Source organism: Meriones unguiculatus, chromosome 9 (assembly GCF_030254825.1).
Source record: "Meriones unguiculatus strain TT.TT164.6M chromosome 9, Bangor_MerUng_6.1, whole genome shotgun sequence".
Lineage (NCBI taxonomy): Eukaryota > Metazoa > Chordata > Mammalia > Rodentia > Muridae > Meriones > Meriones unguiculatus.
The window spans coordinates 37,247,653-37,319,741 of record NC_083357.1 but is presented as its reverse complement, the minus strand read 5'-3'; the positions used below and the strand labels follow the sequence as shown (position 1 = coordinate 37,319,741).

Genomic DNA, 72,089 nt, shown 5'->3' with positions numbered 1-72,089 from the left:
CCCCCTCTCCTTCCTTCTGATCTTAGTCTATCAGATCACATCAGGAGTGGCTTCATCGTCTGTGGCCTGGTAAGGCCTTTCCCCCCTCAGGGTGAGGTGATCAAAGAGCAGGCCAATCAGATTATGTCAGAGGCAGTCCCTCTTCCCATTACTATGTAACCCACTTGGACACTGAACTGCCATGGGATACATCTGTGCAGGGGTTCTAGGTTATCTCCATGCCTGGTACTTGGTTGGAGTATGAGTCTCTGGAAAGACCCCTGTGTTCAAATTTTCTGGTTCTGTTGCTCTCCTTGTGGAGTTCCTGTCCTCTCCTGATCTTACTATTTCCTACTTCTTACATAAGATTCCATACACTCTGCCCAACAGTTGGCCATAATTGGATCTAATTTTTGTATTTAATTATATATATATATATATATATATATATATATATATATATATATATATATAAAACTACACAGACTATCTATCTCTATATCTATATCTATATCTATAGTCTGTGTAGTTTTATTCTTTTGAATGGGTTATCTAGTTTTCCCTGTTCCACTTTTGAAGATGCTGTTTTGTGCAATTAAAAAAAATTCTTCAATACCAATTTTATGCTGCCCATTCTTAGGTACCTGGTCTTCAACTAAAGAGCGATTGCCTACTAGTGGCTATACTCTTAGAAAAAAACCGGCAGCTAACAATTGCCAATAGTTCCAAAGTTTGAGGTGTGATTGTGTGCCCAACTCCCCTTTTCTTGCAGGGATTTGGTCTGGCTTGGGTTTGCAAAGGTTTTGTACATGCTGTTGTAATCTTTATAAGTTCATGAATGCAGCTGCCCTCCTATGTCAAGAAGATGATGTTTTCTTGTAGTAATGTACCACCTCATGCACTTAAATTCTTTTTGTCCCACTTCTACTATGATTCAGGATTGGAAGAGGCAGGGAGGGCATTGCAGGGGGAAATCCATTTATGATTGATCATTTTGCATTTAAAAAAATTCTTGACACTTTAGTCAGTTGTAAGTTATTGTGTTAATTATAATCTGCAATTAGAAGTTTCTCAGATGAATGGAGATACATTGATAGTATAATGATAAGTCATTAGGAATCCTTTTAATAATTTGTTTACTTAGCCACATAATAGTACTAGGTTCTCCCATATGGCACATGACTTGTCTAGCCATAGGTTCTTAGCCCAATAATGGTGTCAGGTCTGGGTTTCATCCTGTAGAATACCCAGATATAGCACTTCATCAGAAAGTGGTTGGTTACTCCCATGATGTTCATGTCACTATTGTACTAGTGGGCCTGTCTTTCTACACCAGTCATTGTAGCTCAATGAGTTAATAACTGGCTGTGACTGATGATTACTTATCTCACTTAGCAGCTTGATTAGCAACTTCCAGCACTACGAAAGGCAGCCAGTATGGATGAAGCTTCCAGGACAGTACTGTGTTGGTTTGCCCATGTTCTATGACTCAAACATATGATATCTTCATTAACAGTAACTTACTATCAAGTTCTGGAAGGTAACCAAGAACAACAGCAATGGTCTATAATGTTTGGGTGTCTGTGGGGATCTTACTGGTTAATTACTCCAAAAGAGTTAACTCATTTCTATACTAAAATCTTTATTTGTTAGCATCTGGTCTAGTATGGGCATTGTTATAGGACAACTCTATCTTAACTATAATATAATAATATATAACTATATAGTAATACATATTTAATATCATGTATATGTATATATACACATAGATGTGTAAAATTTATTATATATATTATTTAGCCCTCCCACTAATTCCCTTTATCCTATTCTCTACCCCTCCACCCCTGTATAAGCCTTCTTGTGCCATTATTTTCTTTAAACTCTCTGTACCAGTTCATTCTATCTCTCCTCTCTTGAATGTCCCTTTTGTGGCCCCTTAGTAATTTCCTGACCTTTATGGGTATTTCAAGTAAAACACACATATCTGAAGATTTAATGGTAACATCCACAGATAAGTGGAAATATCTGAAACTTGTCTTTCTGGGTCTAGATTACCTCATTTTGAATGATATTTTTGTTTAATCCATTTCATAATTTCATTTTTCTCAATAGCTAAGTAATGTTCAGCTGTGTAAGTGTTCCATATTTTTGTTACCCGTGAGTTGATGGAAATCTAGGATGTTTCCATTTCCTGGGTATTGTTAATAGAATAGCAATATACATGGAGGTACATCTAAAGTAGGATATGAGGTGCAACAGTTGGGCATAGCATTTGTTGTCTTTTGGTTTTTGGATCTTGGCAATTCTACTTAGAGTGAGATGAAATCTCAGAGAAATGTTCACTTGAATTTTCCCTGATGGCTCAGGCTAATGAACATTTTAAAAGTGTTTCTAAGAACCCTGTTATGGATGTTTTCCCCCGTGGTGTGTGGTACTGTGTTTTTCTTGCTATGGTGTCAGTTAGATGGTCCAAGATATGGGTAGTGAGATGTGTAATCAAGGCTGACCCATTAGGAGGCAGAGTGTCCATAAACAGTGTGTGTGTGTGTGTGTGTGTGTGAGAGAGAGAGAGAGAGAGAGAGAGAGACAGACAGACAGACAGACAGACAGACAGATCGACAGACACCAGGGAGACCCCAGGGTAGTCACAACTTTCAAGGTAATACTGAATGACATATCTTTTTGAGTGGGGTCTATTGCATGAATATAAGGACAACCTGAAAACGGTGGAAAGACCAGAAAGTGTGTTGCAGTCTCTGGAAGGAGGACAGTTGAGACATAATGGTTAACAATTTTTTCAGCAGTTGTATAACCATCATTATGTGTAACAATGTGCAAGTGATGTCAAGATGGCTGCTCAGTGGGAACCTGTTTGTGTAAGTAAGGAATTACAACAGGAAGAGGGAGCTGCAGCTAACACTTTATTCTCTGAATTGATGGCTGAGTTGGATAACAGAGTATGAGAGGGAGTCATTACTTTGCCCTTTCTTCTGGATGGGGTGATGCTCTGGTTAGTCCTGTCAACTTGATGCAACCTAGACTTACTTGGGAAGAGAGTAGAAAGTGAGACATTATCTAGGTCAGGTTGGCCTGTGAGTATGTCTGTGGGTATTAGTAGGTGAAGGAAGACCCAGTTCATTAGGGGTGGCATGGGGTCTTGAACAGTACAGAGAGGAGAAAACTAGTTGAAAGCAAGCAAACAAGCAAAGATCCATGTGTTCATTCTTTCTTAGTTCTTGGCTGTAGATGATATATTTTAATTTCCTGCTCCACAATTCTGCTCCACAGTAATGGACTATAAGACAGACTTGTAAATCCTTTCTTCCTAAGCCAGTGTTTGTCAGGGTATTTGTCACAGCAAAAGAAATAAACCTGGGATAACGGTGAAAAGGAAAAGAACTTGAGTCAAATCAATGCTATGGGTCTCTTCCAGGGGTTCACAACTTTGGAACTCATAGGAAGAATCGAGAGTGAAGAAGGAATGAACAAGGCAGAAATGATTCCACTCATGTCTGACCTTTAATAAAGAAGAGAGAAAACCCATGTTTTGATATGTGGGTAAAGGCCTTAACATTGGCCCAATAAAGGAACCCTGATAATTAAGGAATACTTAACTGCTAAATTAAGAAAAACCTTTAAGCAAGCAGTGGAAGATGTAGTCACAGCCTGGCTTGTGCTGCTGTAGGATATGAGGATGGATAAGATTATCTTGAGTTCCAGACAAACAGTAATTGTTTTGTCTTATGATCCTTCTTTAAGACAACATCTGGATAAGCTGAAACAAGGTGGGAAGAATCCCTTCCAGACAGACAGGATTATGTGAGCCACTGGAGGACAATTGATTATCATTGTCTGAAGTCCCCAGGAATAACAAGGGCTGGAAGGCAATAGGGGAAGGACAGGCATTGCTCAGAGAATTGGATATAAGGGAAATGGTGTTTGATGCGATTTTCACTAAGCCACATTGGAGTGGCTTCACAGGAAATAAAGTTGATTCAGTAGAAACCACAGAGCTGATGAGGGGTTTAGTGACTTTGATGAGTCCTGGTAGTGAGATGTGGTCTTTATGAGGTAATAGATGTTTTGTTGGATCTGGATGGTCTAGACTAGATTGTAAATTATTAATATTAGACATATATTGCTGAAGCACTAGGGAGGATATGAGGGTGAGTCAGTTGATGAGTTCTGTCTAGGTTAGCAGTCCTGACTAGCAGTTTCTTCCAAAGGGAGCAGAAGAAAGGCCTATTGCATCCCCTACCCTTGATACAGAGGAAGAAGTATTCTTCCAGAATTATTTTAAGTGGGATGATAGCCAGGATCTTGTTTGTACCTTGTTAATGCTTATAAAAACACCTCATCACATAGATGTCATAGTACCAAGCACTTAGTATTTTAAATATTTAGTAAAGTTTAAAAAGACATATAGGTGTATTTAAAGGAAAGAATATGGGAAGTCAATTCCACACAAGGTACAAGGCAGATACCTATACATTTCTGGGAATATTATGGTCTGTTAACATAACTATGATACCCAACAAAGCTATTGAAAAATCTCCAACACCCTGTGCCTGTAAATGTCAAAAAGCTTTCTGTTAAAAGTTACCAGAAGATTAGAAGGCTATAGTTGGGCTTATAGTAAAAGACAATCTATACAAAAGTTTCCAATGGAGTTTTGGTCTCAGTCATGGAAAGAGCAGAAGCTCCAAATAAAGCAAGAAAACAGCATCTGTTAGTTGGAGACAAAGTGTTGTATCAAGTACAGTCCATTTCTGACTCTTCCTCAGTAACTATAAAAATGACTTATTCAAGCTTTTATCTGGGGTGACACAAAATCAAACTCCACATATTTGTTGCATATTGTGTCCGTAAGCCCTGTTACCAACATCATGCAGACTGTCCTGTGTTGGGAGCCGTGACTCAGCGGCCTGTTTTGATATTTAAATCTCAGCGGAGAGATGGCTTTTAGCAGGTCTTTACTAAAGGCAGAGGAGAACTTGCAAGTCCATCTCCTTTTGTTTGTGACAACAGGTGGGATAGCTTGTGAGGGTTACACCTCTTCCTCAGGCTCCTTGTGCAAATTAACCTATTGTTTTGAGATGTTTTACTGGCTAAAGTAACTCCTCAAAAAATAAAGTGGTCAGAAGGCTGGAGGCAGAGGATGAGGCAACACTTGAGACTTGCTGCTTGCTGCAGCAGTCTGCCTTTTGCAAAAGCTGTCGAGTCTGGACCTTTAAAAAGTTTCCTGTGTGCTGTGTGTTTATTTTATTACTTTTAATCCTCACACCCAACTCAAAAACCGTTCGACTCTGCCCGGCTGGCCTCGGCAGTCCTGAGGTCAGAGTCTTTTCTAGCTACTCAGTGTTCTCCAATAATTGAACCAAAAGCTAAGCCAGATAAAGTGTTAGGAATATTCCTGTAGATACTTGACATAGATGGCTTGAGTAGTTAAAGCAAGCAGGAACGGGCAGCTGTTTATTATACAAATGCAGATAGGGAATAAGAAGGAAAAAGTAACCTATGGGTTAAGAGCAGTATGGGTAATAGTAACTCAGGAGACTTGGCCTGTGACAATCTGTATTTAGAGACCTTACTTTATAGATATGTCAGTGGAAAGAAGGACTAAGCAAGTTCTGTGCTAGTCACCTGGGGACAACAGATGTGGAAGGAAATATATAACAAAAATCACAGTCTCAGCAGATGGATGATCTGCTAGGACAAATCCATAAACCAACCTCCCTCATGCTGGATTGGCAGGAAGACTTCAGAGGACCCATGACTGTCACTGACAGATGCAAAGGATTCACAGGCCTCTTACAGACATTTCCATGCAGGAAAGCAGTAGGCGAGGCCATCATTAAGGGCCTCATCCAACTCAATGTTGTGTGTGTGTGTGCAGTCTATTTTTCTCTCCATTTATTTATTTAATCACATTATATCCCAACCCCAGCCTCCTCCATCCTCTCCTCCCAGTCCTAACCCCACCTCTACTCCTCCCATTTCCTCCCTTTTTTCCTCCCAGAGAAGGGGAGTCCCCAAATGATACCAACCCATCCTGGTATCTTGAGTCATAGTAGCATAAGCACATCCTTTCTCACTGGGCAGTGACAAGGCAGCCCAGCTAGGGGAAAGTGACTCAGCAGTAGGTACCAGATTCAGACAGCCTCTATTCCTGTTGTTAGGGGACCCACATGATGAACAAGCTGCACATTTGCTACATCTGTGTATGTAGGGAATCTAGGTTCATTCCATGCAAGCTCTTTGGTTTGTGGTTCAGTCTCTGTGAGTCTCCATGGGCCCAGGTTAGATTCCTCCGTAGGTCTTCTTTTGGCATCCTTGACCCCTCTGGCTCTCTCTATCCTTCCATCTTCTCTTCCAGAGAAGTCCCCAAGCTCTGCCTATTGTTTGGTTGTGGGTCTCTGCATCTATTTTAATCAGCTTCAGGACGAAGCCTCTCAGGAGATCAACTCAGTGTTATTTATGGGCGCCTATTGAAAATTAACAGTGATAAAGACAATCATTTCTCAAACACTGCTGTTTGTAATTAGGCTGAGGACAATCAGGGTGCAATGACCCTTCCACCTACCTTACTGCTGGGACTGGGTTGTTTCAAAGAAAGAATTCATTTATCAACACAACACTTTTTTTTTCTTAGAAATGGTTTTCAACAGAATGAAAGAGTTATTACATAGTAAATACCTTATAAAAGTTAGTGCTGAGTGAAGAAGGGGATGGGAGGGTGGGATCGGGAGGGGAGAAGGGAGGGACTTATGGGGGGCTACAAAGTGAATAAAGTGTAATTAATAAAAAATATACAAATGGAAAAAATAAAATGGATCTCAAAAAAAGTTAGTGCTGAAAAACTGGTCATAAGTTGGTTATGACTTGATATATTTTACATTTTATAATTATTTCTACATATGGAATCAATTAGAAAAATATTTACATACAAATAAATATGAGGCTTTTTAAATGGTTAGTTTGATAGCTTTAACAAAAAGTGCCATCCTGAGAGAGGTATCCCAGAAGCAGAAAGAAACACAGGGTATATACTAACTCATAAGTGGATATTAGACATATAATATAGGATAAACATACTAAAATCTGTACACCTAAAGAAGCTAACCAAGGAGGACTCTGGCTAAGATGCTCAATCCTCATGCAGGAAAGAGGATGGACATCAGAAGAGGGAGAAAACAGGGAACAGGAAAGAAGCCTACCACAGAGGGCCTCTGAAAGACTCTACCCTGCAGGGTATCAGAGCAGATGCTGAGACTTATAGCCAAACTTTGGGCAGAATGCAGGGAATCTTATGAAAGAAGTGGGAAATAGTATAAGTCCTGGAGAGTACGGGAGCTCCACAAGGAGAGCAACAGAACCAAAAAATCTGGGCACAGGGGTCTTTTCTGAGACTGATACTCCAACCAAGGACCATTCATGGAGATAACCTAGAACCCCTGCACAGATGTAGCCCATAGCAGTTCAGTGTCCAAGTGGGTTCCATAGTGATAGGAGGAGGGATTGTCTCTGACATGGATTCAGTGGCTGGCTCTTTGATCACCTCCCCCTTATGGGCGTGCAGCCTTACCAGGCCACAGAGGAAGACTATGCAGCCACCCCTGATGAGACCTATAGACTGGGATCAGAAGGAAGGGGAGGAAGACACCCCCTTCCCCACTATCAGTGGACTGGGGAGAAAAGGGAAGGAAGGTGGGATTGGGAAGGGAGGAGGGAGGGAGGTACATGTGGGATACACAGTGAATAAACTGTAATTAATAAAAAAAAAAACTAAAAAATAAAAAGCAAAAAAGTGCCTAAGTTGCTATAGATGTTTTAAAATGTGTATGCACAGAATAAATGCATACTGCACACTGTAGTCCAGTTCAGTAGAAAGCATCTTTGAAAGAACAGATGACACTCCCACCAGGCACGTTGTGGACAACACTAGTATTACATAGCCAGCAGGAACTATGCAATATATAAAGTCCATTTAGTAATTATCCTGCTTTGAATTAGATCTTTTACTTGAAGATACTTCAGCCACTTGAATTTCCCATTGAATTTCCCTGACAGATTCCTTATCCTCCAGTGTGAGAGACTCCAACTTATATGTTCATGTTCTCACAGCAGCTGGCACCAGTGAGCTTTTTTCCTCTTCAGATTTAGGTCACTTAACCTTTGACATTTCTTTAGACTCTCTCAACTCCTCAACTTTCCAGAACCAGGGGCATCTTGCACAGAGCTCATTCTGAAGGGAGCAGAGCCCTCCTTTTCTTCTCACTATTGAACTTTGGTTTGCTCATGAGTCAGCAGAAGGCACTCCAGTTCTGCTAGTATAAGAAGGATTATAGTAGATGGAAGACTCAGCTTTTGCTTGGAAGAAAAATGCACTTCACCACAGGTGCTGAGAGGTGGAGACAGCACACTGCATGATGCTTCTATTCAAGGCCCAGTAGACATGTTTGCAGCTGCAGTTCTAAGTTTTACAGCTCCATTAAAACAGAATTATTCAAACTCTGCAGCTAATCAACATGGTAGCTCACCTTTTAGGGTGATTTCAAGTGCACACCCAGGTGCTGAGCACAAATATGAATTTGAAAAACAGAAAGCCAACGACTGTCACATAACTCTTGGCCAAACTTATACCAATGTTAGGATTTATGCTTCATTCTCGTCACTTGTTTATTTGAGGGAAAGGAACTTTAGCCAGCTCACACCCATTAGTGCTCAGCCTGTAAGTTGTCATTTCCTTGCATAGCACAATTTAGAAAGCCACAACACTGAGGTGATTATGAGGCCCTTTATTTTCCAGATCTACAAGGGGAGGTTCTAGAGAAACAGAATTGTAAGGATGAACTTTTTGAGTGGAATCAATGGTGTCTAGAACTTGTTATTTAGTGAGATAGAACCTATTGTCACTGAAGACTTTTCAGATAGTAAGGAGAGGCCTGAGATCCATGATATGCACTACTTAAGGAACTTAATGAGATAAATGCATTTGATGATCCAGATTTGCCTCTTGTGAGGTATAAGGAAATTAGTGGCTCTCTGTTGAGACTTTTGATCATTTATAAAAAAGTAAGAAAATAGTGATGTTGGTTGGTTCCTTCTAGCATATTTGGACAAAGTTATAAAAGAAAAAAATTAATTGAATAATAAAATGACTAGTTCCAATTTTATGCATATAAATAATCTAAAGGTTTCTAAGTGTGCATTGGAAGAGACTCTTCTCTTCTGCATCCATAGAGCTTAAGTCACAGAAACCAAACCCAAGTCCTCACTGTATAGTGAGCTGACGTATAATGCCAATTTAATTACCAACCTTGTAGAGTGTCAGCAGTTAAAAGGAATGCAGTGACTGAAAAAGAGCAGAATCCTGTGACTTAGGATAATAATGTTAGGGAGGACCTTAAACAGGTTGAAGAAATTGAGTTCTCAGATTTTTTTTCTACTTCTTTTTTTAAAATTTTTTATTAATTATACTTTTTCATTTTGTATCCCCCCATAAGCCCCTCCCTCCCCCCCCTCCCCATCCCACCCTCCTTCCCCTTTCTGAATGCATGCCACTCCCCAAGTCCACTGATAGGGGAGATTCTCCTCTCCTTTCTGATCTTAGTCTATCAGTTCTCATCAAAAGTGGCTGCATTGTCCTCTACTGTGGTCTGGTAAGGCTGCTCCCCCCTCAGGGGGAGGTGATCAAAGAGCAGGCCAATCAAGTTATGTCAGAGGCAGTCCCTCTTCCCATTACTATGTAACCCACTTGGACACTGAACTGCCATGGGCTACATCTGTGCAGGGGTTCTAGGTTATCTCCATGCCTGGTACTTGGTTGGAGTATGAGTCTCTGGGAAGTTCCCTGTGTTCAAATTTTCTGGTTCTGTTGCTCTCCTTGTGGAGACTCTGTCCTCTCCAGCTCTCACTATTTCCCACTTCTTACATAAAATTTCATTCACTCTGCCCAATAGTTGGCCATCAGGCTCAGCATCTGCTTTGATAGTCTGCAGGGCAGAGGCTTTCAAAGGCCCTCTGTGGTAGGTTCCTAGTTTGTTTCCTGTTTTCTTCTTCTGGCTTTCAGAAGCCCTCTGTAGAAGGTTCCTAGGTTGTTTCCTGTTTTCTTCATCTTCTGATGTCCATCCTCTTTGCCTTTCAGGATGGGGATTGATCGTTTTAGTTAGGGTCCTCTCTCTTGCTTAGTTTCTTTAGATGCACAGATTTTAGTGGGTTTGTCCTATGTTGTATGTCTATATGAGTGAGTTTATACCGTGTGTGTCCTTTTGCTTCTGGGACAACTCACTCAGGATGATCCTTTCCAGGTCCCACCATTTACCTGCACATTTCACGATTTCCTTATTTTTTATTGATGAGTAATATTCCATTGTATAGATGTACCACAATTTCTGCATCCATTCTTCAGTTGAGGGGCATCTGGGTTGTTTCCAGCTTCTGGCTATTACAAATAAAGCTGCTACAAACACGGTTGAGCAAATGTCCTTTTTGTGTACTTGAGCCTCTTTTGGATATATGCCTAGGAGTGGTATGGTTGGATCTTGGGGAAGCGCTATTCCTAGTTGTCTTAGAAAGCACCAGATTGATTTCCAGAGTGGTTGTACAAGTTTACATTCCCACCAGCAGTGGAGAAGGGTTCCCCTTTCTCCACAACCTCTCCAGCATGTGTTGTCACTTGAGTTTTTGATCTTGGCCATTCTGATGGGTGTAAGGTGAAATCTCAGGGTTGTTTTGATTTGCATTTCCCTAATGGCTAATGAGGATGAGCATTTCTTTAAGTGCTTCTCTGCCAATCGATATTCCTCTACAGAGAATTCTCTGTTTAGCTTTGTTCCCCATTTTTTAATTGGATTAGTTGGTTTGCTGCTTTTCAGCTTCTTTAGTTCTTTATATATACTGGATATGAGTCCTTTGTTAGATAAACGGTTGGTGATGATTCTTTCCCAATCTGTAGGCAGTCGCTTTGTTTTGATGATGGTGTCCTTTGCTTTGCAGAAGCTTTTCAGTTTCATGAGGTTCCATTTATTGATTGTTGCTCTTAGAGCCTGTGCTGTTGGTGTTCTGTTCAGGAAGTTTTCTCCTGTACCAATGAGTTCTAGGGTATTCCCCACTTTTTTTTTTCTAGCCGTTTTAATGTATCTGGTTTTATGTTGAGGTCTTTGATCCACTTGGACTTCAGTTTTGTGCAGGGTGATAAGTATGGATCTATTTTTATTTTTCTACATGTAGACATCCAATTGGACCAGCACCATTTGTTGAAGATGCTATCTTTTTTCCATTGTATGGTTTTGGCGTCTTTGTCAGAGATCAGGTGTCCATAAGTGTGTGGGTTTATTTCTGGGTCCTCTGTTCGGTTCCATTGATCCACCATTCTGTTTCTATGCCAGTACCATGCAGTTTTTAAAACTGTTGCTCTATAGTACAACTTAAGATCAGGGATGGAGATACCTCTAGAAGATCTTTTATTGTAGAGGATTGTTTTAGCAATTCTGGGTTTCTTGTTATTCCATATAAAGTTGAGAATTTTTCTTTCCAGGTCTATAAAGAATTGTGTTGGTAATTTGATGGGAATTGCATTGAATCTGTAGATTGCTTTTGGTAAGATGGCCATTTTTACTATGTTAATCCTGCCAAGCCATGAGCATGGGAGATCTTTCCATCTTCTCATATCTTCTTCTAATTCTTTCTTCAGAGACTTGAAATTTTTTTCATACAAGTCTTTGACTTGTTTGGTTAGGGTTACACGGCAGTACTTTATGTAATTTGTGGCTATTGTGAAGGGTGTTGTTTCCCTAATTTCTTTCTCAGCCCTTTTGTCTTTTGTATACAGGAGGACTAGTGATTTTTTTTTTTGAGTTAATTTTGTATCTGGCCACTTTACTGAAGGTGTTTATCAGCTGTAGGAGTTCCCTGGTTGAGTTTTTGGGGTCACTCATGTATACTATCATATCATCTGCAAATAGTGATAATTTGACTTCTTCCTTTCCAATTTGTATCCCCTTGATCTCCTTCAACTGTCTTATTGCTCTAGCAAGGACTTCCAGAACTATGTTGAAGAGATATGGAGAGAGTGGGCAGCCTTGTCTTGTCCCTGATTTCAGTGGGATTGCTTTAAGTTTCTCTCTGTTCAGTTTGATGTTGGCTATAGGTTTGCTGTATATCGCCTTTACTATGTTTAGATATGTGCCTTGTATCCCTGATCTCTCCAAGACTTTAAACATGAATGGATGCTGGATTTTGTCAAATGCTTTTTCAGCATCTAGGGAGATTATCATGCGGTTTTTTTTCTTTCAGTTTGTTAATATGGTGGATCACATTGATGGATTTCTTTATATTGAACCACCCCTGCATACCTGGGATGAAGCCTACTTGGTCATGGTGGATAATATCTTTGATGTGTTCTTGTATTCAGTTTGCGAGTATTTCGTTGAGTATTTTTGCATCAATGTTCATAAGGGAGATTGGCCTGAAGTTCTCTTTTTTTTGTTGGGTCTTTGTGAGGTTTAAGTACCAAGGTGACTGTGGTTTCATAGAATGAGTTTGGTAATGTTCCTTCTGTTTCGATTTTGTGGAATAGTTTGAAGAGAACTGGAGTAGCTCTTTTTTGAATGTCTGGTAGGTCCTGGGCTTTTTTTGGATAGGAGACTTTTGATGACTGCTTCTATTTCCTTGGCGGATATAGGACTATTTAATTGATTTACCTGGTCCTGATTTAGCTTTGGTAAGTGGAATCGATCAAGAAAACTGTCCATTTCAGTTAAATTTTCAAATTTTGTTGCGTATAGACTGAGTTCTTAGATTTTTAATCAGCCTACATTGCCCAAAGAAATAGTCTTTCTACACTTAGCAGTAAAATGCCTCTGTACCTCTATTCCCAACCTTTGCAGTGTTCCCCTCTCTGCCTTTCTCTATGAGAATGAATCTGCCTCCTCTGTACAGTAGCCAATGTCAGACACCATGATATTGGTGTCCTGCAGGAACCACCTATCACGATGTCTAGACCTAAATCTAGACACAGGGTTAAGCAATTCCCTAGAGGTGATATGGAAAGTGTCCTGCATAAAGATGTGTGTTGTACCATTAAATAACTTAATGATTTTGCTAATTCATTAAGCATTAATTCATCTGGGGAATATAGATGACAGTGAATTTTAAAGGTCTGGAATAATGGTGGATGGATGCAAAATTGGGTCAGGCTGAGTTTTATCAATATAGGCTCATTGAGTTTATTTGATTGTGTGGCTCAAGTATTTGGGTAAAGATGGCCTACTGAGAATGAGGTAGAAATAACTGATGCTCCGTTGTCTAGTGTTGATGAAAGGATTTTAAGCTTTAAAGAAATTGGAATGCTTGAGTGGATTAATTACTTAAAATGATCACACACAGAGACTAAGAGAGATAGAGAGATAGAGAGAGACTGAGTGAACATGGCATAGGCTTTTGTAACCTCAAATCCCCCCCCTCCCATGACACACCTCCTCCAACAAGGCCATTTCTCAAAATCTGTCCCTAACAGCTTTACCAACTGGGAACCCGGTATTCAAATATGTAATTTTGTGGTGGCCATGCTCATTCAAACCACGACAGTTGTCAACCTGACTTTATTTTGGAATTGACTAAAACCCAAGCATGTGACTATGCCTGTAGGGGATTTTCTTGATTAGATCATTTTAGGTGGAAAGGTTCATCTTAAGTCTGAGCCATACCTTCTGGTGGCAGTCTACATAAAAGACAAGAAAGAATGAAGCTTTTGCTTTTTGCCTGCTTGTCCTCACTTTCCGTGGCATGTTCATCTATCTTTCAGTTGAGGCATTCCTTTAGTGTCATTAGAATCTATGTTTTCAGAATTTCAATGTAGAATGAAGACAAGAATCTCTCTAAGGGTCCTCTGGAACCCTAGCACCATTTTAAACTGCTGAGACTGTGAACTGCATTCTTGGCTTTTCCATTGGGAAATAGCCATTGGCAGATTATCTGGACAACAGCCTGTAATCTACTCTAATAAATTCCTTTTGAATCCCCCACCCACTTACACACACACATTTATAAATCCTATCAGTTCCCTTCCTTTAGAGAGCCTGACTAACACAAACACATTCCACTTTCCATCTCATTGAGGATAGGCTAGCTGAGACATTGAGACAAATCCTGGGATGAGTCTATGTAGATGAACATCCAGTGGAGATTGGTACCTGGTGGTTTTTCAGGAACTGAGAGGCAGTGTACTGAGGTTTCCTGGAGATGGGGTGTGGCACAGCCAGAGAGATACAGTTAGCAATGGTATAGGGTTCTTGGTGAGACTGTGATACATGTGTTTATCTATCCATATATACACATGTTTTTTTGAGAAGTCATCTTTGTCTTTTGTCTTCTCTCCAAACATGTCAAAACTTTTTATTGCAAATTTTATAAATTTGTGTATGTCCTACTCATCTGAAATACTTTTGTAGCCTTCTCTTATCAATTTCCTATTAATGTTCCTGAGCTTCTTGTTATATATTACAATAATTTTCACTGAGATTTTTGTATGCTAAATATTTCTCTTGTAATGCCTGCAGCATGTCTTGGCCCAGATGACCTAGCTGCAGTTACATTCTTGTCCTGCTCTGATGTTCAGGGGTCACATTTACACATGGTGTTTAGCTATCCTTCTGCTGCTGAATATTTGGGCCATTCTGCCTTTTAGTTACTGTGACAATGCTGTCACGGTCACATACAGAACAAATATTCATCTGACTGTTTGCCTTCAATTCTACCAAGGTTGTCTGATTGATAATAGTACAGTAAGTCTCTTGAATAGGGGGATGGTAAATGACACCCTCTTGAATCACCCATGGAATTAAATTGCAATATAGTGTAAACTTTCAATTACTTTTTTGGGGGCATACATTTATCCTTTCTTTTTGCTTCTTATATCAATCTTTTAACTTCACTGGCTCCTTAGAAGAAATCTTTTATATTTCTAGTTATGAAAATTTGTTATCATAGATAAGTGATATACTTTATTGATGTATTTTTCCCAAATGCTATTTTCTGATCTCTTTTGGGACTATTCAATCAGAGCTATGTCCCCTTCGACAAATTGGATGATGCTGTTTAGGCGAGAGTGGTAGAAACACATATCATGATCAAGTTTCAGCTTTGACATCTCTGTCTCTTTTCTTTTTCAATTCACTAAAACTTATTGACCTTTTAAGTAACGAAAAAATGTAGCTCAAAGATGTAATGAATATTTAAACTGAGGACTTCAGTCTACTTCCAGGAGTTGGTGTTGGTATATGGTGTGATTTGATTTGAAGCCATGGGGTGGAAATATAATATATCTGATTAAGTTGTGGTGTGTTTATGGGTGGTTATTTTTACATGTTTGTGGGAGGTTATTCTAAAAAAAACATTAACCTTCTCTGAGGAATTCATATAAAGTGAATTATCCTGTCCTGTCCCACTTTTGCTAGGATCTTACTTTTTCCTCCCATAATTGAGAGGTGGAAGTAGGCCTAGAAAGACCATCTGGTACTGTGTGGCTGGGTGCTTCTTCTTCCTTTGAGACACTAGCTCACATTTCAAATGAATAACAGTATCATAATCCCAAAGATACAGATCCATCATTGGCAGTTATCTGACTCTATCAAGCCTACAGCATTAACTGGGAGCTTTGAAGATTTGGACATGACACAATTCATGTTTGATGGCCTGCCTTTTAGAAGTACTATGCTGTAACTTCTCACTAGATAAAAAGGTTGTAGATATTTCCCCTAAAGGTTGGTGGGCAAATGAACAGTTTCCCTTGATTCTGCTGGAAAACACTACATGACAGGATACCATAATTATGGTGCCCACACAGGGGAAAATGAAAAAAAGAGCTCTCTGGCCAAACTCAACTCTTTGTATATAAGAAAGAAATCTTTTTGCTACAGATACTGGTACCAGAGACATTAGTAAGTCTTGATCATTTAAGACCTAAATGTCATAGGTAGTTCCAAATGACCATAGGCCAAACCAGTTGTGTTATGGAAGAACTATTAGTGGGGTGCCAGGACATTAGCTCATGGTGAGTATCTGAGGGTAGGTGCTGACTATTAGCACAAATCAAGTATTCTATCTTGAAATGGCAGGACTTGGGTAGAGCTGTGGCTGTAAACTAATTTTAGAGTCTTTTCATCATCACTTGATCTTGTAGTTCCAGCCCCTTCTTGATAGCATCACCTTGTTATTATTTACAGTCCTGAACACATTGTCTTGTCGACAACCAACAGGAACTGCAATATACTATTGAATAGGGCTGCCAGTCTCTGCTAGGATATTGCATGAAATAACGTTTGTGAGGAAAGAAAGGGGACACATTTAAAAGAAATTTGGACTTCCTCCTCCCCTCTTTCTTCTATTCTTTCAAGCTTATTTGTGGCTTTTTTATTTTTAAGTTTTTTTTTTGTATAGAGGAGGAGTTGACCAGCTAGCAAACAAGTTACCTCTCTTGACTGGAACTTTTCCCCTAGCAAAGCACATAAAAGTGAGGGAGCTTTACAGTACACTGGAGAGCAGTGGCCACCACTCCTTCTTGTTCTTTCCCTGCCCATACTAGTGATGAACAGGCTGTGCCCCATAGATAATACTTGCTCTCTATGAGGTTCATGGGGACAGGCTATGAAATAGCTGCCTGAATATGGGGGAATATCTCACTGGAAGCTGCATCTTCCTTTCGTTCTATTTGTTCTCATGCAAAGAAGTTGGTTGCCACAGAACCTATTTTCTTTCTCTCTTTCTGAAATAGGCACACTACGATTATATTCATAAGTTAACCCAGTTTAAGCAAAATATTACCATTCTCTTTGATGGGTCTGGTTCATCTTCTCTCTTTCAAGTAGCCAATGCTTAAATTTTGTGTCTATTTTTTTCGATTGGTTTAAAAATGGTCTTTTTGTTTGTTTGTTTTTGTATTTATTTATTTGTGTGTGTGTATGTGCTTATGTGTGTTTGTGTTTATGTATGTTTATGTATGTGTGTGTGTGTGTGTGTGTGTGAAAGAGAGAGGAAAGAGAGAGAGAGAATGTTCGTGTAGGCCAGAGGATAACTTGTGGAATTAGGTTCTTTCTACCATATGGATCCCAGGGATTAAACTGAGCCAATCAGATTTAGGAGAAAGTTTTGTAACTCACTGAGCCATCTAGGTGGCCTTGTTTGTTTTATTTGAGACAAGGTCTTATTGTGTATCCCTGGCTAGTTGTCTTAGAACGTACTATGTAGACCAGGCTTGCCTCAAACTCAAGGAGATCCACCTGTCTCTACCTCCCCAGTGCTGTGATTAAAGACATGCACTACCAGGTCTGGCATTTAAAAAAACTTTTTAATAGTTGCTAAAATTATTCTTTGAGTTTCATACATGTATTCAATGTATTTTGATCATTTTTATCATATCCATTGAAATCCAACTGAGACTCATGATTCCAACATGATTTCTCTCAACTTAATTCTCTCTCCTCTTCCTCTTTGTCTTCTTCTTACAAATATTCCACTGAATCCAGTTGTTGCCTATGTGCACATGGGTTGGGTACCATCCTCTGGAGTATAGGGAACCTATGTGTGGTCACACCTCCAAAAAAATTACTTTTTTTTTTCCTGAGCCATAAAAATGCCAACAGCTTCCCCCTGGGGATGTGGCCTTGTGAACTCTTCCTCTATCTAGCTTGGAATTTTTTTAGGCTTACTATATTAGTTATTTCTTTTTCTATTTTTAAATTGAAAAGATATTTTTATACAATATATTCTGATTACAGTTTCTTCTCCTACAGATTCTACAAGATCCTCCCCCTTCCCCTCACATCTGAATCCATACTCTTTCTGTCTCTGTTAAAAACAGACATCTGAAGAATAATAATAAAATAAGATAAAACAGAAAACTAAACAAATTGGAATGGGACAAAATAAACAGAAGAAAAAGAGCCAAAGAAAAAGCATAAGAAACATATGGACACAATGACACACACGGGAAATGCATAAAAACACAAAAACTGGAAGCCATAATATGTACACAAAGGACCTATAAGGAAAGAATGTGCCCTGACAGAACACTATCAGACAAAGAACTTCAAAGATAACATTGGGTTCTTTTTTTTGTGTTGGGCGTCTATTTCTAGGCATGGTGCCTACCTTAAAGAGTGGTTTGTTTTCCCAGTGAGACTCTGTTGGGGAGAACTAATTTTTCATTTGTGAGTGGTTATCAATTGGAGTTAGCTTTTGGATTAGGGATAGGGGCTTATGGGACCCCATCTGGGCAGCTCTCTGCAGGCCCTTTGCATGTTTGCCATAGTCCTCCTGAGTACACATGATCCTGAAGAACACATACAATCAATTTGCAAACCAATGCAGTGTAGTCTAGGAAATGTCAGGCCTAAACACATGAATTGAGGGCCTTTGTACAGCAAGTTGAGTCCTGGGTAAGTACCTTTAACAGCTATTTCTTACAGACACAAAGAGACAGAGGAGAATGTTCACTGTGACTCTTTGTAAAAGCATAAAACTCAAGTCAAACATACACCTACATAAGAGACAAAATTCTTTTAATTGTAGTCTATATGGCAGCAAAATGTGAATTAACTACAATTTTGTAAAATAACATAAACCAGGCTTTAAAACATTTAAAATTTAGTAGAACTGTTATAACAGAATATATATGTGACGAGCAGAATAAAATGCCTTTTAGACACATAAAAATAACTTAGTAAGGGTCCCCACTACATCCAAGGCTGCACCTGATAACTAGAACCTAGTGACATCACTTACTCAATATAACCAGACCTCTGACATTGTAAGTGGAGGACTCCATGATGCCCACTTGACAATTTATAAGTAGAGACAAAGAGTGATGCATCACTATTCATATCTTCAGGACTGCTGGAGGCACTGGAGGGATGCCATCTTGATCTGCCTATGGCTGGAGAGTATCCCCCAGGATCCTGACCCTTGGGTGGAAACTGCCATTAAGAGACTGGATCTGACCTTTGGCAAAGCTATGTTTCACAGGTGAGCAGCCTCAGGAGGATAGTCTTGGGATGATAGTTAGGAACTTGGAGTGTGAACCTTGAGTGAACCTCAGTATAATAAAATATAAGTTGTTATACCAACTAATGTGTACCTACCTTCTTGATTACTATAATGTGAAGTATGAGTCCACATATTTAGTTCAATAATATTAAGAAATCAAATCAAATATTGCTTATAACAACACACATACACATACTCTCTCTCACATATACGTGCATGGCCCTACTTGCTTACATTAAAACATTAGAGAAAGAATAATTAATGATTTAGTGATATAAATCAATACTCTGTAAAAACAAGAACAAACGAAATTCAAACCAAATAAACATCAGGAAATAATAAAAATCAAAGCAGAATTAATGAACTAGAAACAAACAAACGAACAAAATCAATGAATACATGAATACAAAGAATCACTGAATCTAAGAGCTTATCATCTTTGAGATGATAAGCAAGATGGACAGATGCTTGGCCCAAATTAACCAGAAGAAATAAAGAGATGACCCAAATTAACAGAGTCAGAAATGAATATGGAGACATTACAAAAGATACCATAGATATACAGTTTTATTGAATTATAAATGTTTTAAAGAGTGATTTATGTAGTAAATAAGGAAACACATTAAAAGCCTGTGCTCCATTAAGTTGGAAAACCTAAAATAAGCGGTTGAATTTCCTGATTCACCTAACTGCCAAAGTTAAACCAAGAAGAGAATAACAACCTAAAGGGACCCCTAACAAAGGAGGAGATTGAAACAGTACTAATAAGTCTTCCAGAGAGAAATAAAAGTTCAGGGCCAGGTGGATTCACAGAAGGATTCTACTAAACTTTAAAGAATATTTCAAAAAATAAAACCTTTTAAAATTATTTTAAAAAATAGGCTGGGTGTAGCCCATGCCTTTAATCCCAGCACTCTGGGAGGCATAGGCAGACAGATTGCTGTGAGTTCAAGGCCAGCTTGGTTTACAAAAGGAGTCCAGGACACCCAAAGCTACAAAAAGAAACCATGTCTTGAAAAATCAAAATAAATGAATAAATAAAATTATTGTAAAAAGTTGAAGTAGATCATTCCCAAACTCTTTCTTATGAAGTCAATATCACTATAACACTCCAAATCAGTTATTAGGTACAACAACAAACACCACCAACAACAAAGAATATGATCTACATAGATCCAAAAGTCCTCAATAAAATACAAGCAAACCAAGTATAGGCACATATCAAGAAGATTATTCATTTTGTTCATGATAAAGTTGGCTTTATCTCAGAAATACAGGGTTGGTTCAACGTATTATATAAATTGAGTTAAATACAAAAATCACATGATCATATCAATAGATGCAGAAAAAGCTTTTGACAATTCCAATATGCATTCATGATAAAAGTTCTAGAGAAAACAAGACTGAAGGGACTGTATACAGTGAAGCCTATATGTGACAAACCCACAGCCAACATGAATGAACAAATTGTGACTCAAAATCATCAAAATGGGAATTCTGAGATAGGATTCTCTCCACTGTTCCTGCTCCTTTTCAATATACTGCTCAAAGCACTAGCCAGAGCAAAATGTAAGTAAAGGAAATAAAAGGACTATAAGTTGGAAGAAATGAAGTGAAATTATCCTTATTTACAGATGATATGAAAATATATATGAGATGCCAAAAATTACCCCAGAAAGCTTTAGAAAACAGTCAACAATTTCATCAAAGTGGTAAGGTATGAAAGCAACTTAGAAAAGTCAGTACACTTTCTAAACATCACTAACCAACACACAGAAAAAGAGACTATGGACACATGTTTATAGCATCACCAAAGACAAAATACCTTGAAATAAATCTAACCAATGGGGTGAAAGACCTCTATAGCAAAAACTTTAAATCTTTGAAGAAAGGGATTGAGAAAAATACTAGAAAATGTAAACTTGTTTTATTCTCATGGATTGGTAGAATAATACTGTGAAAATGACAATCCCACCAAAAATCATTTATAGATTTAATACAACCCCAATCAAATGCCCACAATAGTCTTCACAGGAATAGAAGAAAACATCATAAATGCATGGAACCATAAAAGACTTTGGATAGCCTAAGCAACCTTGAGTAAAAAGAATAAAACTGTGTCCACTTTTTTGGTTGATAGCAATCACTAGTCTTTTGTTTTTGCTGTTTTAAGAAACCCTTCAGAGCTTTGATATTTACATATCTTTGTCTTTTAAAATTTATAGCTTTGCCTTTGTCAGTTTTTGTTTTTTGAGACAGGGTTTATTGGCTGTCCTGGATTGGCCTCAAACTCACAGCAATATACATGCATCTTCCTCCCCAAGTCATTTGTTTTTAATACTCTTGAATATAATGTTCTAAAATTCCAATTTTATTTTTCCATATATGTTAGTTACTGTTCTTTTTATGTTTATTTTTTGAGATTATAACTTAATTATGACATTTCTCCTTTCCCTTTACTCCCTCTAAACTTCCCATATACACTTCTTCTCTCTCCTTCACTTCATGGCCTCTTTCTTCATTAATTGCTATTGCATGCATATAGGTATAAATATAACCTGTCCAGTCTGTATAATGTTACTTGCCTGTAAGTTGTTAGGGCTACCATTTGGCACTGGATAACCGGTTGGTGTTCTCTTTCCTGGAGAAGGCTACCTCTAATGCTATAGACTTTTCTCAGTTGCCTATAGTTTTTTGGGTAAGGTTGAAGCCTAACGGGCAATCTGGCATGTCCTTGTCGTTCTTGTTCAGTTCACTCTTGGGCAGTCATGTTGGTAAGACTTTATGGGTGTTGCTTTTGATGTTACTAGGAAACACAATCTCACAGAAAAAAACCCCAATTCTATGCCTCTCACAAACTTTCTGCCTCCTCTGGCCCAATGTTCTCTAAGCCTTAGATGTTTTATAAGTGTTTTATAAATGTATTGTATAACTGGGCTCCATAACTCTGTATTTTGATTGGGGTTGTTTTCTTTAATGGTCTTTGTAAAGCTTTTTGTTTCTGTGACCATAATTCAATAGAAGCAACTCAAGGGAAAAATATTTATTTTGGCTTTTTATTTCGAGGATTCATTTCATTATGGCAGAGAAGGCATGGAGATGACAGCTGGTGATGCTTGTGACAGGTGGCTTGTTATATCCTGGAAAATCACGTACCAGAGAGCTTGGGTATGAAATGGGAACTTGGCTTTAAACTTCAAATGTGCTCTCCTCCCAGTGAGCCATGTTATTCCTGTTTCCTGAAGGTCCCCAAATCTCCCCAAATCTCCCCAAATCTGCCTCCAGTCTCTAGGAGATGTTTCATATTCAAACAATAACACCAGGAATACTCAGCATCCCCCCACAATTGTTAATGATTCATCTTTCTCCTCCCAGCATGCGATTCCTGGGGAATTTTTTGTTTCAATGTTGTGACCCTTAGAGAGACAACAGTGTTTTCTTTAGACTACTTCATTTTGACTAGGCTGGTTACATTCCCCCCCTTCAGTTTTAGACACTTAGTGTTGGGGTGGAAAACATCTATGTTTGAAACAAATATTAAACAGAATGCAAGTAGAGACCAAGCTTAGAACACATGCAAGTATTGCTAGGTTGTCATGTAGAAGAACTGTTTTTCATAACCTCTTTCTTGGCTTTTAGCTACTTTAGAAGGTCTGGCACAAGCAACTCCATCCTATTGGTTGGGTCAGAGTCTCCTCAGGCTAAGTCTCCAGCTTAGCCTGGCTTTAAGTTAGAACCCTAAGTTAAAGCTGTTTCAGCTTCTCATGTTCTGAGATTACAGACAAGTGCTGCCATGTCCGCATAGCTTTATTTTAGATGTAGCAACTTCCCCCTTTGTCTCTGAACAATATTATTTTGATGATATTGCTGATTAATCATCTGGTGGCTTGTTCTACTTTGTCCCACAATGCCAGGGAAAGACTAATGCTGGTTGGTCTTATTTGATCCCACATTTGGTAGTGGTGGGACATAAGGGACAGGTGTCAAGGAATTAGTGTTTATAAACAATTTGGGCTATGGTTAAGCAGTTGAGGTGTAAGAAATGGCTCTTAGGTCAAGCATACCTGAAGTTCATCCTGCTTGCCCTAGAATCTCAAAAATGTTCAAGCTCCTTGTCAGAAGCTGCACTCCTGCAGGATGCTGACAGAGAGTTGGGTTACACGCTTCACTGAGAATTAGGTACCAGGTAGTACACAACAGTTTCCCACAAAGTTTTACAAAGACGTACTGGACAAGAGCAGAACTGTTTTGAATGTTGAGTAATTGTGTGCAGATTTAAAAACATCTGATACCTGTCAGTCTTTTTAAGGCTTATGTAGTTTAAGAGGAATCTGTACATCAGTGCCAGCAATAATTAGCATATGTCACAGCACTCTATAGAAACAACTTCTAAAACAAAATTTCAAACATTTCATTTAGTAGAATAAACTAGAAGGCATGAAGAAGTCAGCATTATATCACACATGTGATGAAACCTTTTACAGGGGCTCACTGAAGGCTCATCACTGTCCAGTTTAAGCAAATACCAGTTAGTTGGTTTCAGGAGCTGGTAGCTAGAGGAACTAAAGAAAAGGTGCTATGAAAGTCCAATACACATGACCAATTTTAACATGTCTACTAGTTTTTTTTTTTTTTTTGTTAATTTAGATCAGAGTTAGGCACAGCTGCACCTTGGGGACTTTGCTTGTTCTCTATGACCCACAATCTGCATGAGCTTTCTCACCTTCTCAGCCAGATGTTGTCATGGGCCCTTCTTGAATTTTTTTACTCTCAATAGTGTTAGCTTAGGACATTCAGCCTGGTCCATGGTAAAATGGAAGCAAGACAAGAGATGTTATCTAGTCTTAGGGAAGAGTGCTCAAAATAGATAGTATGAACCATAGGGAAAGCATTATTTAAAAAACAGTAGCAGATACCTCTGGAGACTGAGAGAGAAAGCCTGTGACTCTGATTTTTATTTTCCAAAAACAGCTTCCTGAAATCTTAAGTAATCAGAAACACAGGTGATATAGTGGACAGACATGAATTAATGTCTTCTTCTTTCTGTTTGAGTAAGTACACATAGCTCATCTAATACCTTAACATGCCCACAGAGCCCTTCATCCCCTAGAACTGGAGTACAGGTAGTCATGAGCCCCAGTGTGGGTGCAGGGAGCTGAACCTGGATCTTTTTTTTTTTTTTTTGATTGTTTATTTTTTTATTTTTTATTTTTTTTTTCAATGCAGTTTATTCAGGAACCTTGAACAATCATCTGACCCTGGGGAAAGCCAGACCACAGCTTAAATAGCCTCTGGGTAGCCAACCCCAGCGTGCCACGTGGGCAATGCAGATAGGTCCACATACACGGAAGCAAGCCAGATCCTCAGCCTTAGCCAAATGTGGAGTTGTTTGTGACAGAGAGCACTCACCATTGGGAAGGTGGAAGGCGGAAACCAGCTCCATCTTTAAGGCACGGCATTACGCAGCTCTCTACAGTTCCCCCTTTTTGTTTTAGATGAATCAGGCAAGAGTAGAGGTCTGATCTCTGATATTAGAAATAAATTGGAACCTGGATCTTTTGTAAGAGCAGCCAGTGCTCTTAAATGCTGACCCATGTATCCCTATTATGGTGTTTTGAAACAGAATATGTTTTAGTGGATCACTGTTCCTTTTCAGCCACACTTATTTTGGAGCCTTCTTCTAGTCTCCTTTCCATTTTCATGTTACATGTGCCATTTTGCTCCACATCCCTCCTATATCTCTATTTATCTTTTTTGGTGTCTTTTCTAGTTAATTTTAATTTTATTTTATTTGGCTTTACTCACATTTTTACCCATTTAGCTTTAATATCAAATTATGTAGTCTCCCATGCCCTTGATGTAATGAACATATGTGTATGTCTATTTAATATGCTAGTCATTTGTTAAAGGCAACAAATAGGTTAAAAGGAATCTTATAAAATCAATATCCATCATAAATATTGAAATGAACATATAGATATTGCTATAGAGCATTTGTTTGTTATCTGGGTCAGTTTGGAATCTTTGGCTTAATCTCTTATAAAATTCTCTTGTAAATATTTCTGTAAACTATCCTTCACTCCTTCTCCTATGTGATGCTTTCTGGGCTGTGTCCACAGACACAGGGACAAATTCACAAGACAACATGAGACAGGCACAGATTCCAACTCATTCAGACACAGGGAGATAGAAGTAGAAAATTGAAATCTAGGTGCACCTTTGCCAAAATTTCTCCAAGAGGAAGTACACTTTATTTCTTTTTCTTAATGCAGCACTGTCAATTTATTGGTGACTCTGAGGTTCTTACTAATGTGTTCAAACTAATACTATCACCACCATTTTTGGAATAGAGTTATTTTCTATTCCACATATTTGTTATTTTTGTCAAAATTTAAGCAGCTCTAACTTTGTCAGTTTATTGCCAGGTCTTCTGTTCAGCTTCTTTGGTTTGTCTTTTATTTTATTTTTTAGTTTTTATTATTTATGACAGCGTCAGGTATCCTTTCCAATATAACTCTGTAACATAATTTGAGGAATTATGATACCTCCAGCTGTGTTCATTTTTCTAAGGATTGCTTTGGCTGTTTGTGATCTTGTCGTGGTTCCATATAAATAATTGTATTGTCTGTCTATTCTGAAGAATGTCTTTGGAATTTTAATGGAAGTTGCATAGAGTCTCAAGATTACCATTGGTGATATAGCCATTTTCTTTTCTTTTTTTTGACTGTCCTAAATTGTTTATTGGGTATGAATTTTACAAACATTACATGTATTAGCGGTAACGGTGGAGCTGGAGAGTGTTGCACCTTCTCCAGGCTGCACGGTGAGAGCCACCAATAGTGTGGTGGAACTTGTGGCCCTTTCCTAGGCCACGGCTCTTGTGGCCAGCAGATGTCAGATCACACATCTCTCTGTGTTTGTGGACTGGTTTGGTGATCCACTGGGTGTCAGGATTTCTTCTGATAGCTTTATGGAATGGATCAATGAGGATAACCTCAAAAAATTTATATGTGGAATCTTCACCAACTCAGTAAGGATTCAGGACTCCAAAGCCCCACAATTGCATCCAGCCCTCTCCTCAGCAATAGACTGAAGGTTTCGGGTAAATTTTAGCTAGTTAACACCATGGTGGACAGGCTTGCCATAACTTGCACCCTTAGGAATTGGGTGCTTGTGTCTACCATGGCCGACATGAATCCTGTAAGTGACATAACCTTGCTTGGCTTTGTATCCCAGCCTCCACGCCAAGTGAGTCAGGGAGCCCTGTGTAGCGCAGAGAGCTGTCAGTGCAAAAACCAAACAGAGAAATAATGACACTAACAGATGCCACAAATCAAATGGACCTAACAGACATCTACAGAACTTTTCAACCAAACACAAAAGAATACACCTTCTTTTCAGCACCTCATAGACCCTTCTTCAAAATTTTCCACATATTCAGACACAAAGCAAGCCTCAATAAATACAAGAAAATTGAAATTGAACTCCTTCTATTTTATCAGACAGCCATGGATTAAAGGTAGACTTCAACAATAACAGAAACAACAGAATGCCTACAAACTCAAGGAAACTGAACAACTCTCTACTCAATGACCACTGGATGAGGAAGGAAATAAAGAAAGAAATTAAAGGCTTTCTAGAATGCAGTGAAACTGAAGGCACAACTTACCCTAACTTATGAAACACAGTGCTAAGAGAAAAGTTCATGGCACTAAGTGCCTTCATAATGAAATTGGAGAGCAGCTTAACTGCTCACCCAAAAGCTTTAGGAAAATAATAATAATAATAATAATAACAATAATAATAATAATAATCAGCAAGCACACACAAGAGGAGTAGATGACAGGAAAGAATCAAACTTGGGGCTGAAATCAATGCATTAGAGACAAAGAGAACAATGCAAGGAATCAATGAAACCAAATTGCTGGTCTTTGAGAAAATCAACAAGATAGACAAACCCTTAGACAAACTATTTGGTAGCTGGATTTCTACCATTTGAAACTCAATTTTTTAATTGTATATTTCATAGAGATAATAGATAGTTCTTGTTTTTCAATCCAGTCAAGTTTTTGCTGCTGAATTGAGAACATTTACACTTAAGATTGTTACTGAAATGGGATTTCTGTTTTCTAATGATTTTGTTCTAGTCTACCAATAGTCTTTTCCTTCTTCCCCATTGAATTTCAGAGTTTGATGGTTTGCTGTGTTGGATATGATTGCTTATCTTTCACTTCTTTGTTCATCTGCTCCTTTCCTGCTTTGCTAGTGAAGCTTGAATTCGATTCCTTGGTGGAGTGGCTGAGTTGACATTAGGACTATGTGATAGGGCTGAAGCTCTGAGCAGGTGCATAATGCTGGTCACCAGGTGGATTGGCTGGAGTAAAATCCTCTGGTCCCTTCTGGTCTCTGAAGAAACTGAATGGAACAAAAACTCCTAGCCCTTCTCTAACTGGGGGACAATACAGAAGAGGGTTGGCAGTTTTTCTTGATTGTTTCTTTGGTTGAATTTTGCTTTGAGACATAGTTTCATTTATCCAAGACTGGATTTGACGTTGCTATATAGTTGAGGATGACATTAAACTTCTAATCCTCCTGCCACTATCTCGCAAATGCTGGTATATAGGCATGGCTTACCATGCCAGGTTTATGTGGTGTTGAGTATTGAACCTAGTGCCTCATTCATGCTAGGTGAGCACTCTACCAAATGGGACAAACTCATCAACTTCCTTCAAAAATGTTTTATTCTGAAATAATTATAGGCATGGGGGGTGTTAGGAAGATGACAGACAGAGTTGAGGTGTTTTTTCTTTGCTTTTTTTTTTCTTTTTATTCCCACAGTGGTTCTATCTTTTGTATGTAAAAGGTGGTACTGAAACCAAGGACCAACACTGGTATGGGGTGGTTCTCATTCATCTCACAGATCTCCATAATCACTGATGTTGAGATACAGACATTTCCATCCCATGAGGGCTCTTCCTGCAGCCACCTCCATGTGTTCTCTCCATCTGCTACCTCCTTCTCATCACCATTTGTTTTGGCCACTGATCTTTTCCAATTTAAGCAATTCTGTTACTTTAAAATTTATATTTAGTGGAGAGTTAGGTTTATAAACTACCCCCTCCCCAGAACAAACATTATTTTATTGTTTTTAAATTTTGCATATGAGCTTTTCATATTGGTTTTTTACTTAGTTTTTTTTTTTTGAAATTTACTCAGGTTGTTCTTGTATTAGATGTTTGCTCCTTTCATCCTTCTAATTCTATGATACAAATATATCATAGTTTATTTAAACATTCACATATTATAAGGTGTTTGGACTTTTTTTAAAAAAAACTTGGGACTATTACAAATAACTTTACTGTGGACAATTCTGTATGAGTTTTTATGTGGGTGTAAATTTTCATTTCTTTGAGATAACTACCCAAGAATACAAATGATGGGTAGTATGGTAAATATATCTTTCATTTTCTGAGGAATTGCTGGTTGTTTTTCAGAGTGATTCTACCATTCTGTATTTTACCATCCATCTATGATCACTCCAGCTTGAAGGATCCTCATTAGTATTTGGTAATGTCAATATACTTTGTTCAGGCATGTGGCAATAACCTGTGTGACCTTAATTTTCCATTTCCAACATCTTTCCTTGTCTTTGTAATCCACATGTTTTCTTTAGGAAATCTCTCTCCCTTTGTGAGTGTGTGTATTCTATAATTGGCTTGCTTTGAGTTTTTGTTTTGTTTTTACTGTTGCTCTTTTAGGTAGGATACCTTTGTCAACTATGTGATCTGCATCTCATCTTACCTTTCTAAGAGTCCATTAGAGAGCAGAACATTTTTTACTGTCCATGAAGTTTTGTGTCCTTTGCTTTTCTTTCATAGTTTATGCTCTTGGCGTTAGGTTTATAAACTCCCCTTCTCCATAGAACAGATATTTTACTGTGGTAAAACTCTGCATTTCATTTAAAACAATGAATCATTTCTTGCATACACTATTGTAAATCAGCTGCAAATTTACTTCTTTATTTTGGAACACAAGATTTTAAATTGTTGATCACTCTGATTGCTACAAGATTAAGAAGGTATGGAAGCTCATATTTTCATTCTGTTTTTGTTTTGTTTTGTTTTGAGACAAAACAAAAACTATGTAGCCCAAGTAGGCCTCAAGCTGACAACCTTCTTACCTCCAACTATAAAGGGCTAGGATTACAATCATGTTCTACTACAACCTGATCACCAATGGTTCTTTTTAAATTTTTATTTATTTTTTATAATTTATTTACTTTATATTCCCATTGTAGCACCCTTCATCATCTCCTTCTAGTTCCTCCTCCTTCCCTCCTTACTCCTATACCTATCCCCTAGTCCACTGAAAGGGGGAGTCCTCCTGTCCTACTATTTGACCTTAGCCTATCAAGTCTCATCACGCCTGCCTGGATCCTCTTCCTCTGTGGCCTGGCACGATTGCTCTAAGGGAAAGTGATCAAAGAATGGGCAACAGAGCCCCTGCCAGAGACAACACCTGCTCTCCTTACTAGGGAACTCACATGGAGAGTGAACTGACTATCTGCTACATTGGAACATGGGGTCTAGGTCCTCCTTATGCATGGTCCTTGGTTGATGCATCAGTCTCTGAAGGGCCTCCAGGGTCCAGATTTGTTGGCTCTGTTGGTCTCCTTCAGGAGCTCTTGTCCCCTCTGGGTCCTTCTATCCCTCCTTTCTTCCATAAGATTCCCTGCGCTCTGCCCAAAGTTTGGCTGTGAGTCTCTGCATCTGCTTCAACTCCCTGTTGGTTATAGTCTTTCAGAGGACACCTATGATAGGCTTCCATCCTGTAACCTCTCTTCTGCATCAGTGTCTATCCTGTTTGCCTTCTGAATGAGAATTAAGCATCCTCCCTAGGGTCTTCCTTGTTGTTTAGCTTCCTTACCACCTCTAATTCTTAAAACTGATTTACAAACTCTTTGCAAGTCTCTGTTTCTAAGCATGTTCTTTTACAATAGTGGCTTCAGGTATCACAGTGTGCATAAGCCATGATGTAGTTTACTGCTGTCAGTATTTTTACCTCTTTGGTGAGGTAGATTTCTTACTCCCTTTACAACCTTTTCCTTCTAACGCTTGCAGTAGCTTCAACACTGTGAATATATTGAGATGAAAATGTTCAGAACTCTGGAAAGCAAAGCCTTTAGTTTTTAATGCACACTTTCTTCTTGTTGCTCTCTTATCCCTTCTGATATGCTAAGATTGTTTCTTTAACCATTTCATTTATGTCACCATCTTTAGCCAGTTTTAAAGCATTGTCTTATTGTAATAAATTACCTTAGTTTTGCTTAATCTGAGACTGTTTTCATATATTACGTGTCCTGGAATTTTTCTTGTCAGGATCCCTTACTAGAGGACCTATATAAGGATGGAGCTTCCCATTGGTTATATTTGTGTAGGTGGCCTAGGTTCAGTTCGTGCATGGTCTTTTGTTGGTGCTTCAGTCTCCACAGGACCCCCTTGGACTCCCCTGATTAGTAGGCTCTATTGGTCTTTTTGTAGAGCTCCTGTCCCCTGTCTGGGTCATTCTATTCTTCCCCCAACTCTTCTAAAAGGATCCCTGCACTCCAACCAATGATTGTTTGTGTGTCTCTGCACCTGTTTCCATCAGCTTCTGTGTGGAGCAACTCAGAGGTCAGCTATACTAGGCTCCCATCTGTAAGCATAGTGGAGTATTGTTAATAGTATCAGGGGGTGGCTGTCTCCCATGGGGTGAGTCTCAGGTTGAGACAGTCTTTGGTTGAACATTTCCTCAATCTCTGCTCTATTTTTGTCTCTGCACATCTTGTAGGCAGGGTAAATTTTGTGTCAAAGTTTTGGTGGGTGGGTTGGTGTTCCCCTCCCTTCACTAGGAATCATGTCTAGTTACAGGGTGGCCTCTTCAGTCTCCATGACCCCTGTTGCCAGCAGTCTAGCTAGGGTCACCCTCATATCCCTCCCATGAGTTTACCCTGTCATAGGTCTCCAGCTTGTCACCGATAAGTCCCCACCCAAGGTTTCTCTTCTCTCTGCAAGTCCTCTTCCTGACCCACTTTCCCCAGGGCTGATACTGACCATTATTTTTCTCATACTTCCTCTTTTACCCTGCTCCCTTCCTTCAATCACTTCAGCTGTCTATTCTATATTTACTTTTGAGTGGGAGTTAAGCATCCTCCCTTGGGTCCTCCTTGTTACTCATCTTCTTTGGGTTTGTGAGTTGTGATATGATTGTCCTGTACTATACAGCTAAAATGCATTTATAAGTGAGTACATACCATGTTTGTCTTTCTGGGTCTGGGTTACCTCACTCAGGATGATCTTTCCTAGTTTCATTCATTTGCCTGTAAATCTCATGATTTCCTTATTTTTATAGCAGAGTATTATTCCCTTGTGTAAATGTACCATTTTCTTTCTTCATTCTTCAGTTGAGGAACATCTATGTTGTTTCCAGACTCTAGCTATTGTGAATAAAGCTGTTATGAAAATAGGTGAATAAGTGTTCTTGTGTGGTAGAGCATCTTTTGGGTATATACCCAGGAGTTGTATAGCTGGGTCTTGATATAGAGCTAGTCCCAATTTTTTGAGAATCTGCCAGATTCCAAAATGGTCGTACAAGTTTGTGCTCCCACCAGCAATGGAGGAGTGGTCCCCTTGCTCTACATCCTCATCAGCAATTGCTGTCACTTTGTTTTTGATCTTAGCTATACTGATGGGTGTAAAGATGAATCTCAGAGTCATTTTAACTCACATTTCTTTGATGAGTAAGGCCATTTGATATTCCTCTGTATAGCTCTGTGCCCCATTTTTAAATTGGAATATTTGGTTTGATGGTGCTTATTTTCTTGAGTTCTTTATATATTTTATGTAGTAGCCCTTTTTTAGAGGTAGGGTTGGTAAGGATTTTTCCCAATCTGTAGGGTATGGTTTTGTCCTATCGACACTGACTTTTGCCTTACAGATGCTTTTCAGTTTCAAAGGTCCCATTTATTTATTTATTTACTTATTTATTTATTTATTTACTTACTTACTTATTTATTTAATTTATTTATTTTCTTTTTCATTATTATCATTTATTACAATTTATTCAATTTGTATTGCAGCTATAGCCCCCTCCTTCGTCTCCTCCCAATCCCACCCTCCCTCCCTCTTCTCCCCCTATGTCCCTCCCCTAGTCCACTGATAGGGGAGGTCCTCCTCCTCTTCTATTTGACCGTAGGCTATCAGGTCTCATCAGGACTAGTTGTTTTGTCTTCCTCTGTGGCCTGGCAAGGCTGTAGCCACCCCCCCCTTGGGGGAGGTGATCAGAGAGCCTGCCACTGAGTTCATGCCAGAGAAAGTCTCTGATCCCATTACTAGGGATTCCACTTGGATACTGAGTCTGTGGGCTAAGTCTGAGTAGGGATTTTAGGTCTTCTCCATGAATTGTCCTTGGTTGGGGTATCATTCTCTTCAGGGCTCAGTTTTTATATCTCTCATGATCTCCTTTAGGAGCTCTTATACTCTCCACGTCTTTATCGCTCCCTTCTTTCATAAGATGCCCTGTAGAGTGCCCAAAGTTTGGCTTTAATACCTCAATAAGTAGAGTCTTTCACAAAGGTCCCATTTATTAATTGTTGATTTTAGAGCCTGAGCTGTTGTTCTGTTCAGGAAGCTGTCTCATGTGCTAATGAGTTCAAGGCTCTTCCACACTTTCTGTTCTAATAGATTTAGGGTTTCTGGTTTTATGTTGAGGTTTTTGATCCCCTTGGATTTGAGTTTTGTGCAGAATGATATATCTGGATCTATTTGCATTTTTGTACATGTAGACATCCATTTAGACCAGCACCATTTGTTCAAACTGCTTTTTTTCCTCCATTGTATGGTTTTTGGCTTTTTTTTTTCTTTTGTCAAAAATCAAGTCTCTGAAAGCCTCTGCCGTGCAGACTGTCAAAGCAGATGCTGAGCCTGATGGCCAACTGTAGGGCAGAGTGAATGGAATTTTATGTAAGAAGTGGGAAATAGTAAGAGCTGGAGAGGACAGGAACTCTACAAGGAGAGCAACAGAACAAGAAAATTTGAACACAGGGAACTTCCCAGAGACTCATACTCCAACCAAGGACTATTCATGGAGATAACCTAGAACCCTGACAATGCAGCCACTTCTGATGAGAACTGATAGAGTAAGATCAGAAAGAAAGTCCCTTATCAGTGGACTTGGGGAGGGGCATGCATGCAGAAGGGGGGAGGGAGGGTGGGACTGGGAGGGGAGGAGGGAGGGGCTTATGGGGGGATACAAAATGAATAAAGTGTAATTAATAAAAGTTAAATAAAAAAATAATAGTAAAAAAATCAAGTGTCTGTAAGTTTGTGGGTTTATTTATGGGTTTTCATAGTGATTCCATTGATCAACTAATCTGTTTCTATGGCAGTACCACTCAGTTTTTATTATTATTGTTTTGTAATACAACATGAAATCAAAGATGGAGATACCTCCAGAAGATCTTTTATTGTATTGTTTTAGCTATTCTATCTTTTTTCTCCATATGAAGTTGAGAAAGGTTCTTTCAAGTTCTACAAAATATCATGTTGGTATTTTGATTTGTAGATTGCTTTTTGTAATATTGGCCTCAAACTTTTAATTCTCCTACTTAGTCTTACAAACTGGATTCACACATGTATCTAAATGTTTCGCTTGCCAGCTATTATCTTTCTGAATGCAGTCTCAGCCACTTTATTCTCTGCTGGGATCCCACAAACTCTAGAAGTTTGTGAGGCTTCTACAGGCCCTTGAGCTTCTGAGTTTTATACACATTTTTAAACTTTTAATTTGTATTTACCACTGTTCAGCCAGGATATTTTTCACTTTTCTATACTCTTTTCTTTGTTCTCACCTTTCTACCAAAAAGCCCATCAATTAAATTTTTTAAAGTTTTTATTTTAAAATAGATATATAGATTTATAAAATATTATGATAGCAGAGAGAGGGCTACCATGTCTTTGTTATTGACACTATAGAGTGGCGCATTTTCCTCATTAATTGACCAGTGTTTGTATATTGTTAAAAGTCTATAGTTTATATACAATTTCTGAACTTTTGCTGAATCCTCTCTTTCAACATCCTTGTTCTAGACTCCTATCCATGATAAAAATTATCTTTAGTTTTCAATTATATTTCTGCATTATGTAGTCATGAGTTTTTTTAATTTATAGGCACTTTTTTGCCCTGCTTTTTTTTTTTGTTTTTTTTTTTGTTTTTTTTTTTGTTCTCTTGAGACACAGTTTCTCTGTGTAGCCCCAACTGTCTTGGACTCGCTTTGTAGACCAGTCTGGCCTTGAACTCAAAATGATCCACCTGTCTCTGTCTTCCTGAGTGTGGGATTACAGGTATGTGGCTTGGTCAGAAATTTTAAAACAATCTTTTTTAGCTCTTCCTTCTTTTTTGATGAACTTAACAGTTTTGATATTTATAGTTGGATATTGTATGTAATGTCTATTAGTAGAAATTTGCTCTTGTTTTTGTTATTAGACTTGGATCACAAGTTTATGGTAGGAATGTCACAGAAGAAAATTGTCACTTTTTATTACACCAAAGAATGGGTATATGTTATCAATACATTATTACCATGAGTCATTATTTATGTAGTTTGTTTTTGAGAAAATGTCATGCTATGTGTGCTATACAGGACTTGAAGTTGGAATTCTCCTGCTTGTGATTGGCATGAGACTTGTCTGATTGCCAGTTGAACAAAACAGTGTTTATATTGTGTGTCTGTTGTAAAGCTGCTTAGTTCCCCTCTTTTCATATTGGGCTTGGTAAGAATCATTATATGCAGCCTATACTTAAAATGTGGGGGGTTATATAAATTGTTTAGAATTCTTTATGAGTGATTGATTGTTGTTTTCCCTTTCTGATCCATTTTCTCTTTCCCTAAATCTAATACTGTTATTTCTTTTGTTGCTCAAATTGAAGGTTTGGCTGTTGGGAATTCTTTCAGTTGACTTCATATTCTTTTGATATCCTCTTGTAGGAGTGGGTATTTCTGTAGCACTTTCTTAGTTCCCAGACCCTGGCTTATCTTGTGTATGCAACTGGCTTATCTTGTAAATTTCCTGCTCCAGTCCTAAAATCAGCCATGTCACCGTAGAGCTCTGCTTTCTTTCATTACAGGAAGATGTTAAAAATCAAGACATGTGCTCAGTGCTATTAGGGTGTCATTCCTTATAATCCCTCTCAACTGACAGAGCCAGAAAATTAATGTGTGTGTTAATATGTACAAACCATAAATCTTTTCTGCCTGTATGCATATGTGTATATATAAATCCCTGGCTCATTCATACTGATATCTTAAATCCCAATCCATCATTACTTGGACTATTGTTGTCTTTCTTGCCTGTAAATTTTCATTTCAACTGTGAAAAACCTGTTTCCTTCCAGCTGCCATTCATAAGTTTCTTCCTGAACTGATTCTCACCCAGGTTTGTCAGATTCTTTCATACATATGTACAGTTAGATCCTTTTGTTATAGGCTGATATTTTTTATAGGCTGATTTTTTTTATAGGCTGATTTTTATATTGAGATTATTTTCACATTCTATGTGACTTAAAAGAAGAAAAACATTGCCTACACCCAAAGGACTAACTTCCCAAGGAGAAGTGTGAAGGATTTTCTTTATAGAACAATGGTAGATATGGACATTAAAGAGCCAGAGTAGACTTTGTCAGAGAACTCTATGTGAAGCAATAAGTTTCTGAGCTCTGGATTAGCCATGTGATATGTTTTGGCCAATGGCACATGGGAAGAATTAATGTATGCCATATTTAGACAAATGCTTTTGCAATTGACACTGGAATTGATTATTTATTCTTTGCCACTAAATTGGGTGTAATTCACGTAGTGATTCTGTATTTGCCCCATCTGTATCTAGGTGCCGAAAAGAAAACGTGTGTGTGTGTGTGTGTGTGTGTGTGTGTGTGTATTTCTATTTTGCTCGTTATGCCCTGGGCTCATTATGTTCTGATAATACCAAGAGAATTGCACATAATTCTGATTTTTGAACTGAATCATAAGAATTCTCTATCACTTTACTCACATTTTCTGATTTATAACCTGCTTTTTTTTGTGATTTGTTGGCATCTGTGTAAAATGCAGTAACTCCAGAAATTTTATTATAAGAGGGAGAATGCAACTGGTTCCTTTCATAAACTGTATAAACTGAAGTCACTTGCTTTTTGGGTATCTGTTGTTGATTTCTCCCAGAAATGCACAGCAAGATCTTTGTCAATATTTGTTTTCTGCCCATAATGACACAGTCTCAGCATTGGTAAAGGGTACCACAATTTCAGCTGGATCTCTTCCAGCTCATTGATGACGTCTCATTTTTCCTTTTAGGATAAATTCAGAAACTTTTTCTATATAGGTTTTATTTTTTTTGTTTGTGTGCCAAAAATATCCATTCTAAGACATAGTCCTTCCTCTGCATAAGAATTCCTGTGGGAGAATGAGTGGAAGGCAAGATAACCAAAATACAGGTCTATATATGCATCTTGTAATTTCCTTTCTACCAGAGCCAATTCCTTTTCAGCTTTGGTTGATAACATTCTTGGACTATTTAAGTCCTTTTTCCCCTGCAAGGTTTGAAATAAGTTGCTTAGCTTTTGAATAGCAAAAACAATGGTAGGTCATAGCTAGTTAATATCTCTTAGAAATTTTTGAAAATCATTGAGAGCAACAAAGCTATAGATGGTGTGTATAGACATGTCCATGGTCAGAGTACCTCACAAGACTGGTGATGCAGGATTTCAAGGAGTATAGGCCTAGAAAGAGATAGTTAAAGATAGAAATATTACTAACTTGGCTTAGTGGGAAACCACAGAGAAATCAGGACCACTGCTACTGCTTGGTACAATTGTAGGCAGACAGTACTCCCCAGCTTCTTCACCTGACAATTTTCTGTTCTCTTCTATTCCTTACTTCCTTTCCCCCCCTTTTTTAAATTTTATTTTCTCCCTCTCACCCTACCTCTTTTGCCATCCTTTGCTTTCTCCTTCCCTTCCCTTTCCTTCTTTCCTTTCTTTTCTACGAAGACTGTCTATATATTGCCCATCTTGGTTCTGGGATTACCATCTTTTTATTACACCCTTCTGAGTAGCTGAAATTGTAGGTGTGCACTGCATGAGTTTCTAATTATGGAGATCTGGAGAGATGGCTTAGTGGATAAATCAAATGCCCCAGAAATATGAAGACCTACATTTTCAATTCTAAGACCCCCCCATAAACCTGGCTGAATTTGCATGCATTTACAGTGCCAGTGATCCTACAGTGAGAAGAGATAAGACTGGGGATTTCTGGAATCTTCCAAGCTAGCTAGTCTGCATATATAGTAGTGAATAACAAAGAGATGTTCTCTCAAACAAGGTAGAAGGTAAAAACTTACAGTCAAGGTTATGTTCTGACTTCTATATGTACACTATGCATGCATTCACACACCTACATACATGGACACACATGTGAACATTCATATAAAACATGCACATACATTATATATATTAATATATATATATATATAATGTATATAAATAATAAAATAAAATTTTGGCAGAGGGATTTCTCCAGCTGCCTTTCTAGATCCTTCTGGAACTTCCTTCTTGCAGAAATTTGATGGCTTTTGTGATGCCCAGTACTCATGTGTTATTGGCACAGCTTCTGGTAATTAATAGGAGTTAATGGATGCTTGCTGGAGTCAGTAATACCCTCTTTTTCCTAAGATCATAAAATCCTTCATGGTACTGACTGTGCTGTCTCCATAAATATTTACCAGCTGCAATACAGATAGATGCATGGGTTAATGAGTGAGTTCAAGCTTGAGAACTACAAGTCTTCTGATATGTATTTGTTGTCCATTGCTTTATTTGACTTAAAATGACCCTTGATGTTTGTACATGTGTTTGTACATGTTTGTATAGGATGTTTTTCCTTTCTTCCTAGTAATTCTGGATCTCTGTAAATGGATTTGTATTTGGCTTCTGTATACTCCCTGTATCTCAGTTGTCCAGTGTTGCATAACAAGGTAATTGAAGCTGATAACTTGCAAAATAAAGAGGTTTATTTGGCTCACAGCTCTAGATACTGTAGGTTGCAGATATAATGGGGCTAGTGTTCTGGTGAAAAAAAAAACCACTGGCTGCTTTACATAATAGCTGTTATGGTTTGAATCTGAGGTAGACCTCAAAAAACTTGTGTGTTTGGTCCCCAGTGAAAAAGTGTTCATATATGGATCCTTGAGAAGTGGTTGGATCATGAGGGCAGGCTCTAAGTCCTATCAATGAAATACCCCACTGATGAGTTCATAGCCTATGAGTATTAAGAAGTGGAGCCTTGTTTAGGCCTAGTTGGAGAAAATGGGTTGCTGGTTCTTTTTTTTTTTTTCTGGCTGTCCTGAGTTGAGCAGCCTCTTTTGCCACCTTGATGTTGTGTTTCGCCTCAGGCAGGTGAACATGGACCAAAATCTAAGCCAAAAGAAATCTTTCTCCTTTGAGCTGATTCCCATCAGTATTTTATTTGGGCTGTGAGAAAAGATACAATGGTAAAGAAACAAGAAAGGAAGTGACCATGAATAGGGACTAAAGCACATGTTGCTCTTGTTCTCACAAGACCCAATCCATTCTTTGTAGATAATTTAATTCATAAGGGTGGAGCTTCTACTACTTAATTATTATTCATTATCTCCTGCCCTTTTTTTTTTTTCTTAAGTAATGTTCTCCTACTATAGCCCAGGCTGATGTAAAACTCTAGCCTTGGTCATCTGAGTGCTGTTATCACAGGCTTGCATACCCAACTGGTCCCCTTTAAAGGCTCTACTACTTCAACTCTGTCATCACACTGAGGACCAAGCATCCAGCGTATGAAACTTGGGGGACAAACCTACCTTCAAAATTCAGAAGTTTGTGATATTAAATTTTCTATCATTTGTGTTCATATGTGAGCCTCCCCCAGTGGTTTAATCTTCTTCTTTATGATACACCTTTCTTACTGTAAAGTGCTGTTAAATGTTAGAGTTGCAGATGTAGCCCATGGCAGTTCAGTCTCCATGTGGTTCTCCCAGTAATGGGAAGAGGGGCTGCCTCTATTGTGAACCCAGTTGCCTACTTTTTGTTCACTTGCCCCTGACTATGTGGCCTTGCGAGGCCACAGAGGAAGTGAATACAGGCAGTTCTGATGAGACTTGATAAACTAGAGTCAGATGGCAGGGGAGAAAAACTCCCCCTTTCACTGGACTAAGGGAAGGGAGAGGGGGTGGGAGGAGGAAGGGTGGGACCAGCAGGGGATGAGGGAGGGGGCCTAAAATCAGGATATAAAATAAATAAATTGTAAAAAATAAAAAAGTAAAAATTAAAAAAACAAAAAAAACCACACAAAAAATGTTAGAGCTGAGTGTGTTTGACAATGTTATACAAATTTAAAATTTATGCTTTCTGTAAATGATAAATCAACTCATAAGAGGAACAACAGAAATTAATTATCCTTGGTGATAAGCTTAAACAAAGCAAATGGATATGAACCCTCCCTCAAATAGGAGCAACATTGCCTCCCCAAGGTTTCCTGAAAACTGCTCACTGTACCCAGCATTTCTTGATGTTTGGAGGAAGCAAAGGCTCCTTATGATCCTAAGGTGCCAATTTAGTCAGATAAAAACAAAGGGATATTTAAAGAAAGTCTTTACACATTTAATGAGCCTCAAAATTGCTTCTCCACATTTATACATTGTGTAATATTTCAGATCTTCAAATGTCTTTCTGTAATTGGACTTGGCTCCAATAGGCCTTATGTTGTAACTATTCATTTTGTTATGGGAAGAGAGTAGAGAAGGGATTAGTTGTCTGTTTTCCCCTTTCAGAGAACTGCCAAAGTAAATTTGATTCTTGCAGATGAAGTCACTTTTAAAATTGTGGTTCTCTGGTTCTTCTGCAGATCATTTGGAAGAAGATAGAGCAATTTGGAGAAGCCAGCAGGGAGGGATGCTGCCAAGATCCTCCCTGTCCTGGCTGAGACTTCTGTTCCCTTGTGCTGGGGTCAGCTTGGTAGTGTGCCTCAGTCTGAAGGATGAAAAGCCAGGTTTAAACACTAGTCCTTGCTCACCTGGGAGCTCAAGATCAGAATCTTTACTTGCTAATTGTCCTTCCACTCTAGCTACCACACTACTTCTGGAGTTTGCTGCAAGTCAGCTATGGCTGCTCTTCCTCTGTCCCCAGGGAGGGGGCTTCTCCTGTGAAATACTGGAGGAAGTTTGCCTTGGCTGTTTTCAGGTGTAACCATCTTGGCAAAAGTAATTACAAGAGATGCTTGTTTATCCCTTTGACTATTTGACTATTTACAAAAATGACCTCTAAGGAATTAGAATTTCCTTAAGAAAAATTTTTAAAAAGAACCTTTATTATGTGTGCCCATCTTTTTTTTCTTTTTCTTTTTTTTTTTTCAATGCAGTTTATTCAGGAACCTTGAACAATCATCTGACCCTGGGGGAAGCCAGCCCACAGCTTAAATAGCCTCTGGGTAGCCAACCCCAGCATGCCACGTGGGCAATGCAGATAGGTCCACATACATGGAAGCAAGCCAGATCCTCAGCCTTAGCCAAATGTGGAGTCGTTCGTGACAGAGAGCACTCACCATCGGGAAGGTGGAAGGCAGAAACCAGCTCCATCTTTAGGGCGCGGCATTAGCACTCACCATCGGGAAGGTGGAAGGCAGAAACCAGCTCCATCTTTAGGGTGCGGCATTCCGCAGCTCTCTACAGTTCCCCCTTTTTGTTTTAGACGCATCAGGCAAGAGTAGAGGTCTGATCTCTGATATTAGAAATAAATTGGGACTTTGTACAGATGTTCATTTAGGTGTCATCCACCCAAAGAGCATCAGACCCGTCTGATACCTTTTTCTCAGAGGCGGGACCTGGGGCATCAACCCGCATGCAATCAGACATGCTCTTCTCTGGGTCCAAAGCGGCTGACCCTGAGTGCAGTGCTTACCCTCGCATCCTGAGCATAACATTTTAGCTTTTTATGGTAGCCAACCATGCTTGGGGAGACTGTCCTGCTTCAATGGCTGTAAAGGCCTGAATGGTCATGGCTGCATTACGCTGTTGTGAGACTCTAGTCTTGCATATATACCACAGGCAAACCAAGGAGACCAACACCAGAAGGCCTGCTAATGCTCCCATGCCCGCCCATTCCTTCAGATGATTCATGGCTGCAGCAATCCCTGATGATAATCCTGTGGCTAGTCCTGCATCCACTCTGGTAGAATTTACTGTGACAATGGCCACTCTCAGCTGCTCCATCGTAGTATCGAATTCTCCAGTCCAATTACCTAAAATATAGCTAGACAATTGTTTAGACAGATTTGCAGCACAGGGAAAATTCTCATGTTGTATGCTAGTGACTCAAAGTCCAGCATACTTTCATTGACAGCCAAGTTGAGCGATTTGCCATAGGGTATCAATTTGCTCCTGCACGAGGTCAATCCTCTGATTGAACACCATCAAGCCTCCTTTTAGTTGAGCATTAATTCCTTTTTGTACATTTAAGGCATGAGCTACATTGGCTAAAAGGTTATTCAGGGTCTGAGCAGTCTGTACAGTATGACTCCTGCTAATGCCGCGGTGGTAGCTCCAACAGCCACTAATGAGATGGCAGTAACAATGGCGGCTGTAATTCCAAGATCCCTTTTCTGTCTGAAGAGAGTCATAGTGTGAGGGGCATTAACGGGTGTGCCCATCTTTTTAGATAATAAAATTTAGAGGGAAAAAAAGACTTAGAGAATGGTATCTTTTTGGTAAAAAAGGACAAAATGAAGAAAATATCTCCCTATTTTTCAATTTCATCCAATGATGATGTACTACAAGTGAAATAAAACTAGTGAGACACACATTAGCAGAAAACTCAACTTTTAAAAGTGAGAAGATTTTGTTCCATTTTACACTCTGTGTCAACTCTTTCCCTTGGTCAGTTTTTGAAACATCTTGTTCATGCTTCTTTCTCAGTAAGTTCTTGGCCACTGAGTGGACTAATCTAGACCATAGCTTTCAGGTGTGCAACATAAGTGCATATACAGTAGCTGTTCTTCAAATTGGTACCTTAAAACATAAACCTAAATGTATCAACATTAAGATAAAGAAAAAAAAAACATCACATCAAGTCTGGACAAGGCAACTTAGTAGAAGAAAAAGAGCCCCAAGAGTAGGCACAAAAGTCAGATCTACTTGTTTACATACTCAAGAGTTCCATAAAAGTACTAAGCTGAAAGCTATGCTACATGTACAGAGGATGTGGTGCAGACATGTAGGCCCTATGCTTGCTACTTCAGTCTCTAGAGTTCATATGAGCATTACTTAGTTGAATCAAAGAGCCTTGGAATGCTGGTGTCCTCCATCCCCTCTGATTCTTACACTCTTTCTGCCCCTCTTCCTTGTTCCCTAAGCTCTGAGGTGGGGGGGATTTGATAGAGATCTAGTACTTTAATTCTCTCTTCATGTCTGATGGGTCTTTGCATGTGTTACAGTCGAGGCAGGAGGAAGCTTCTCTGATGGTGACTGGGCAAGGCACTGATCAGGACCTGATAGGTGGTATCTGCTTTTTGTTGTGTATCAGGTGTGGCAAGGGCACTGACTGTTGCTTCCCTGTTCCAGAGCTTCTTCCCAGCCTGTTTTATCTAACTCTTGTTGACCTTGACCTCCAGGGTGAACAGGAGTATGTTGTAGTCTGTCTTCCTTATGGCAGAGTCAGTGATTAGGAAAACTTGACAATGAAATAGTGGACAGATTTCTTTCTCCAGGGGACTTGGCTCCAAAATTATATGAAGTATGTCCACAGCACAAAATCTTTGGCTGCCAGAAGGTAGGTGACATGTTGGTGTTCATTACTGGGGCTGTAGAAATCTCTTATTATTGCCTTTGGTTTCATTTTTTGGGAAGGATCGGGCTTCAAAGTCTCTTGTTCCTTGTACAGATAAGAACAACTCCGTCTTCCTCTCCCAATAATTTGAGGACACTCAGTGATTGAAAGGTGGTTTGCTAAAAATTACAGGAGGCTGGAGTAGGGGTGGACTCCATGTTAGAACATGTACTCAGCATTCTGGAGGCTCTGGGAGGCCCTCCCACTAAAATAAACAATCAAACAACAGATTTCAAGAAGTCATTGTTTAGGATTCAACCTCTACAATGAGCTCTAAAAGAGCTGAAAGTAAAATGGAGTCATTCTGTTTTTCAGAATTGGAGCCCACAGTTGAGTTTCCACAGCAGCCTTGCACTGAGGGGGAGTGATAAAGTTCTTTGCCTTAAGCATAGCATAGCTCCTTAAACATAGAGCCTTAGCTTAACGAAAGGAAGAAAATAGTATTAACTCTGATGACTTGTCCTTACACCTATAGATGAAGGAATTTTTCAGTACTCATCACAGAAGCTTCTTTTCGCAGTTTATGGTAATTTAAAACTGGTCAATATGCAGAGGTTAGGGAACTGCCTGCCCCTCAACAATTTTAAAATGAGAGAAAGAAAACACTGGAACCCATTGCCAGCCTGAAGAGGATGTTTTCTTTCTGAAAAATATTTCATACAGTTGTGATATCTAGTGTTACAGAAAAGATGGTAGCTGAAACACTGATGTGATATTGATCTTGTTCAGGACTGCTCAGTTATATGTGTCTCTGTCCCTCTATATAAACTGAACCTTGTGTTAGGACCATGAAAATGGACTTAAGGGTAACAAGACCATTTTTTCCTCTTCCAGATGTGACCACACTGAATAAATATTTTTCTGCTTTTCACTGTTATGTGTCCTTGTAATTGGTCTATTAAGGATGTCTAGCTTGTTAGAGCGGCCAGAGCCCAGACTCTTGAGTCTGAAAACTCTTGCTAATAGAGGTGTGCAGAAGCTAGAGATTGTCACTTTTTGTGTTTCCCCTTTTACTTGTTGGTTTGGAGACAGCAGGAGGGGACTGTCATGTGTTGTTAAGTGCTGGTGAGAATTACTTAGGGACTATAATAACCATGGGATTTCATAGTGCAAAAGTGATGTTATTCAGTTACATGGTGGAAAAAATAGAAATACTGGAGTCTACTGGTCTAGATCATTAGGCAAGTCATCTGCAGATCAACTGTACATTTGCTCTCAGCATTTTCATATTTAGAAGTATAGGTGATGTTGAGAGACCAAAGGATTAAAAATCAGCTATTAATTAAGGCCTGAACTAGGTGAGTGGAGAAGTCTAGTAATGCCCTGAAGGGAAGGACCGCCTTACTGCATTCTTTCCCCACTCACTAAAGATACAGTTGCTAGGAAACTGGCCCATTTCCCCTTAGGGAGGGACACCAGGTCATTATGGTCTGGGGACCTCCCTATAGCCAATCAATTAAAAATGTAGCATTTTGACCAATAGATGCTTGCCAGGCAGGAATCACCCCTGCCTTGGGCATGCTGGGATGGACCAGAATCTTTAAATCACCCAACTAACCTGAGCACAGGGTGCTTGGCTCTCACCACTTCGGCAGTGGGGGGTGTGAGCCCAAGCTGCAGCTTGTAATTTACAATAAAAAGAACCTCATGTATTTACAGCAGAGTCTGTTTATTCCTGGTCTTTTGGGATTTGTGAACTGGGCAGAACATTTTGGAGGCTCGTCTCGGGACCCCAAGACTCCAGGAACCTGACCTGGAGGTTTTTTATGCCGGCAGTAAGTGTCTAAAAGTCTCTGTGCAATGTCTGTGTGTGCAGTACTTTCTGTACTCTATTCTGAAAATTCCTCAGGCCTCAGAGTGTCAGTATCTGGGTAGCAAGATGTGATCAATGTGGATGCACTGGTGGTCACAGCTGCCGAAGTTCAGGGGGACACCCCTAGCTTCATCAGTATTTTGGTGGGTAATCTGTCTAGTCTGTTTTTTTTTTTTTTTTTTTTTTTTTTTTTTTTTTTGGGTGTGTGTGTGTGTGTGTCTTTTGGGAGTGAAATTGTTAGACCTTTGCCAGATACACTTCCAACATGGCAGAGCACGGTGACCTTGTACTCCCGGCTCCGGAAAGCCTGGGGCAGGATATAATCACCCCACCACATTGTAAGCTCCAGAAGGCCTGCTCTCATAGGCCTAGACTGCATGGTCCCAGTGAATACCACTAGGTGTCTCCTGGGGCAACATCCCACTCTCAGCGTCTCCTGGGGCAGCAAGGCCCATGCTTCCTGCACCCACTGGGGTGTAGCAGCAGGAGAAATCAGTATGTTAGGCCTGCCTCAAAACAATCAGTTTTGGTCAGTTTTGGTCCTGGGAAATTTGGCCAGTTGGTGACTGTTTTTTGTTTCAATGTCTCTGTGCAGTATTTGTTTGTTTTTTAATGTACGGCCATCATGTTCGTCTTTGACTAATCTTATGCTCTGTAGGTCATGGTTAATATGATAAAAAATGATTGGATATGGGGATCTACAAGATGGCAGCACCAGGAGGACACTGTGTCTGAGAAGCAGGATAGCAGTGTTGACACAGTGACCAGTAGACTGAACTCAGGGACCTAAAAACCAACGTTTGTAATTGCCAGGTGAGAGGAAAGCCTACAGTGTGGAAATTAATTGGGACCGACCTCAGGTCACCCAGTCAATACCTGGTAAAGGTCCTGGGGACCAGCGGGAGCACCCGCTGCCTGATATCAGCCCACACAGCCTCCTGCCAGCCAGGAACGGGACACACAGCCTCTGGCCCAGAGTGAGGCGCTCAGCCTCTAGACCAGAGCAGAGACCTCAATTGCCAGCCCGGGGTGCAGTGCACAGCCTCTGGCCCAAAGCTGGGCACACAACAGACAGCCCAGATCTGCACGCACAGCCTCGGGCCCAGATCGACCACCCCAAACACCATATCAGACAGGTGGGGGGGGCACAGCATCTAGCCCAGAGTGAGGTGCCAAGGCTCCAACCCAGAGCAGAGCCCTTAGTTGCCAGCCCAGAGAGGTGTGCACAGCCTCTGGCTCAGGAGGGGACACACTGCCAGCCCAGATCAGAGTACAGAGCCTGCGGACCAGGGCGGTGGCTGCAGCCGCCATTCCAGACAGGGGTGCACAGCCTCCGGAGCAGAGCAGCGCCCCCAGGCACCATCCCAGACAGGAATACACAGCTTCCGGCCCAGAGTGAGGCTCCCAGCCTCCAGACCAGAGAGGAGCCCTCAGTTGCCAGCCTAGAAAGGAGTGCACAGTCTCCAGCACTCCAGGAGAGCAGCACCCCCAGCAGCCAGCTCAAACTTGGGTGCACAATCTCCGGGCCCAGAGTGGAGCACTCAGCCTATGACCCAGAGATTTGCTGGGCACTCATCTCACCTTCCCAGACAGAACTGTGTGCCCCAGGGTACCAGATTGGGTTTCCTTGTTGAGAGAAAACTCCACAGCTAGGGAATCAGCAGGTTCTTCAAGAGGGCTGTACCTGGAAAACTGTAACAACAGCAGCAGCTCACTAAATTCAGAGCGAGGAGAAACCCAGGAGTGGGGCAGCTATCTTGAGGACTACTATAGGTGAGAGAAGAGGCCCCCTGATTAACAAAGACCACAGCTACTACTCAGGTCTATGTGCCTGAGGTGAGCAGTGGCAATACCTGAGAAATACTGGCCATACTGTGACCATACCCAAAAAGCAGAGGAGGCCTCCTTCAGAAAAATCATCTTCTGGCCAAGGGGATTCTCCTTACCGCAGGACTCCAGGAACCACCAGAAACTAACAGCCAACACCTAAAACAGCCCAATGGGTAGAGGTCAGCATAAAAGTTCAACCAACAAAAGACAGAACAATATGGCATCTCCAGAACCCAGCATCCAGGGGCGAGCAGCCCTGGACACCCCAGCATAATAGAAAACCAAGAAGATGACCTTACATCAATGCTGATGAAGAATATAATAGAGGAAACAAATAAAATAAGTAAAGAAATAGAGGAAGATAAAGTCAAACAGATCATGGCTATCCATAAAGAAATGGAGGAAGTTAAAGACAAGCAGATTATGGCCATCCTTGAAGAAATACGGAAAGATGCAGCCAACAGTTTGTGGCCTTCAGGGAGGAAATAATTAAATCACTGAAAGAAATAAAAGAAACAGAGCTGAAGGAACTAAAAGAAAAACAGGAAAGTACAATCAGACAGGTGAAGGAAGTAAACAAAACAACTCAAAATCTGAAGATAGAATTGAAAAAATTAAAGAAAACACAAATGGAGGAAATAATGGAGAGGAAGAATTTAGGGAAGAAAACAGGAACTACAGAGGTAAGCATAACCAACAGACTACAAGAGATGGAAGAAAGAATCTCAGGTGTAGAAGATACAATGGAAGAAATCGATGTATCTGTCAAAGAAAATGTTAAATCCAAAAAATTCCTGACACAGACCATCCAAGAAATCCAAGACAATATGAAAAGACAAAACCTAAGGATAATAGGAATAGAGGAAAAAGAAGATTCCCTCCTCCAAGGCCCAGAAAATATTTTCAACAAAATCATTAAAGAAAATTTCCCCAACTTAAAGGAGAGACAAATAAGAATACAAGAGGCCTACAGAACACCCAATAAATTAGACCAGAAAAGAAAATCCTCCCACCACATAATAATCAAAACAGTAAGTATACAGAACAAAGAAAAAATACTAAAAGCTGCAAGGGAAAAAGGCCAAGTAACATGTAATGGCAAACCCATGAGAATCACACCTGACTTTTCAATAGAGACTATGAAAGCCAGAAGGGCCTGGACAGATATCATGCAGACCCTAAGAGAACACAGATGTCCTCATAGATGGAGGAAACAAGATATTCAATGACAAAAACAAATTTCAACAATACCTACACACAAATCCAGCGTTACAGAAGACACTAGAAGGGAAAATACAACCCAAGAAAAGTAGCTTCTGTCAAGAAAACACAGGAAATAATTAACCTCACTACAGTAAAACAAAAAAGCAACCAAGCACACAACCTTATAACCACAGCCAACATCAAAATCAAAGGATCTAACAGCCACTGGTCATTAATCTCTCTCAACATCAATGGACTCAATTCTCCAATAAAAAGGCACAGACTAGCAAAATGGATACATAAACAAAACCCAACAATCTGTTGCATACAAGAAACACCTAAGGCACAAAGATAGACATTATCTGAGGGTAAAGGGTTGGAAGATGGCTTTCCAAGCAAATGGACCCAAGAAACAAGCAGGAGTAGCCATTCTAATATCTGATAAAATAGACTTTCAACCAAAATTAATCAAAAGAGATGGGGAAGGACACTTCATACTCATCAAGGGAAAATTTCACCAGGAAGACATCACAATCCTGAACATCTATGCCCCAAATACAAGGGCACCCACATTTGTAAAAGAAACATTGATAAAACTTAAACCACATATAGATCCTCACACATTAATAGTGGGAGACTTCAACACCCCACTCTCAATAAAGGACAGGTCAACAAAACAGAAATTAAACAAAGAAACAATGTCTCTAACAGAGGTCATGAATCAAATGGACCTCACAGACATTTACAGAACCTTACATCCCAACACAAAAGAATTTACCTTCTTCTCAGTACCTCATGGAACCTTCTCCAAAATAGACCATATAGTTGGTCACAGAGCGAGCCTAAACAGATACAAGAAGATTGAAATAATCCCTTGTATTCTGTCTGATCACCATGGAATAAAACTGGACCTTAACAACAACAGAAATAGCAAAAAGCCTACACAGACATGGAAACTGAAAAACTTGCTACTAAATGACAGCTGGGTCAGGGAAGAAATAAAGAAAGAAATTAAAGTCTTCCTAGAAATCAATGAAAATGAAGACATAATATACCCAAACTTGTGGGACACAATGAAAGCAGTGCTAAGAGGAAAGTTCATAGCACTAAGTGCCTTCAAGAAGAAATTCAAAGCATCTCATTCAAGCAACTTAATGGCTCACTTAAAAACCCTAGAAAAAGAAGAAGCAAACACACCAAAAAGGAGTAGAGGGCTGGAAATAATCAAACTCAGGGCTGAAATCAATCAATTAGAAACAAATAAAACAATTCAAAGAATCAATAAAACCAAGAGCTGGTTCTTTGAGAAAGTCAACAAGATTGACAAACTCTTAGCCAAGCTAACTAAAAGGCAAACAGACACCATCCAAATCAACAAAATCAGAAATGAAAAGGGAGACATAACTACAGACACTGAGGAAATCCAAACAATCATTAGGTCTTACTTCAAAAGTCAATATGCCACAAAATTTGAAAATCTAAATGAAATGGACAATTTTCTTGATCGATTCGACTTACCAAAGCTGATCAGGACCAGGTAAATCAATTAAATAGTTCTATATTCCCCAAGGAAATAGAAGCAGTCATCGAAAGTCTCCTATCCAAAAATTGCCCAGGACCAGATGGTTTCAGCTCAGAATTCTACCAGACCTTCAAAGAAGAGCTAACTCCAGTTCTCTTCAAACTATTCCACAAAATAGAAACTGAATTAGCTTTACCAAACTCATTCTACAAAGCCATAGTCACCTTGGTACCTAAACCTCACAAAGACCCAACAAAGAAAGAGAATTTCAGGCCAATCTCCCTTATGAACATTGATGCAAAAATACTCCGCAAAATACTTGCAAACTGAATACCAGAACACATCAAAGATATCATCCATAATGATCAAGTAGGCTTCATCCCAGGTATTCAGGGGTGGTTCAATATATGGAAATCCATCAATGTGATCCACCATATTAACAAACTGAAAGAAAAAAAAACCACATGATAATCTCCCTAGATGCTGAAAAAGCATTTGACAAAATCCAGCATCCATTCATGTTTAAAGTCTTGGAGAGATCAGGGATACAAGGCACATATCTAAATATAATAAAGGCAATATACAGCAAGCCTATAGCCAGCATCAAATTTTAACGGAGACAAACTTAAAGCAATCCCACTGAAATCAGGGACAAGACAAGGCTGCCCACTCTCTCTATATCTCTTCAACATAGTGCTGGAAGTCCTTGCTAGAGCAATAAGACAGTTGAAGGAGATCAAGGGGATACAAATTGGAAAGGAAGAAGTCAAATTATCACTATTTGCAGATGATATGATAGTATAAGTGAGTGGCCCCAAAAACTCTACCAGGGAACTCCTACAGCTGATAAACACCTTCAGCAAAGTGGCCAGATACAAAATTAACTCAAAAAGATCACTAGTCCTCCTGTATACAAAAGACAAAAGGCTGAGAAAGAAATTAGAGAAACAACACCCTTCACTATAGCCACAAACGACATAAGGTACCTCGGAGTAACCCTAACCAAACAAGTCAAAGACTTGTATGAAAAAAATTTCAAGTCTGTGAAGAAAGAATTAGAAGAAGATATGAGAAGATGGAAAGATCTCCCATGTTCATGGCTTGGCAGGATTAACATAGTAAAAATGGCCATCTTACCAAAAGCCATCTACAGATTTAATGCAATTCCCATTAATTACCAACACAATTCTTTATAGACCTGGAAAGAAAAATTCTCAACTTCATATGGAATAACAAGAAACCCAGAATTGCTAAAACAATCCTCTACAATAAAAGATCTTCTGGAAATATCTCCATCCCTGATCTCAAGCTGTACTATAGAGCAACAGTTATAAAAACTGCCTGGTACTGGCATAGAAACAGAATTGTGGATCAAAGGTATTTGAGACAACGATCTTGGGTAGCCTAACAAAGGATTTAAAATATTTTCTCGGAGGGAGGGACTGGGAGGGAATGAGGGATCGGGACATGGCTGGGATACAGAGTTAATAAAATGTAACTGATAAAAAAAATAAAAAAAAATATTTTCTCCATCCTTTGGGGAAGCACAAGAAAACTTTGGTCTTTATTTTTTTTACTAAATGAAACTAAGCCATATGTTTTGCGCTAATTGAGGAAATCGCAGTTTTACAATGTATCTTGTGGAGAGCTGTTTGTTTGTTAAGCTGCTTTGTTTATGGAAAAATATATTTCCACCCTGTTCTTTACTTTGAGACAGAAAAAAGAGGAAGTTTCACCAAGTTCCTTAAAACTTGTTCTAAGTTCCTTAGAGTTTGTTTATGTTACCTTTATATTATCTGCTACAGGGAAGTAATTTTAGAAAAAGAATTTGGCAGTTTCAGAACTTCTTTTTGTATTAATGTAACTTGTTTTTGCTTTGCCTATAAAAAGCAAATCGTGGACGCTGGGCTCCAGCAGGATCATGTCAGGATGGAAAGGATTTTGATGAGAGTTTTTATGTTGTCTGAAAAGCAAGGAAGTGAGCCAAGAGATATTAAAAAAAAAATAGCTTGTCTAAAATAAGAATGTCTGGTTAAGCCAGAAGAACAAAGCTAGGAACCTGAAGGTATATAGAATGTTTCAGAAGTTTAGTGAATGTATTATAAAAAGTCAGAGAGTTAGTATGATTTGAGAAAGAACTGTATTTAAAAATGTTATAATTCATTTAAAAGGCTGGTTATTCTTCATTGCAAAATGCTTTTTTTTATGCTCTTTAAGGGGGAATAATTCTGGCTGATAGGTTTGGGGTGGCCAGAATAGTTCGTACAGTTTAAAATTGTTCTGTACTGTTCCGTTATGCAGTTCGTTCTAAAACTTATTTGATCACTATGTTAGAACTTTTGGTTGTGGGGGATTGTGGATGCTCCACAGTGTCTGCTGTATCATCAGCAGCACCTAATGGCTATGTTTGGTATTGTCAGTTGCAGCCTGTGCTAACACATGGCTAGCCACCATGATGGTTCAGGGATAGAGAGGATAGAGCTGTAGGTTTGCTGCGATCTTTGTGTGGGTCTATCAGTTATGTTCAGGCCTCTGATCAGTGCTAAGTGCAAAGCTTTTTACTGTTAAATTTTAATGCAAGTGGTAGGAGCAGCAAGATTTGCTAGCCTCTCTATGAACTATATCTGATTAAAAGGTTTGCTTTAATTTTAATTCAAAAAGAGCAGATTTAAGTTATGCTAAATACTGCAGTTGAACCTTACCTAGTCTCTTTATTTAGATTTTTTTAAGGTTAAGCCTAGGCTACTTAAAATATAGTTCTAAAACATGCATCTTAGAAATATGCCGGAATTAGAGATTATAGCATTCTGTTTTATAGGACACAGTTTAGAGCAGATAATAAAGATAGACAAAGAGTAACTCGGCGGAAAATGTTCTGCCCAGTTCACTAACCCCAAAAGACCAGGAATAACTAGACTCCGTTGTAAATACATGAGGTTCTTTTTATTACAAATTACAAGCTGCAGCTTGGGCTCACACCCCCCACTGCTGAAATGGTGAGAGCCAAGCACCCTGTGCTCAGGTTAGTTGGGTGATTTAAAGATTCTGGTCTATCCCAGCATGCCCAAGGCAGGGGTGATTCCTGCCTGGCAAGCATCTATTGGTCAAAGTGCTACATTTTTAATTGATTGGCTATAGGGAGGTCCCCAGACCATAATGACCTGGTGTCCCTCCCTAGGGGGATGGGGCAGTTTCCTAGCAACTGTATCTCTAGTGGGTGGGGAAAGAATGCAGTAGGTCCTTCCCTTCAGGGCATTACTAGACTTCTCCACCCACCTAGTTCAGGCCTTAATAATAGCTGCTAATTTTTAATCTTTTGCTCTCTCAAGGTCACCCAGACAATCCCTGGAAAAGACTCGGAGGATGCCCAGCAGCCACCCCAGAGCTAGGGATGCAGGCGCCAACACAGAGTCCTGCCTGCCCACCTGCCTAACTGTCCCAGTTAGAACTGTGGCTCCCAGGGCCCCAGAGACTGAGTTTCTCTGTTGAATGACCCACAGAGAGGGAAACAGCAGGCTTGACCTCAGAGCACTCAGATGACACTGCCCCCCCAAAAAATTCTCAGGAAAAGTACAGTTTCGGCAGGTGCCCAGGCGCCCAATCAATTGTCAGCAAGGCGGAGCCATGCGCCTGTGCCAGTGGGTTCTACTCGCCATCCCAGAAAGAATTGTGGTCTCTAAAGCACAGTCTGGGTGTCCCTGCTGGGAGGAAACCCCACCTCAGAGGGATCATCATGTCCAATGCTCAGGACACTCAGCTCCAGAAGACTTTCTGGAGTCACACAGGCTGTAGGCTCTAGCCTTCTACTGCAGGCATGAGTACCCTGCTCACCTGCCGTTGATTACTGCTAGGCTATAGGGGCACACAGCTGCAACCTCAAACTTACAAAAGCCTGAGAACCACTAGATCAGCCCTCATATACTGGTCCAAGTTGCGACCGGTGGAAAGAATAGAAATATTGGAGTCTGCTAGCTAAACTGACAAAACTGCAGGACTCCCTGGTTCTTCAAGAGGGCTGCACCCAACAATTACACCTTAAGAACAGCAGCTGCAGATCACTAAACTCAGAGCAAAAATCCCAGCAGCAGGGCAGCCATCTCCAGGACTTCTCTTGAAGAGAGGAGATCCTTCCTGAACACCACAATTACCATGCAAGTCCATATACCTGAGGTGAATTTTGACAATTCCTGAGAAGAACCACCATTCAGTTTACCATACCCAAAAAGCAGAGGAGATCTACTTCAGAAACCTACCAAGGGGATTCTCCCCACCCCAAGACCCAGCAGGCACCAGAAATTAACAGACAACACCTGAGATAGCCAGATGGGTAGAGGCCAGCGTAAAAATACAACCAACAAAAGGCAGAGCAATATGGCATCCCTGGAACCCAGTTACCCAGGGGCAAGTAGCCCTGGACACCCTAACATAAGTGAAATTCAAGAAGATGACCCTACATCTATGCTTATGAAGAGGTTAATGGAGGAAGAAAATAAAATGCAGCCACTTCTGATGAGATCTGATAGACTAAGATCAGAAGGAAGAAGAGGAGGACCTCCCCTATCAGTGGACTTGGGGAGGGGTATGCATGAAGAAGGGAGAGGGAGATATAGTAAAACAGATTATGGCCATCTGTAAAGAAATACAGGAAGTTGCAGCCAAACAGTTTCTCCCTTTCAGAGAGGAAATGATTATATCACTGAAAGAAATAAAAGAAACAGCAGAATGTTCAAACAAACATGTGAAGAAATTGAAGGAAAAACAGGAAAATACAGTCACAGGGTGAAGGAAATCAACAAAACGGTTTAAGATCTGAAGATAGAATTGGAAAAATTAAAGAAAACACAAACTGAGGAAATCATGGAGAGGGAGAACCTAGGAAAGAAAACAGGAACTACAGAGGTAAGCATAACCAACAGACTACAAGAGATGGAAGAAAGAATCTCAGGTGTGGATGATACAGTGGAAGAAATCGATGTATTCGTCAAAGAAAATAATAAATCTAAAAACTTCCTGACACAAACCATCCAAGAAATCAAAGACAACATAAAAAGACGAAACCTAAGAATAATAGGAATAGAGGAAAAAGAAGATTCCATCCTCCAGGGCCCAGAAAATATTTTCAACAAAATCATTGAAGAAAATTTCCCCAACTTAAAGGAGAGGCCTATTATAGGAATACAAGAGGCCTACAGAACACCTAATAAATTAGACCAGAAAAGAAAATCCTCCCACCACATAATAATCAAAACAGTAAGTATATAGAACAAAGAAAAAATACTAAAAGCTGCAAGGGAAAAAGGCCAAGTAACATATAATGGCAAACTCATCAGAATCACACCTGACTTTTCAACAGAGACTATGAAAGCGAGAAGGGCCTGAATGGATATCATGCAGACCCTAAGAGAATACAGATGTCAGCCTAGGTTACTATACCCAGCAAAACTCTCAGTCCTCATAGACAGAGAAAACATGATATTCAATGACAAAAACAAATTTCAACAATACCTACACACAAATCCTGCATTACAGAAGATACTAGAAGGAAAAATACAACCCAAGAAAACTAAAAACACAGGAAATAAATAACCTCACTACAGCAAAACAAAAAGTATCCAAGCACACAAACACTACCATAGCCAACATCAAAATCAAAGGATCTAACAGCCACTGGTCATTAATCTCTCTCAACATTAATGGACTCAACTCCCCAATAAAAAGACACAGACTAACAATATGGATGCATAAACAAGACCCAACAATCTGCTGCATACAAGAAACACTGCCTGTTTTTTATATCAATACCATGTGGTTTTTATTGCTATTGCTCTGTAGTACAGCTTGAAATCAGGGATGGTGATAACTCCAGAAATTCTTTTATTGTACTGGATTGTCTTAGCTTTCCAGGGATTTTTTGCTTTTCCATATGAAGTTGAGTATTGCTCTTTCAAGGTCTGCATAGAATTGTGTTGGAATTTGGGTAGAAATTGCATTGAATCTTTGAATTGCTTTTGGTAAAATGGCCATTTTTACTATGTTAATCTTACTTATTCATGAGCATGGAAGATTTTTCCATCTTCTGATACCTTTTTCAATTTTTTCCTCAAAGACTTAAGGTTCTTGTCACACAAGTCTTTCACTTGCTTGATTACAGTTATACCAAGATATTTTATATTATGTGTGACTATAATGAAGAGTGTTATTTCCTTAATTTCTTTTTCAGTCCATTTAGTGCTTGTATAAATGAGGGCTATTGATTTTTTTTGTTAATTTTGTATCCAGCAACTTTGCTGAATGTATTTATCAGCATAGGAATTCTCTGGTGTAATTTTTGGCGTCACTTATGTATACTGTCATATCATCTGTGAACAGTGATACTTTGACTTTTTCCTTTCCAATTTGTATCACCTTGATCAGTTTTATTTGTCTTATTGCTTTAGCTAGAACTTCAAATACCATATTGAGTAGATGCAGAGATAGTGGGCAGCCTTGTCTTGTCCTTAATTTTAGTGGAATTGTTTTAAGTTTCTCTCTGTTTAATTTGATGTTGGCTATCAGCTTGCTCTATATTGCCTTTATTGTTTTTAAGTATGTGCCTTGTCTCCCTAATACTTCCAAGACTTTTAACTTTTAAGGGGGGTTGGATTTTGTCAAATGCTTTTTAAGTACCTCATGAAATGATCATGTGTTTTTCTTTCACTTTGTTTATATGGTGTACTATATTGATGGATTTTTGTATGTTGAACCATCCCTGCATCCCTGATTTGAAGCCTACTTGTTTTTGGTGGATGATGTTTTTGATGTGTTTTTGGATTTGATTTGCAAGCATTTTATTGGATATTTTTGCATCAATGTTCATAAAGGCTATTGCTCAGAAAATTCTCTTTCTTTGTTGCATCAGGGTAACTGTGGCCTCATAGAATATGGTATTAGCTCTTTTAAAGGGCTGGCAGAATTCTATGCTAAAACCATCATGTCCTGGGCTGTTTTTGGTTGGGAGACTTTTAATGACTGCTTTTATTTTCTTAGGGGCTATTTAAATTACTTATCTGATTTTGATTTAACATGGGTAAGGAGTATCTTTAAAGAAAATCATCCATTTTGTTTAGATTTTCCAGTTTTGTCCAGTACAGGTTTTTGAAGCAAGACCTAATGATTCTTTGGATTTCCTCAGTCTGTAGTTATGTCCCCTTTTCATTCCTGATTTTGCTAATTTGGATACTGTCTGCTTTTTTGTTAGTTTGGCTAAGGGTTTGTCTATATTGTTGATTTTCTCAAAGAACTGGCTCTTTGTTTTGTTGATTCTTTGTATTGTTTTCTTTGTTTCTAATTTATTGAATTAGATTTGATTATTTGATTATTTCTTACCATCTAATCCACTTAGGTATGTTTGCTTTATTTTGTTCTAGAGCTTTCACATGTGCTTTTAAATTGCTAGTATGAGATCTCTCCAATTTCTTTTTTTCTTTTTTTAATTATTATTATTAATTACACTTTATTCATTTTGTATCCCCCCATAAGCACCTCCCTCCTCCCCTCCCGATCCCACCCTTTCTCCCCTTTCTGCATGCATGCCCCTCCCCAAGTCCACTGATAGGGGAGGTCTTCCTCTCCTTCTTTCTGATCTTAGACTATCAGTTCTCATCAGAAGTGGCTGCATTGTCATCTTCTGTGGCCTGGTAAGGCTGCTCCCCCCTCGGGGGGGGGGTGATCAATGAGCAGGCCAATCAGATTATGTCAGACTCTCCAATTTCTTTATGAAGGCAGTTAGTGCTATGAAATTTCCTCTTAGCACTGCTTTCATACTATCTCAGATTTACTGGATTTTTGTCAGGAATATTGTAGATTTAACATTTTCTTTGATTGATTCATCATTTTTTTCTATTGTATCTTCAATGCCTGAGATTCTTTCTTCCATCTCTTGAATTTTGTTGTTATCCTTACATCTGTTCCTGTTTTCTTTCCTATGTTTTTCATCTCCAGGATTCCCTCCATTTTTATTTTCTTTATTTTTTATTTTTTATTTTTTTGGTGGTTAGATCTTGTTAATAAATCTTTGTAATCACACACTACATTACAAGCTTAACCTGTCAGTTAAATATCATGGTTACAGATTTTTTTTTCTTATCAGTTACATGTTATTAACTCTGTATCCCAGCCATGTCCCAATCCCTCATTCCCTCCCAGTCCCTCCCTCCCTCCCTCATCTCCACCGTGCCCCTTTCCAAGTTCACTGATAGGGGGGACCTCCTCCCCATTCATCTGATCCTGTTTTATCAGGTATCTTCAGGACTGGCTGCAAAGCCCTCCTCTGTGGCCTAACAGGACTGCTCCTCCCTTGGGGGTGGGGAGGCCAAAGAGCCAGTCATTGAGTTCCTGTTAGAAATAGTCCTTGTTCCCCTCACTTTGGGAAACCAATTGGTTACTGAGCTACCACAGGCTACATCTGAGCATAGGTTCTAGGTTATATCCTTACATGGTCCTTGGTTGAATGTCAGTCTCAGAAAAGACCCTGTGCCCAGATATATTTGGTCCTTGTGGAGCTCCTATCCTGTCCCCATCAGTCTAACTCCCCTTCTTTCTTATGATTCCCTGTACACTGCCAAAGGTTTGGTTATGAGTCTTTGCTTTGAAAACACTGCTAGTTAGAGTCTTTCAGATGTGCTCAGTAGACTCCTGTCATAGTTCAATGTACATCCCATCTATCTTTCTAAACGAGGATTGATCGTCTTACCCCATGTCCACTCTCTTGATTATCTTTTTTATGTGTATAGATTTCATTATGTTTATCATATCTTATAGGTCTATATAAGTGAGTATATACCGTGTTTGTCTTTTTCCTTCTGGGATGTTTCACTCCGAATGATCTTTTCTAGATCCCACCATTTGCCTGCAAATTTCATGATTTCCTCCTTTTTGATTGCTGAGTAGCATTCCATTGTATAAAAATACCACAATTTCTGTACCCATTCCTCCGTTGCTGGACATCTGGGTCGTTTCCAGGTTCTGGCTATTACAAATAAAGCTGCTACAAACATGGTTGAACAAATGTCCTTGTTTTGTACTTGAGCAAATTTTGGGTATATACCTAGCAGTGTGTATAGCTGGGTCTTGAGGAAGCACTATTCCTAATTGTCTTAGAAAGCGCCAGATAGCTTTCCAGAGTGGTTGTACCAGTTTACATTCCCACCAGCAATGGAGGAGGGTTCCCCTTTCTCCACAACCTCTCCAGCATGTGTTGTCACTTGAGTTTTTCATCTTGGCCATTCTGATGGGTGTAAGGTGATATCTCAGGGTCGTTTTGATTTGCATTTCCCTGATGGCTAATGAGGATGAGCATTTCTTTAAGTGTTTCTCTGCCATTCGATATTCCTCTACAGAGAATTCTCTGTTTAGCTCTGTTCCCCATTTTTTAATTGGATTACTTGGTTTGCTGCTTTTCAGCTTCTTTAGTTCTTTGTATATACTGGATATTGGTCCTCTGTCAGATAAAGGGTTAGTGAAGATTCTTTCCCAATCTGTAGGCAGTCGTTTTGTTTTGATGACGGTGTCCTTTGCTTTACAGAAGCTTTTTAGTTTCATGAGGTCCCATTTATTGATTGTTGCTCTTAGAGCCTGTACTGTTGGTGTTCTGTTTTGGAAGTTGTCTCCTGTGCCAATGAGTTCTAGGCTGTTGCCCACTTTTTCTTCTAAGAGATTTAGAATATCTGGTTTTATGCTGAGGTCTTTGATCCACTTGGACTTTAGTTTTGTGCAGGGTGATAAATATAGATCTATTTTCATTTTTCTGCATGTGAACATCCAGTTGGTCCAGCACCATTTGTTGAAGATGCTGTCTTTTTTCCATTGAATGGATTTCGATTCTTTGTCAAAAATCGAGTATTCATAGGTGTGTGGGTTTATTTCTGGGTCTTCTATGCGGTTCCATTGATCCTCCTTTCTGTTTTTATGCAAATACCATGCAGTTTTTATTACTATTGCTCTGTAGTACAACTTGAGATTGGGGATGGAGATACCTCCAGATGATCTGTTGTTGTACAGGATCGTTTTGGAGATTCTGGGTTTTTTGTTTCTCCATATGAAGCTGAGAATCTTTTTTTCAAGGTCTGTAAAGAATTGATTTGGTATTTTGATGGGAATTGCATTGAATCTGTAGATTGGTTTTGGCAGGATGGCCTTTTTCACAATGTTAATCCTACCAATCCATGAGCACGGGAGATCTTTCCATCTTCTGATATCTTCTTCAATTACTTTCTTCAGAGACTTGAAGATTTCTCAAACAGGTCATTCACTTGCTTGGTTAGTGTCACCCCAAGATACTTTATGTTATTAGTGGCTATTGTGAAGGGTGTTGTTTCCCGAATTTCTTTCTCGGCCCTTTTGTCTTTGATGCACAGGAGGGTTTCTGATTTTTTTGAGTTGATTTTGTATCCTGCAACTTTGCTGAAGGTGTTTATCAGTTGGAGGAGTTCTCTGGTTGAATTTTTGGGTCGCTCATATATACTATCATATCATCTGCAAATAGTGACACTTTGACCTCTTCCTTTCCGATTTGTATCCCCTTGATCTCCTTTAGTTGTCTTATTGCTCTGGGTAAGACTTCAAGTACTATGTTGAAGAGGTATGGAGAGAGTGGGCAGCCTTGTCTTGTTCCTGATTTCAGTGGGATTGATTTAAGTTTCTCTCCATTGAGTTTGATGTTGGCTATAGGCTTGCTGTATATTGCCTTTACTATGTTTAGATATGTGCCTTGTATCCCTGATCTCTCCAATACTTTGAACATGAATGGATGTTGGACTTTGTCAAATGCTTTTTCAGCATCTAAGGAGATGATCATTTGGTTTTTCTCCTTCAGTTTGTTTATGTGGTGGATTACATTGATGGATTTCCATATGTTGAACCACCCTTGCATGCCCGGGATGAAGCCTACTTGGTCATGGTGGATGATATCTTTGATGTGTTTTTGGATTCGGTTTGCAAGTATTTTGTTGAGTATTTTTGCATCAATGTTCATAGGAGAGATAGGTGTGAAGTTCTCTTTTATTGTTGGGTCTTTGTGTGGTTTAGGTATCAGGGTGACTGTCGCTTCATAGAATGAGTTTGTAATGTACCTTCTGTTTCTATTTTGTGGAATGGTTTGAGGAGAATTGGTGTTAGCACTTCTTTAAAGGTCTGGTAGAATTCCGTGCTGAAACCATCTGGCCCAGGGCTTTTTTTGGAGGGGAGACTATGAATGACTGCTTCAATTTCCTTAGGGGATGTAGGGCTATTCAGTCTTTCTACCTGATCTTGACTCAATGTTGGAAGATGGAATCTATCAAGAAAATTGTCCATTTCATTTAGGTTTTCAAATTTTGTGGCATATAGGCTTTTGTAGTATGACCTAATGATTGTTTGAGTTTCCTCAGTGTCTGTAGTTATGTCACCCTTTTCATCTCTGATTTTGTTGATTTGGATAGATTCTCTCTGCTTTTTAGTTAGTTTGGCTAAGGGTTTGTCTATCTTGTTGATTTTCTCAAAGAACAAGCTTTTTGTTTCATTGATTCTTTGAATAGTTTTATTTGTTTCTAATTGATTGATTTCAGCTCTTAGTTTGATTATTTCCAACCGTCTGCTCCTCTTGGGTGTATCTGCTTCTTTTTTTCCTAGGGTTTTTATTTGGGCCATTAAGTTGTTTGTATGTGATGTTATGGATTTCTTCTTGCAGGCACTTAGTGCTATAAATTTTCCCCTGAGCACTGCTTTCAATGTGTCCCATAAATTTGGGTATGTTGTGCCTTCATTTTCATTGAATTCTAGGAAGTCTTTAATTTCTTTCTTTATTTCTTCCTTAACCCTGCTGTCATTGAGTAGTAAGTTGTTCAGTTTCCATGTGTGTGTAGGCTTTTTGTTGTTTATGTTTTTGTTGATATCCAGCTTTAGTCCATGGTGTTCAGATAGTATACAAGGGATTATTTCAATCCTTTTGTATCTGTTGAGGCTTACTTTGTTTACCCACTAAATGGTCTATTTTAGAGAAGGTTCCATGAGGTGCTGAAAAGGTGTCCTCTTTTGAGTTTGGGTAAAAAGATCTGTAGACATCTAGTAGGTCCATTTGATTTAGGGATTCTGTGAGTGCTTTTATTTCCCTATTTGTTGTCTGTCTAGTTGATCTGTCCCTTGGTGAGAGTGGAGTGTTGAAGTCTCCCACTATTAAGGTATTAGGATCAATGTATGATTTAAGCTTTAATAACGTTTCATTTATGAATGTCAGTCCTCTTGTATTTGGGGCATAGATATTCAAGATTGTGATGTCCTCTTGGTGGATTTTTCCTTTGATGAGAATATAGTGGCCCTTCTTATCTCTTTTGATTAACTTTAGATGAAAGTCTATTTTATTAGATATTGGGATGGCTACTCCAGCTTGTTTACTGGAACCATTTGCTTGAAAAACATTTTTCCAGCCCTTTACTTTGAGGTAGTGTTTATCTTTGTTGCATAGGTGTGTATTTTGGATGCAACAGAATGTTGGATCCTGTTTCTGTAACCATTCTGTTAGCCTGTGTCTTTTTATTGGTGAGTTGAGTCCATTGATATTGATAGATAATAGTGACCAATCCATGTTAGTTCATTTTGTAATGGAGTCGGTGATCTTACCCTGTTTCATTGCTTGTTTTCTTTTCATTTTTGTTGAGATATTATCTGTATGCCATGTTTTCTTGGGTGAATTTGTTTTCGTTGGATGGGAGTTTTCCTTCAAGTATCTTCTGTAAGGTTGGTTTGCTGTATAGATATTGTGTAAATTTAGTTTTGTCATGGAATATTTTGTTTTCTCCATCTATGTTGATTGAAAGCTTTGTAGGGTATAGCAGTCTGTGTTGACATTTGTGGTCTCTTAGAGTGTGCATGACACCTGTCCAGGCCCTTCTGGCTTTCATAGTTTCTGATGAGAAGTCTGGTGTGATTCTGATAGGTCTACCTTCATATGTTACTTGGCCTTTTTCCCTTGCTGCTTTTAATATCTTTTCTTTGTTCTGTAGATTTAGTGTTTTGACTATGATGTGACATGATGTGTTTCTTTTCTGGTCTAGTCTATTTGGTGTTCTATAGGCCTCTGGTATATTTATGGACATCTCTTTCTTTAAGTTGGGAAAATTTTCTTCTATGATTTTCTTGAAAATATTTTCTGGACCTTGGAGCCTGGAGTCTTCTTTTTCATCAATTCTTATTATTCTTAGATTTTGTCTTTTCATAGCATCCTTGATTTCTTGGATATTTTGTGATTGGAATTTTTCTGATTTTACTTTTTCTTTGAGAGAAGTATCAATTTCTGCTAGTGTGTCTTCAGCTCCAGAGATTCTCTCTTCCATCTCTTGTATTCTGTTGGTGATGCTTACTTTTGTGGTTCCTGATCTTTTCTCCAAGTTCTCCAGCTCAAGGGTTTTCTCATTTTGTGTTTTCTTTATTGATTCTAATTCTGTTTTCATGCCTTGCACCATTTCTTTCATGTGTTTGAATATGGATTCCTGTCTCTCTACAATGGTCTCTATTTCTTTGTTCATTTCCTCTCTATATGCCACTAATTTTTTCTCTACTTGTGCCTCTATTTGTTTGGCTATGTTTGCCTGTGTTTCTTTAAGGATTTTTTCTATTTCTTCTTTCTTTACCTCCAATTGACTGGCCAACTATTTGAAAGATTTGTTCATTTCCTCCTTTTGAGCCTCAAATAATTGGGCAAGCATGGCTTTAAAATCATTTTTCTGTGCTTCTGCTGAATTGGAGTATCCATCGATTTTGGGGTTTGCTGGTGAATTCATGATGTCCTGATTTATGTTGGAAGTGTTCTTTTGCCTACCCCTGGACATTGGCTTATCTGAAACCTTCCCTGATTGTTTTTGGATTCTGCAGATCAGACTGGCACTGTCTCTCTCTGGTGTCTGGAGAGTTCTTCAGGAAGCTGGGAGAGGTCCTGTGTCCTTAGCGTGTGATGAGGACTAGCTCTACCTGTGGGAGAAAAGTACGCAGGCACAAACGGGGCAAATGCAAGCGTGTGTGTGTGTTTGTGTGTGTGTGTGTGTGCGTGTAAGTGTGTGTGGGCGTGAGTCTCGAGGGACAGAGTGATGGCTAATGTTGAACCCTTGAGTGTGTAGGAGGGGCTCTGCACTGTATATGTCGATGGCGCTAGTGATGATCGCCACGCAATTTTTGGCATTAACTTCCTTAACTCCTCAATTAGACCCACAAAGCAGGAACTTCAATGTCCCAAGTGCCCCTCTATTTCCCAAAGTGGGTATATGGGTGTGAGGGGGTTCGATGCCTGGCTTCTGATTTAGAAAGACCCAGGATCTGGGGATCTGCAGGTTCTGAGGTCTTGCTGCAGCTGAAGATTTCAGGATGGTCACGTCAGTAGGTAACGGGGTAACCAGGCTCTCTGTTCTCTGATTTGGCCCTGGTTAGTCTTGAACTGGAGGGCTGATGTGCCCCGCCAGCTCAGTGCTTCTCTGCCGTCAGGTTAGAAAGTCCCGCAGTAACTGGAGATTAGGTTGCTAGTCCAGATACTTTCTGGGAAGTCCAGGGGTCTTTCCACTGTGCTCTCCAAGCTTGGGAGGCCCAGCGCCTGGTGTGTCTAGCTGGTATGGCGTTTCTGCCTGGTTTTGGTGAGTATATAGCATATTCTCTGTCACTGTGGGATTGGGCGGACCGTACTGTCAGTGATGGCAATCCTGTGGAGCTAGTATGGCGTCTAGCAGACTCGTGCCCTGGGAGGATGGTGCAGCTGCCGTGCAAATCTGGGACCCTGAGACACGTACCGTTGCCGCTAAAGGGCTTGGAGCTCTGCCTGAGTGGCTGCAGGCCCCAGGCAGTTAGGTCTGCGCTGAGAAAGACGAGCCCGGTGTGCCGAGGAGGAGAAAGGTCTGGGGGAAGGGAGTGCCGTGAGATCAAAGGATTGTTTCTCACATTCCCCAAACAAGTACCCGGGGGTGACCAGAGACCAAAGTTTTCACCTTCTGCTATGTTTTCTGTTGTTTAGAAAGCCTCTCTGTCGTTTCCCTGGCTTCAGAAGTCCTTCCATTCACCAACTCAGAAGTTTAGCTCTTCCACAGCTCAGAAACTGTGTGTGCTAGTCGCCATCTTGGCTCCGCCCCCGTCCTTTTTGTGTTTTGTATACAGGAGGACTAGTGATTTTTTTGAGTTAATTTTGTATCCGGCCACTTTGCTGAAGGTATTTATGAGCTGTAGAAGTTCCCTACTAGAGTTTTTGGGGTCACTCATGTATACTATCATATCATCTGCAAATAGTGATAATTTGACTTCTTCCTTTCCAATCTGTATCCCCTTGATTTCCTTCAACTGTCTTATGGCTCTAGCAAGGACTTCCAGCACTATGTTGAAGAGATATGGAGAGAGTGGGCAGCCTTGTCTTGTCCCTGATTTCAGTGGGATTGATTTAAGTTTCTCTCTGTTCAGTTGGCTATAGGCTTGCTTTATATCGCCTTTACTATGTTTAGATATGTGCCTTGTATCCTTGATCTCTCCAAAACTTCTTCAGCATCTAGGGAGATTATCATGTGGTTTTTTCTTTCAGTTTGTTAATATGGTGGATCATATTGATAGATTTCTGTATATTGAACCACCCCTGCATACCTGGGATGAAGGCTACTTGGTCATAGTGGATAATATCTTTGATATGTTCTTGTATTTGTTTTGCAAGTATTTTGTTAAGTATTTTTGCATCAATGTTCATAAGGGAGATTGGCCTGAAAAATCTCTTTCTTTGTTGAGTCTTTGTGAGGTTTAAGTACCAAGGTGACTGTGGCTTCATAGAATGAGTTTGGTAATGTTCCTTCTGTTTCTATTTTGGAATAGTTTGAAGAGAATTGGAGTTAGCTCTTCTTTGAAGGTCTGGTAGAATTCTGCACTGAAGCCATCTGGTCCTGGGCTTTTTTTGGATGGGAGACTTTTGATGACCGCTTCTATTTCTTTGGGGGATATAGGACTATTTAATTGATTTACCTGGTCTTGATTCAGCTTTGGTAAGTCAAATCAATCAAGAAAATTGTCCATTTAATTTAGATTTTCAAATTTTGTGGCCTATAGACTTTTGAAGTAAGTCCTAATGATTGTTTGGATTTCCTCAGTGTCTGTAGTTATTTCCCCCTTTTCATTTCTGATTTTGTTGATTTGGGTGGTGTCTCTCTGCCTTTTAGTTAGCTTGGCTAAGGGTTTGTTGGTCTTGTTGATTTTCTCAAAGAACCAGCTCTTGGTTTTATTGATTCTTTGAATTGTTTTATTTGTTTCTAATTGATTGATTTCAGCCCTGAGTTTGATTATTTCCAGCCGTCTACTCCTTTTTGGTGTATCTTCTTCTTCTTTTTCTAGGGTTTTTAAGTGAGCCATTAAGTTGCTTGAATGCGCTGTCTCGAATTTCTTCTTGAAGGCACTTAGTGCTATGAACTTTCCTCTTAGCACTGCTTTCATTGTGTCCCACAAGTTTGGGTATGTTGTGTCTTCATTTTCATTGAGTTCTAGGAAGACTTTAATTTCTTTCTTTATTTCTTCCCTGACCCAGCTGTCATTTAGTAACAAGTTGTTCATTTTCCATGTCTGTGTAGGCTTTTTGCTATTTCTGTTATTGTTGAGGTCCAGTTTTAGTCCATTGTGATCAGACAAGATTCAGGGATTATTTCAATCTTCTTGTATCTGTTGAGGCTTGCTTTGTGACCAACTATATGGTCTATTTTGGAGAAGGTTCCATGAGGTACTGAGAAGAAGGTAAATTCTTTTGTGTTGGGATGTAAGGTTCTGTAAATGTCTGTGAGGTCCATTTGATTCATGACCTCTGTTAGAGACATTGTTTCTTTGTTTAATTTCTGTTTTGTTGACCTGTCCTTTATTGAGAGTGGGGTGTTGAAGTCTCCCACTATTAATGTGTGAGGATCTATATGTGGTTTAAGTTTTATCAATGTTTCTTTTACAAATGTGGGTGCCCTTGTATTTGGGGCATAGATGTTCAGGATTGTGATGTCTTCCTGGTGAAATTTTCCCTTGATGATTATGAAGTGTCCTTCCCCATCTCTTTTGATTAATTTTGGTTGAAAGACTATTTTATCAGATATTAGAATCGCTACTCCTGCTTGTTTCTTGGGTCCATTTGCTTGGAAAGTCATCTTCCAACCCTTTACCCTCAGGTAATGTCTATCTTTGTGCCTTAGGTGTGTTTCTTGTATGCAACAGATTGCTGGGTTCTGTTTATGTATCCATTCTGTTAATCTGTGTCTTTTTACTGTAGAGTTGAGTCCATTGATGTTGAGAGAGATTAATGACGAGTGGCTGTTAGATCCTTTGATTTTGATATTGGCTGTAGTCATAAGGTTGTGTGCGTGGTTGCTTTTTGTTTTACTAAAGTAAGGTTAATTATTTCCTGTGTTTTCTTGACAGAAGGTAATTTGTGTGGGTTGATTTTCCCTTCCAGTGTCTTCTGTAATGCTGGATTTGTGTGTAGACATTGTTGAAATTTGTTTTTGTCATTGAATATCTTGTTTTCTCCGTTTATGAGGACTGAGAGTTTTGCAGGGTGTAGTAGCCTGGGCTGACATCTGTGTTCTCTTGGGTTCTGTATGATATCCATCCAGGCCCTTCTGGCTTTCATAGTCTCTGTTGAAAAGTCAGGTGTAATTCTCATGGGTTTGTCATTACATGTTACTTGGCATTTTTCTCTTGCAGCTTTTAGTATTTTTTCTTTGTTCTGTATACTTACTGTTTTGATCATTATGTGCTGGGAGGATTTTCTTTTCTGGTCAAATTTGTTGGGTGTTCTGTAGGCTTCATGTATTCTTATTGGCCTCTCCTTTAACTTGGGGAAATTTTCTTCAATGATTTTGTTGAAAATATTTTCTGGGCCTTGGAGAAGGGATCTTTCTTTTTCCTCTATAACTATTATCCTTAGATCTTGTGTTTTCATATTGTGTTGGATTTCTTGGATGGTCTGTGTCAGGAATTTTTTAGATTTAACATTTTCTTTGACAGATACATCGATTTCTTCCATTGTATCTTCCACACTTGAGATTCTTTTTTCCATCCTTTGTAGTCTGTTGGTTATGCTTACCTCTGTAGTTCCTGTTTTCTTCCCTAAATTCTTCCTCTCCATTTTTTCCTCCATTTGTGTTTTCTTTAATTTTTCCAGTTCTATCTTCAGGTCTTGAGTTGTTTTGTTTACTTCCTTCACCTGTATGATTGTATTTTCCTCTTTTATTTCTTTCAGTGATTTAATTATTTCTTCTCTGAAGCCCGCAAACTGTTTGGCTGCATCTTCCGGTATTTCTTCATGGATGGCCATAATCTGTTTGTCTTTAAGTTCCTCCATTTATTAATGGATAGCTATGATCTGTTTGGTTTTATTTTCCTCTAATTCTTTATGTATTTAATTTGTTTCATCTATTATCCTCTTCATCAGCATAGATGTAAGGTCATCTTCTTGATTTTCTATTATGCTGCATAGTCCAGGGCTGTTCGCCCCTGAATGGCTGAGTTCTGGAGATGCCATATTGCTCTGTGTTTTGTTGGTTGAGCTTTTATGCTGACCTCTACCCATTGGGCTGTTTTAGGTGTTGGCTGTTAGTTTCTGTGCTTCCTGGAGTCCTGAGGTAGGGTGAATCCCCTTAGCCAGAAGATAATTTTTCCTGAAGGAGTCCTCCTCTGCTTTTTGGGTATGGTCACTATATGGCCAGTGTTTCTCAGGAATTGCCACTGCTCACCTCAAGTGTATAGACCTGATTAGTAGCTGTGGTCTTTGTTAGGCAGGGGGGCTCCTTTTACCCATAGACATTCTCAAGACAGCTGCCCCACTGCTGGGTTTCTCGTCATAAATTTAGTGTGCTGCTGCTGGTGTTATAGTTTTCTAGGTACAGTCCTCTTGAAGAACCTGTTGATTCCCTAGCTGTGGGGTTTTCTCCCAACAGGGACACTAAGTCTGTTATCCTGGGGCACACAGTTCTGTCCGGTAAAGTGGGAGGAGCGCCCAGCATGTCTCTGGGACATAGGCTGAGTGCTTCGCTCTGGGCCAGGTGAATGTGCAGCTAGGTTGAGTTGGCATCTTTGGGCGCCGCTCTGGTCTGGAGGCTGGGTGCCTCAGTCTGGACCGGAAGCTGTGTGTCCCTGTCTGGGATGGAGGCTTCATGCACCATTCTGGTCTGGATGCTGTGGGTGCAGTCCTCTTGAAGAGCTAGGGATTCCCACAGTTTTGTCAGTCTAGCTAGGGATAACTGGTTGATCCTTGGCACAGTATCTGAGGGCTGCTGTAATGGCTCTTTGGCTTTTGTCATTCTGAGGATGCAGCTGTGTGCACCAGTGCCCTAGGGGTACTCAATAATGGTGGCTGAGCACAGAGCTCCTACCTGCATTAGAAAGCTATAGCCTAGAGTCTGTGTGAATCCAGAAAGTCTTTTGGTGCTGGGTGTCCTGAGAGTTGGACCTGATGATCTCCCCTGCTGTGGGGTTTCCTCCTGCCAGGGACACCCAGTCTTTGCTTTGAGGACCACCGTTCTGTCTGGGGTGTCGAGTAAAACCCACAGGCATAGTTGCCCGCCCGTGGCTCTGCCTTTCTGGCCTTTGGGAGCCTGGGCCTCTGCCTAAACTGGGTAGTTTTCCCGAGACCTTTTTGGGGTGATGGTATTAGCTGAGTGCTCTGAGATCAGACCAGCTGTTTCCCTCCCTGTGTGTTTGCACCCGGCAGTGAAACTCAGTCTCTGGTGTCCTGGGGCCCACAGTTCTGAGGCAGCGAATTAGGCGCGCAGGTAGGGCTCTGTGCAGGCACCTGGGTCCTTGGCTCTGGCACCGGGCTGGCTCCTGGGGCACCCGTGGAACCTGAGTCTTTTCCAAGGGATGTCTGGGTGACCTAAGGTCGGTCCCAATCACTTCCTGCTCCTTGGGGTTATCTCTCAACTGGAAAATCCAGTCTGTAATGTTGTGGGCCCACAGTTCGGTCTGGGACAGTGACCAGATCATGCTGGTGTGTGGCTCTGGGCTGGCGACCAAGAGCCTGGTGGAACGGGGATCTCTTCCGCAGTTTCCCCGGGTGAGTTAAAGCCAACTGAATCCCCCACCATGGTGTATCCTCTCACCTGGGAAACACAATCACTTGTGTTTTATGGCCACGAGTTCTGATTGCTGGTCACTGTGCTGATCCTGCTGTGCTGCTGGTCAGAATGAGAGTCCTCCCAGTGCCGCCATCTTGCCCTTCCCTGAGCCAACCCTTTCTCCGTTTTCATTTTCTTATTGTTTTTACTTTCATGTTCAGGTCTTGTATAGTTTTATTCATTTACTTTACCTTTTAATTATGTTGTCCTATGTATCTTTAAGGCATTTGTTTTCTCTTTAAAGGCCTCTACATGTTTGATTCTATTTTCCTGTATTTCTTTAAGAAATTTACTCATTTCCTCTATAAAAGTCTCTATCATTTTTGTAAGGTTGGATTTTAGGCCATCTTCTTGTGCTTTGTCTGTGTTAGGATATCCAGGACTAGCTAAACTCTGGTGGTGCCTTATTGCCTTGACTCTTGTTGATTGTTTTCTTACACTGGCCTTTAGCTCTCTGGCTGTCCTCGGCGTTGGCTAATGCAGGACTCCTCCAAGAGGTAGGTAAAGCCTTGGGCCTGACAATGGATCTCAGAACAGCTTGCTGCACACCTCTTATAGCTGTGTCTCAGGCTCACTTGAACTTTCTTGGGGTCCCTTAGATCTCTGCTGGATCTGCTGGCTGTGCCCTAGGTGGATCAAGCAGGTAGGGAATAGGCAGAGAGGGCTGAATATGCTGAATATTGCTGTGGTCCCACACAGGCCTCCTTGGGTTGGTGAGTCTGGGCCAGGTTGTAACTCACCTGTGCTGGCTGTGCCTCATGTGGATAAGACAGGTAGGGAATTAGCAGAGAAGGCTCAATGCTGAATTGGTTCTGGGTTCTTAAGCAGGTTGAAAGCAGTGTATAGTGGCACAAATCTTGAGACCAGTCTGGTCTACTAAGCAAGTTTCAGGACAGCCAGGGCTGCAAAACCAAAACCAAAACCAAAACCAAAACCAAAACCAAAACCAAAGCCAAAATTGAAACTGATACCAAACCAATCCAAACCAAACCAAAAAACAAAGCAAGAAAGCAATATGGAACAAGTCAGTAAGCAGCACTCTTTCAAGGCTTCTGCATCAGCTCCTGCCTACAGGTTCCTGCCCTGTTTGAATCCTGCCTCAACTTCCTTCAGTGATGAACAGTTATGTGAAAGCTGTGAGCAAAATAAACCCTTTCCACTCCAATTTGCTCTTGGTTTCATCACAGCAGTTGAAACACTAACTAAAATACTGTTTTAGCAATTCTGGGTTTCTTGTTATTCCATATGAAGTTGAGAATTTTCCTTTCCAGGTCTGTAAAGAATTGTGTTGGTAATTTGATGGGAATTGCATTGAATCTGTAGATTGCTTTTGGTAAGATGGCCATTTTTAATCCTGCCAAGCCATGAGCATGGGAGATCTTTCCATCTTCTCATATCTTCTTCTAGTTCTTTCTTCAGAGATTTGAAATTTTTTTCATACAAGTCTTTGACTTTCTTGGTTAGGGTTACTCCGAGGTACCTTATGTCATTTGTGGCTATTGTGAAGGGTGTTGTTTCCCTAATTTCTTTCTCAGCCCTTTTGTCTTTTGTATACAGGAGGGCTACTGATTTTTTTGAGTTAATTTTGTATCTGGCCACTTTGCTGAAGGTGTTTATCAGCTGTAGGAGTTCCCTGGTAGAGTTTTTGGGGTCACTCACGTATACTATCATATCATCTGCAAATAGTGATAATTTGACTTCTTCCTTTCCAATTTGTATCCCCTTGATCTCCTTCAACTGTCTTATTGCTCTAGCAAGGACTTCCAGCACTATGTTGAAGAGATATGGAGAGAGTGGGCAGCCTTGTCTTGTCTCTGATTTCAGTGGGATTGCTTTAAGTTTCTCTCCATTCAGTTTGATGTTGGCTATAGGTTTGCTGTATATCGCCTTTACTATGTTTAGATATGTGCCTTGTATCCCTGATCTCTCCAATACTTTGAACATGAATGGATGTTGGATTTTGTCAAATGCTTTTTCAGCATCTAGGGAGATTATCATGTGGTTTTTTTCTTTCAGTTTGTTAATATGGTGGATCACATTGATGGATTTCCATATATTGAACCACCCCTGCATACCTGGGATGAAGCCTACTTGGTCATGGTGGATGATATCTTTGATGTGTTCCTGTATTTGGTTTGCGAGTATTTTGTTGAGTATTTTTTCATCAATGTTCATAAGGGAGATTGGCCTGAAGTTCTCTTTTTTGGTTGGGTCTTTGTGAGGTTTAGGTACCAATGTGACTGTGGCTTCATAGAATGAGTTTGGTAATGTTGCTTCTGTTTCAATTTTGTGGAATAGTTTGAAGAGAATTGGAGTTAGCTCTTTTTTGAATGTCTGGTAGAATTCTGCGCTGAAACCATCAGGTCCTGGGCTTTTTTTGGATGGGAGACTTTCGATGACTGCTTCTATTTCCTTGGGGGATATAGGACTATTTAATTGATTTACCTGGTCTTGATTTAGCTTTGGTAAGTGGAATCGATCAAGAAAATTGTCCATTTCATTTAAATTTTCAAATTTTGTTCCGTATAGACTTTTGAAGTAAGTCCTAATGATTGCTTGGATTTCCTCAGTGTCTGTAGTTATGTCCCCCTTTTCATTTCTGATTTTGTTGATTTGGATGGTGTCTCGCTGCCTTTTAGTTAGCTTG

The 72,089-nt window shown here is 39.7% G+C and overlaps 1 pseudogene; it reads right to left on the bottom strand.

The window, feature by feature from the left end:
* Window positions 1-25,750: 25,750 nt before the first annotated feature.
* On the bottom strand, window positions 25,751-38,914 carry LOC110543189 (large ribosomal subunit protein eL15-like; annotated as a pseudogene).
* Window positions 38,915-72,089: the final 33,175 nt, after the last annotated feature.